The sequence below is a fragment of the Aedes aegypti genome, chromosome 3 (assembly GCF_002204515.2).
Source record: "Aedes aegypti strain LVP_AGWG chromosome 3, AaegL5.0 Primary Assembly, whole genome shotgun sequence".
Classification (NCBI taxonomy): Eukaryota; Metazoa; Arthropoda; class Insecta; order Diptera; family Culicidae; genus Aedes; species Aedes aegypti.
The window spans coordinates 94,197,612-94,269,700 of record NC_035109.1 but is presented as its reverse complement, the minus strand read 5'-3'; the positions used below and the strand labels follow the sequence as shown (position 1 = coordinate 94,269,700).

The 72,089-nt window shown below is 38.8% G+C and overlaps 1 protein-coding gene across 2 annotated transcripts; it reads left to right on the top strand.

The window, feature by feature from the left end:
- Positions 1–37,970: 37,970 nt before the first annotated feature.
- Positions 37,971–54,753, top strand: LOC5564637 (centrosomal protein of 120 kDa). 2 transcript variants are annotated; one of them, XM_021853317.1, is made up of 5 exons: positions 37,971–38,053; positions 38,188–38,302; positions 38,367–39,206; positions 47,109–48,178; positions 53,962–54,753. In XM_021853317.1, exons 2-5 carry the CDS (start codon positions 38,254–38,256, stop codon positions 54,631–54,633), a joined length of 2,631 nt encoding a protein of 876 aa, XP_021709009.1. In that variant the 5' UTR covers positions 37,971–38,053; positions 38,188–38,253; the 3' UTR covers positions 54,634–54,753. The 2 variants fall into 2 exon arrangements, with proteins under 2 accessions (XP_021709009.1, XP_021709008.1); XM_021853316.1 differs by having other exon boundaries at positions 53,956–54,753.
- Positions 54,754–72,089: the final 17,336 nt, after the last annotated feature.

Below are 72,089 nucleotides of genomic sequence, written 5' to 3'. Positions count from 1 at the left end.
TCCGAAACTACAACTCAAGTCCTTATCACTTCACCATTTTTGGAGAGGTCCTTGGCATCTTCTCCAGAAGCGATTTTCACTTTTTCCATCAAACTGTACAACACTCTGCACTTTCAGTTTGCGCAGACACCCTCCAATTCCCAATGTATGAGTAGTTATGCTGCAAATATGCGTGCTAGTGCTGCTGTCAAAAGTTTAGAAAATTGCCCATCGTGGACCTCCCTCGATCTCGGTGATCCAATTAACTGGCCCTACCCTTGGTCTAAAATTAAAACTTCTCACAGACGAAAACAGAACCGAACCGCTAAAATCGATTTTCCTTTTGGGATTTTTTTGTAATATTCTCTGGTCCACGGTGACACCGTTTTGTTTTCCGGACTAGATATTCCACAACTTTTTCCTTCGACGACCCAAACGCACACACAATCGCTCGTTCGAGAGCTCTTCACACTCTATTCCCCCAATACGACAACGGCGACGAGCTCTATGGGTATTATGGATATCCGTTTTTCACCGATATTGGTACTGGTAAAACCGTTCCGTCTTCTCTTGCACCAATGTGAGTGAACGCCCCGTGTGGCAAACCTAGGTTTGGTGGCGCTAGTGTTCCTCCTGCTCCAAGATTCGACGACGACGACGAATGATGGCGAACTCTGAAAATCACTTTTCTTCACTTCCTTCTGACGAACTCACCCCAAAACCTGCAATGAAAATCGAAACGGAAAACAAGCCTTCCATTAGTTGGGCAATCGACAATCACCTTAAATCATACGAAAGCACCTTAAATCAATGGGAAAATCCCCTTCGACGACGGTAGCAGCTTGCGTGAGCTGCACCCACCAGCAGACCAAGACACCAAGACCTGTACGGTAGACTGTGGAAGAGCGAACGAACGGAACGAACGGACAGTCCAGCTCGAACGAAAGAGAAAAATATTTTGAGTGATCGACCCTACGGCCAGCGATGCCAGACTGTCCGGGCATCGATTCCGTGAATATAACTTACACTAAACATATAAATTGTGACATGGCATAATATACGCATTTGTCGCAGAACAACTTTACTGATGAGCCATTTTTAGTCCAATTTTATAATAATCATATGTAAATTAGTTTGAATTGAATAGGGAAGCCAAATTAGTTAGGGGCCTTCCTTAGCCGAGCGGTTAGAGTCCGCGGCTACAAAGCAAAGCCATGCTGAAGGTGTCTGGTTTCGATTTCCGGTCGTTCCAGGATCTTTTCGTAATGGAAATTTCCTTGACTTTCCTGGGCATATAGTATAATCGTAAGTACCTGCCAAACGATATACGAATGCGAAAATGGCTACATTGGCAAAGGAAGCTCTCAGTTAATAACTGTGGAAGTGGTCATAAGAACACTAAGCCTAGATGCATTTTTTCCCGTAATGCGGGTAGATCACCTTTTCGAGGTGCGTTACGGGGTAAGATCTACCATATTGTACTCTTGTTTTATCTGTTCTTGTGAATACTTATAAGTTACGGTCGGAAGAGTATAAGAGAATAACAAGCCACTAAGACCCACCTATTTGTCCTAGATGATGAGGAGGTCGAAGTGGAAAAATGGCTCAATCAGCATCTGAGGTTGGTTTCAACTCATGAGACAAGTTCTTTCCGAGTCCAAGAGTTTATCTTTCGATATCTAGGAGGGAAACGATTCCGAATCAGTGGAGTAGCAGACCTCTTAACTTCTAAAATAAGCTTCTTGTTTCAAGGAATCTAAATGTCTCATGCGATGAAACCTGTTCACAGTTTCAAAAAACGACTTTGAAGCTTTTAAGTAGAAGCGATAATTTGATACGCTAGAGTACCGATGCATGGTCAAAATCAATATCATTCAACCAGCATAGTTGCCGAACCTGATTAGGGGCGTGCTTTTGAGAGTGCAATGGTGACAAACTGTTTTCTCCAAAAGGTATAAATAGCGGTATCTTTTTCTAAAGAGGCTCTATGCAAAATGGTAAAGAATGATATTTGTATAAAAAACGACTACTTCATTATTTCTCAATAGTAATGGAGTAGAACGACATGCACTAAACAAAGGACACGGGTATACCACAAAAGATCAAAGAAAACTGGTCGCAGTGGTTTTTTTCTGTTCGGAACATAAACCACTGCGACCAAGATTTGATCTATTGTAGTATATCCCGCGTCCTTTGTTTAGTGCATGTCGTGTTACCTTATCACTATTGAGAAGTGATAAAGTAATCGGTTTTCTTATAGTTGTAATTCCTTACTTGATCACAGGAAAGGATTCTAATTGAAAGGTTCCGCTATTTATACCCTCTGAAGAATGTGGTGGGTACACTCTCCACAGGTGCGCCCCTTTATCAGTCAAAATCGGATCCCTTGATAAAGCCAAAAAATTGCACCGATATTGTCCATGCATCAGAATCCTAGTCCTTACTTCTTTAAACTAGAGAACTAAATAAATAAAAGATTAGAAAACAAATTGTTGTATTCGACTCATTTTTGTCCTTGTCTCAAGATCATTCTCGGCAACCGGGTAAACCGAGACTTGTCACTTTCAACAAGGTTTACAATTGTAATAAGGACTAAAAAATGTTCCTTTGATTACTATAATATCCTGTTCTCTTCGTTTGAAGCAGTCAGGACTAGGGTTCACTGGTAGATCTTTACCCCATAACTACCCGCGTTATGGGTAGTCGCAGTGGTTCATCCCGAACAGAAACAAAAAAAAGAAGCCTAGATGCAGGCTCTGTCTCAGTGGGGACGTCAATGCCAAGAAGAAGAAGAAGAAGAAAATGGGAAGCCAACTTCAAATCTGTATAATATGCGCCAGGAAATACAAATCCGCGTCACGAGGAAAACATTTCTCAAATTTGAAGATTTTGTTCGATTTTCCATTCAAAATAATTAACTTTTGAATGTTGGATATCGGTCATTTATGAACCGATTTTAAAAAGAAAACTATATCACGTCATACAAAACTTGAATTTTAACGTATATTTCCTATTACAAGTTGCAAAGTAAAAACAATTTGACACAAGTGCAATTTTTGATAAACAATCGTAGACGAGAACTGTCTTAAGCAAATTTGTTCATTTCATTTCATTTCTATTTGGACAGGTCCATGATTCACTTTGGCATGGGGGGATTTTCTCGGCCGAATTGTATGAAACTTTTCAATAAGAAGCACTCCAATACGAAGCATATTGTGGCCAAACATGAACGCAGTAGTATTCAAAAACCCCACTGCCAAAGCGAATCAAAAGTGCCAAGAATAGGATCCATTCTTTTTTTTAAAGAATTAACAATCATCAAAATTTGTCAAAAATTCACTTCGGTCAAAGCGTTATTGATTTTGAACTCGTGATTGGAAAATCACTTAAAATATATGATGCATTTCAAATTATGTCTGACGTGCTGTAAAACTATCGTTTAAATTGTCCATAAATAACTGAGATCAAACCTTCTAAAGTTGGCCATTTTATATGAAAAATCGAAAAAGTGGCAAATGTTCTGTCCAACACTGCACTTAACAAATGGGCAAAATATGAAACCATGAAAGAAATGTATTAATAGCGTCAAAAATTGCGTCATTTGTCATTCAATATAAGGCTCTTCAGGACGTTTTTAGAAATCAATACAATTTAATCATAGAAACATTATTACATAAATTTTCAACTAATTCTCATTCATTGTAATGTTTTTGAAAGTTTTTTCATTGATTAATACAAATTGAAGAATGTATTGAGAAAAAATTGTTGCATAGATTTTTAGAAGACGATCGCGACCGCAGTGATTTTTCTGATTAACCAGAGTTTTCTAGAGAGGTTAACCGGAACTTTATTCATGTGCCAGAGATTATGCCGATGCAATGCCGTAGCGTTTCCCCATTGGCGAACCTCTATTTGAGCGCCCCTAGTCAAAGTCTAAGTTGCAATATTTAAAACGAGTGTTGCAATACTCGATGATGTGATTCCATACTTTTGACGGGTGGTGTGAATATGGAAGAAACAAATCTCAGAAACAAACAAAATTGCTGTTGCAGATATTCCTGAAGAGATTTTTTTGGATATTGCTGAGTATTTATGTTTTCAAAAATTCCTAAGACTACATTGTTCTTCTTCATGATATCAATAGTTGTTTTCGTCGATGAAGACCTCAGCAAAAAAAAACTGAAAAATAGAAAGTTGTAAACATTTCAAAAATTATAGCTATTAGCAAATCTTTCACCAGTTTTTTTTCTAATAGTCTTCGTTTAGTTAGTTAAAACTAATCCTTCTTATTCCATGATGTTTGTAAACTCTTATGGTTGTCAATTGGAGTAAAACATTCTGTTCAGGGTACTGAAGGTAAACCCATCAGGATTCTGAACATTTTATTGGGAATTCCGAAATTGAAAATTCGTGAATTGTTCCCGAAACAGTATGATAGGGGACGGACCTGGTGTAGGGGTTAGAACACACGCCTCTCACGCCGAGGACCTGGGATCGAATCCCATCCCCGAGATAGTCACTAAAAATGTCAGTGACGACTTCCTTCGGAAGGGAAGTAAAGCCGTTGGTCCCGAGATGAACTAGCCCAGGGTTAAAAATCTCGTTAATAAAGATAAAAACACAGTATGATACTGACAAGCAGGATTTTTACAAAATTCTTCTTATAATTCCATCAGAAGTATTCTGGCTAGTATTCTTACAGAATGACACAAATTATTTTGTTAAAATCTAAAGATATGTCCAGAATTTTCTGTGATAACTAGGGTATGGTATTTTCGACAGCTCTGCTCTTTTCGTCATGGACGGTTATTTAAATCAACTGGACTCAAAGTACGTATGAAAACCTTTTATTATATTTGAAATCTTTTTGAGCATCCTTTAAAAATCCTTGTCATTTTATGTGAGAATCTTGCGTATATAACGTACGCTCTGCCCAAGATTTTATAACAAAACTGCCCTATTTACGGAGAAATATCTTCCCAGTATTCAGATCAAAAACTTCGATTTCAAGATTATTTTGAACATACTTTAAAGTGATTTTTTAGAATCCAGTCTATGATGCAGTATTTGACGAACTTAGCTGATGAGGAACAACTTTTTTCGATGTTTATTAGAAATACAGATTTTTTTCTGGTAAATAGTTCAAAAATGCATCTCGTAATGCTTATATTTGTTGCAATTGGTAAAAAAAACATTGTTTATTCTTATTTTAAATCTCAAATCGAACCACAAATAAAATGTATGTGTAAAACAGTTATACACACTTAATTTAGAATGCCGAATCTTAGCTTATTTTAACCAAGATTCGCACACCCGAGAAGTCGGCAAAAAAAATCCTGGGATCTCAGCAAATAAAAGCCGAGCATCGCTACATCGTGGTTCGTTGCTAAGCAACCAGATAATTTGTTAGCTGAGATTCGGTTAAAGTCCAATTAGTAAAGAGAAAAAAACGTAAACAAAAATAACTACGTCACTATTTTACACGGCTTCTTAAGGGAGCTCCCTTGCTTGTAGTTGTGAAGACTTTGGCACTTTGGCACACGGATGTCACGCACACTAAATGTCTTTTCCACACCTCGGTAAATATTCTCATTGGTTAAAATCGGAAAACCGAGATTCGCACAGCCGAGCACGTGAGAATTATCTAAGTGTGTACAGCTATAAGAACTGAAAAAAGTGCTTGAAATGTAGCTACCTAAACTAAAAATGCAATAACACTAAAAATGTTAAGTATTTTTTTAAGAAAGTGAAACTAATTTATAGATAGTTTCATAAATCCTTGAATTATAAATAGGGTAACGACAAATTATTCAAAACCATTTCGACTAGACAGTATTAGTAATGACACTACTACACTACTATTTCAAAAAAATGTTGATGGAGATTTTCACAACGCTTCCTTTTCTCATAAACAAGGGAATATGGGCATATTTCAATAACTATCACGTCACAATACTAATAAAAAAAACAGTGTTCATGTGGGCACCATAGTCTAGTTCATCTGAGTATTAGTCCTGGTAGAGGGGAAACTTGGCAAAAGCCAGACCGAGGGTTCAGCCTTAACAAGTACAGCGTCAGACAGCTCCAACTGAATACCAAACAAATAAAAGCTGTCTCATATTGATTTTTGAACCAACACTTTTTTCGTTGAACGTTCATATTTCAATATACACTCCCGTGCATAAGTTTGGGTTCACCCTCTAAAAACATACAAAAGTGCTCAGTCCATATCTCTGTGATTACACGCATTCGAAAGGCATAGAGTTGTCTCATTTCGTATGTATTTTTCCAAAAAAAATTTTGAACTTTGTATACTAAATTGTTACTTAAAGTTGCGACATTTTTCAAAAAACACACTGAAAAAACATAGTTAATTTGCTCAGCATTGGATTGACCAAAATTTTAAAACAAAATGTCATTAGAATCGTAATCTTATATTCTTTGAAGAGCACGCACGAAATTTTGGCTAAAAAATCTGAAAACTATTCAAAATCAATGAAACATTCAAGTCATCGTGCAAAAGTTTGGGTTGGATTGGGTAAGATTTTTTACATTTTTCGCCTTGATATCGCTGAAAGAACTTTTGAACAAATACTTAGATGTATTCAATAGAAAATCTTCAAAGAAATTTCTTCAAAGAGATCGGTGAAAGAAATTTAAGAGTAAATATTTGGATAAATCTGTTGTTACATTCAATTTGAATATTTTTTGGAACTCCATCCACAAACAATCACTAGAGAAATCTTTTTCAGTATAACAAATCTTCGAGCTGTTTAGTGGAGTACCTATAAATAAACGAAAAACCGAATTTAACACTATACCATTTAACTCCGCTAGAGTTTGTATTCTTTGACAGATACGCGTATTTCGGCTATAAGACCGTCTTCAGTGTCGTATACTAGATTTGACTTCCAGGAGATTTTTAGGGGTATTTTGACGGGTTCCTTAGAGGAATACTTCGATAAAATATTTTGGGGATATCTGCACAAATTTGGGGATTATTTGTGGAAGAAATGTTGTTGGAATCAATCTTAGGGATCTTTGAAGGAACTGTATGAACTTATTATATTCCGAATCAGTAACTGGCCACAACGATACCTACAAATATATTTTTTAGCTATTTTTAATTTAATTTAATAGAGCTTAAAGGTATTTGCTCGCCTTATTAGTGATTTTAGTATTTGATTTTTTCATTTGCAAAAGCGACGTGAAGGTACGGTTTGCGTAGATCCTTAGAAAGTATTCAATTCCGTAAGTCTGGCATCGCTGCCCGCGACAAAAGAGCACAAACTCGAATTCGCCTACCACTGCTCAGTAGTGCTACTATTCTCGCACTTTTGACGTTTTGTCGGCGAGCGAGTTCGGTCTGACAGCACATCTGTCAAACAACGCAATCACAAACACCAAAACAAAAGCGTTGTGCTTTTTTGTTTTCCTAAACCATGACTGCTTCGAGAGTAAAAGTAGCCAGTTGCTCAAAACTCATCCACTTGGTTGGGTTCTGTAAAGGTTTGCAAACACACACATTTTAAGTCCTATTTTTTCGCGGTGTACTTTCTCGCCCTTCGACTGCCCCTCCACCTTTATCCTTCTTGGGGGGTGTGACGTTAAGGCAAACACAGTGTGGTGTCCATTCGTCCAGCAGTGCAACACCCACACAAAGCGCAGATTAGAACACTCTGTAATGGTCTCTCAACTCGAACGAGTAGCCGAACAGAAAGAGTAATGAACGCAGTTTTGTTGTTTTTTTTGTTTGCAGATGTTGACTGTTGGGTACTTGCATTCCATACTAAGTAGATAGAGACGTGTGGTATTAACAGAACTTGAACGTGTGGTCTGGGTCTGACGGATCGATGGATGATTATTAGATTTCAATTGATATTAAGATGAATTTTGTCCAACTAATAGTTTAGAAAGTGTTCATCATTATTTCTCGAATATATTTTTTTTTACTTCAAATCAAATTGTTTTTATCGTATCTATTTTCACATTATCTGATCGAAAAATTTGTGTTTTTGAATTGAATTAAATAAATCATATATTATAATTAATTATTAATTTTTTAATTAGCACTCAATTAATTATTAATTTTTTAATGAATTATTTTTTTACCAACGTTCAACTGCAATGATTGGTATTTTTCCATTACGTAACTCGCGATATTGAGATAGAATTAGCCCATAATATACTGGCAAGTAACAAGCATTCTAAAAGCACATGGTTGCATGTAGAGACAGAGGTAATCCTAGTTTTATCATACAATACGAAATTTGTATATTTCCCAATGAAGAGTTACCTCTATGCATAATGTTTTAGCATACGATTTCGAGCATAATTTTTCAAAACGACATATCTAACACTCAGAAGGATTTGTTTGCATTTTTCGTTAGCTGTATCTACTATGAGTTAAAAAAGAACACTGTTTCTAACCACTATTTAACAATGCCGATTTGTTTTGAATTAGATTGAAAGTTTGATAAAATTAACAAATCAACCCTTTTGTTTTGTGCTTGTCACATACACCATGACGATTCGTCGAAATCATACCTTTTTTGATACGTCATGTTGACCGTTTGTTTTACACATGCGTCACATCAGATACACCGGTATTTGTTTTAGCTCAAACGTCGGTTTGTGAATTCTCATGAAAACTTAATAAAGTTGGTTACTTCGCCAGTTTCTATGTTCAACTTCAACAAATATTGATTTTCGAATGTTTCCGATTTCAACTTGACTAAAAGGTGCAGCGGACGGTGCCGTAAGTAACAAAAGTAGATTGAGAACTAATATTTGTGAGAAATATTACCGAAAACTGAATACTGATGATGTTCCACATTTACGACCCGTCAACTGTGGGACCCCGAATCTCTCGATTTCCAGCATGTTCAATGATTCAGAAACAGTATGACGTATCTGCTGATTGAAATTTCATGTTCATCCTGCACATAGGTCGTTTTACTATGAGCGTTTGTAAGGTGTATGCGCTGGCATGAAAAATGTTGACAGTTACGTCACTTCGTAAACGTAGGGTGTATGTCGGCAAATTAAGTGCAGATAGGACATAATTTACTTTAAAAAATCAAACAACGGTTTTAGGAATACTTCTGTAGACTCGTTATGTAGATTATGCGGTTATCGAGCACATGCAAATTAAATCTCGATTTGATTATTTTTGAGACATACGTCGGATTAAAAAGTTATCCTTGATTTGTAACTCTGCTGAAGATGACCTAAGGGGTTCTCCATTGGCCGGTTGGGTGACAAAACTTCGAAACCATCGGAATGACAAAATGTCAAAATGACAAAACGTCGAAAGGAGAGAAACGGAAGCGAAAATTGTTGGAAGAATGAAAGAATAATATAAGAAATGTGTGCCAAACGTTATCCGTAATATATGTAATCAAATTTAATTAAGCAAGATATGAAAAAAGAAAACTGGAAAACAATTACAAATCGCTTTTGAAAATTTACTACTTATGCCGTTTCGGGATTCGGCGTTTTGGTGTTCGAGGTTTTGTCCCTAAATCCCATTAGCCAAGTGATTCTGTTTTTATATAAAACTCTCGATATTGCAGAGCAAGTTTAAAGAAATGTGTTTCAGTAGTTTGTAGATGACTTGTCCTCATTCCAGGGCTTCATGGAGAAAAAGTACACTATATTGGCGGTTTCTAAACCTTCATGATTTTGCAAACTAAGTCTAAAAAGGATGGTTTAAGGAATGTTTGCATGACTTGACCATATTTGCCGAAATGCTCGGAATATCTCAGGACTGGTAGCGAGTAAGTGTTTCAAAAATAAGAACTTTAGAGCCCTCATGCTTGGAAAAAGAGACCAAAAAAGACCGAACTGGAACCGAAAAGAGACAAAACAGGAACCAAATAAAGACCATACAGAAACCAAAGCATTTTTAGTCAAACTGATTTTTGTTGATGTAACCGTTTGACCGACTGTCAATTTTTTGGCTGTATTCCCCCCCTACGATTTTTGGGCAATAATCGTAGTTAGGAAAAACAGAACATTCAAAATTTAAGTTCTGGAATTCCAATGATAATTCGCACGAAGTATTCCGGCCGAACTCCAAAATTATGAGGGGTCTCTGTCGATATGGGAATGGCTATGGAATTTTTTTTAAACATTCTATCCAAAATCTCTTAGTGGTTTCCTATAGTTATTCTGCTTTAAAGTTTTTCCAGGAATGTATGGGTTCTGCTGGGGATTCCACCAAAAATTCTTCCTGGAATTCAACCAGGAATTGTATCAATAATTCCTGTATAAATTCATTCACAGATTCAATCAGAAATTCCTCTGGGGAAAATCCTTCAGGCATACCTTCAGATTCATTAAAAGGTTTCTCTACAAATTATTCAGGATTTCCTCCAATGACGCCTTCAAAGATCAATCCAAAAAATTCCTCAAGTAATTTCTTCAGTAATTATTCAGTGTTTACTCCAAGGCTGCCTCCAAGAATCCCTCCAGAGAATGCTATAGAAATTTCTTTAAAGATTCCTTCAGGAGAAGTTGGTTCGAAGGATTGTATCACGCATTATCCTGGAATCACATCTTTCAGATTACTTCTTAACCTTCTTCTTACCTGGACTTTTTTCAAGGGCTTCTTACCAAATTCCACAAGAAGTTAATTCAGCAATTCTTTCTAAATAGTAGTTTGTCTACAGATTCTTCCACTTATTCATACAAAAACTTCCAGAGGAATTGCTTCAGGGATTCATCCAATACTTCCTTCAAGAGTTCCACCAAAAAAAAAATCCTCTAAAGATTTAGTTAAGAATTCCTCCATAACCTCAGCAATTGCTCAACTGATTCTATCAGGATTTTTTTCCTGCGATTCCACCAGGATTTCCTCTATAAATTCATAAAGAGATTGCTCAAGAAATCCCTTCCAAGATATTAATGCTAGACTTCAATAAAAAATAAAACCAAGAAATTCTACCAGGTATTGCTTCTAATAAAATTCTTCCTGTTTTTAATTCTTCTAGTAATTTCCCTAGTAATTCCTTCGCAGATTCCTCCAGAAAATCCTTCACAAATTTTCTCTAGAAATTCCTACAGGAATACATTTACAGATTTACTCCCGGAACTCTTACAATGATTCTATCCAGAATTTCTCCAAGAATTCATCAAGCAGTTCCTCCAGGGATTCCACCAGGAAGCCTTCAGGTATTCCACGAGAAACTGCAAAAGAATTCATCAAAACTTCCTACACGGGATGTCACCAGGAATTCCTTTAGAGATTCCACCTGCAATTTTTTGAGACGTTTCTCCAGGTTATCCTCCGGTATTCTTCTGAGCAGTCTTCCCATGAACAGAACCGATGTGCAACTTTGGTTTGAACCTTGCAACTTGTGTTGAACCGCAAACGCGCTTCGTTTCTGTACCAGTGTATCAAACCGAACCCGGTACATGTGTACTTCGGTTCAAACTTTGGTTCAAATAATGGCAGGCAGACAGGGAACGGTTGAAATCCACGCGGATAAATTTCTACGATCATATATGGAACTTCTTGGTTCAAATCGCAAGACCCTTGAGGCGTGAATAAAATTTAATACATTTAATGTTTCATTTGAGCATTCGGGAGGAATCCCTCGATGAATTCCGCGAGGAAACCCTGAAAACCCTCAAGAATCCTTGGAGATATTCCGGGAGGAATTCCTTAAGGATTAATTCCTTGAGGAATTTCGGGAGGCATCCCTTGATTAGTTCCGGAAGAAGCTCCTTTAGAAATTCCAGGAGGAATCCTTTGAAGAGTTCCTGGACGAATCTCTTGAATCTAGGAGGTTTTCATAATGAAATTTTAGAAGTATTTCTCATGGAATCCATGGCAGAACTCCTGATGAAATCCCTGGAGGAATTTCTTATGAAATTCCTGATGGAACTCCTGATAGAATCTCTAGTGGAATTCCTTGTGATATCCTTAAAAGGAATCCTGATGGAATTCACCGGGGAACTCCTGATATAATCTCTGGAGGAACTCCTGATAGAATCCATGAAGGAATTCCATGTGTAATCTCTGAAAGAATTCTTGATGGAAACCCTGGAGAAACTCCTGATGCTATCCCTGGAAGAGCATCTGATGAAATCCCCAGAAGAACTCTTGATGCAATCCCTAGAGGAACTTCCGATGGAATCACTTGGGGGGCTCCTGATGGAAACCCCGAATGAACTCCTGGTGGAACATACTCCAGAGACTCCTAGAAAAATATGGAACGCGATTAGAAATGTATAGGGTCAGTGTTCCCTTAGTGGACAGTCCCCTATAGTCGCACTAGTGGCTTTTTACGACCGTTTTGCTATGAATCTTTTCAAAATATTTTTTGACATGAAGGTCAGGAGCTATTTATCTAAGTACCATTGATACACAGCTTGATTTTGTTCAAAAAATGATCGAAATAATTAGTTTTGCTTAAAATTTGAGCTCCCTTGCGCCTATAGTTAACCTATTTTCCCACAAAACCAAGATAAAAAGCTTTCAGATGATGTAAAAATAATGACGCTAGCGTTATTTTTCGATTTTATATGAATATTTGTTCTTAGCTATGCGGCTATTGGTACATCGACCCTATAGGAATGATCGGAATAAATGCTATAGTATTTCCTGGTGTGAAGTCTTAAACGAAATTTTGATGAATCCGTGGAGATTTTATTTGAAAAAAAAAAAAACTCTATAAATACTTGGAATAACTGTATTACTCCTGCATAGTGATTCGTGGAGAAATTCCTATAGGATATGAGAGGCAATATAAGAGAAATTATTGATGAATTCTTGCAAGAGGTCCTAATAAAATCGCATTTTATTAGGAATTTTGAAGTAATTCCTGAAGTCAAACGATTATGAATTCGTAAAGCAATCAATTTGAAAATGACTTGGAAAAATCGGCGTAGAAGAATTTTAGGGTTTCCTAGAATCCTTCAATAAATTTCTTCAAAAACTCTAGAATGAACCCTTGAGAATTTTATTGTAAGAACTGTATGAATCATTGAATGATCTGCTACAGTACCTACTCAGGGTGTCTACTCGTTTAGCAAAATGAAATTCCCTGATATTTCCAGGTTTTTTCCAGGTTTTATAAAAATAATTCCAGGTTCAAGAAATACTGTAAAATTTGTTTATGTCTAAAACAAATTAATGAACGGAAATTTCAAGTGCATCAGTGTCTTCTTGAAAGTATTTTTTGTACAGATTATGTACCATTCATTTCCATCGGTCGTTTGGATAACATAGACAGCTTCATGGGCGCTAAATTAAACTTTATTTGGATATGTGGCAATATATCTACAATCTAAATTAACACAAATAATTCGTAAAACTTTTGGATCCCGGATCCATTTTTTTATGATACACGAAACTCGGATTATCAAGCCCCTGGGTAATCGCGTTCGACCGCATAACATTTGACTGTGGTAATATGATTAAATTATAAATGTTTGCATTTCATTCGAAAAAGTTCTAAATTAGTCATGATTGTTACGAAATTTCGAATTGATTGTTGTTCAAGTTTCATTCTCCAATTAGTTTTTTCTAGAACATCCTCCAGGGCACCCGTTTAAAACATGTTGTAATATTCAACTAGAAACTTCTCCAGATGCCTCCAAGGATTTCTCAGGATTTTCTACAAAATTGTTCTTTAGAATTTTTATAAGATTTTGACTACAAATTTCTCTGAGGATATCTTCAGGATTGCGCCTAGCATTTCTTCTCGGAAATTCTTCTATTAATTCTAAGATATTTCTCAAGGAAGTTTTCAAAACCTTTTTCTCAAGCATTCTTCCAGGAGTTTTCGCCAAGGAAATTTGAATGTAATTTCCCAGAAAGCTGAGAATTTGAAAAAAAAAAAACCTTGACGTAAATGTATGGGTATCTTCTGTTACAGTTACTTATGTAATTTCTTAGGCCACCCTTGATTAAAGAGGATTTTCAGGAAGACTTACTCTAGAAGAACTTTTAGAAAATTTCCAAGATTATTGCCACAATAAGAATAAAAGTGGCGATAAACAGGCAACTTTATCGAAGTTCTGCGACCCGGATCGTTTTTTCGGATTCTATGCCCGTGTTAAGACCAGAACGGGCAAAATTCTATGTTGACTTATGCTGCCTATGCTGTGGGCAAGTTAACGAGAAAACGGAACACAGTTAACTCCTTGAAAAAGGCACAATAAATGTGTCCGAAACGTCGGATGAAAACTTAAAATCCGTTTTTGAGCATAATAGACTGAAGGCCATAACCTACAACAAGATACTAATAAAAAAGAAAAATCATAATATCTCGCAGGATATTGCGCAAGATCTCCTGGAACACTGGACGAAATTACTAGAAAATTGTGTAGGAATAATCATTCCTACAGTCGAAGCATTTCATAGAAAAAATTGCTGTGGTGTTAAATTGTGTGGAACCTATAAAGAACTTTTCAATATTCAATGGGGATTTTTTGAGAAATTCATTGAAAAATGTTTGGATGAACTCCAGTGATCCTTGGATGAAATGCTGGAGAAATTCCTAGAAAAAAAAACTCTATAGAAACTTAATAATGAAACACAGGTCGAATTGAGGAAATTATTTGAAACTAGTGGTCCCGGCAAACTTCGTCTTGCCATCAAGTAGGCTGTTGAAAAACGCTATGGATCGTCTCATACAAAATGACAGTTCCGTGCACTCTCGTTTTTTCAACTTTCCCGGTAATTATCCTGGGAGTTTTATACACACGAACACGTCGGAACCGTTGACGAACAAAACGGAGGAAGAATCATTCAAATGCGTTGACCCGTTCGTAAGCCATTTCGTGACATACAAACACCAATCCATTTTTATTTATATAGATGTTCTCAATATATTGACTCGAATAACCCCTCGAGGACACGACGTCTAGATCATCATAGGAGATTTGAACGCTCAGGTTGGCCAGGAGGAGGAGTTCAGACCGACGATTGGAAAGTTCAGCGCCCACCGGCAGACGAACGAGAACGGCCTACGACTGATAGATTTTGCCGCCTCCAAGAACATGGCCATTCGTAGCACCTATTTCCAGCACAGCCTCCCGTATCGGTACACCTGGAGATCACCTCAGCAGACAGAATCGCAAATCGACCACGTTTTGATCGACGGACGGCACTTCTCCGACATAACCGACGTCAGAACCTATCGTGGCGCCAACATTGACTCCGACCACTACCTGGTGATGGTGAAACTGCGCCCAAAACTATCCGTCATCAACAATGTACGGTACCGACGCCCGCCCCGGTACAATCTCGAGCGGCTGAAACAACCGGATGTCGCCAATGCGTACGCGCAGCATCTTGAGGCAGCGTTGCCGGATGAGGGCGAGCTCGATAGGGCCCCTCTTGAGGACTGCTGGAGGACAGTCAAAGCAGCCTTTAACGACGCTGCCGAAAGCGTTGTCGGATATGTGGAACGGAGCTCAAGAAACGATTGATTCGACGAGGAGTGCCAGGAGGTCTTAGAGGAGAAGAATGCAGCGCGGGCTGCAATGCTGCAGCATGGTACGCGGCAAAACGTGGAACGATACAGACTGAAGCGGAAACAGCAAACCCGCCTATTCCGGGACAAAAAGCGCCGCCTGGAAGAGGTGGAATGCCAAGAGATGGAGTTGCTGTACCGTTCTCAAGAAACGCGGAAGTTCTATCAGAAGCTCAACACATCCCGCAAAGGCTTCGTGCCGCGAGCTGAGATGTGCCGGGATAAGGATGGGAGCATCTTGACGGATGGACGCGAGGTTATCGAAAGGTGGAAGCAGCACTACGATGAACACCTGAATGGCGCAGAGAACACAGGCACAGAAGGTCAGGACAGCGAAGGCGATGGCTACGTCAGCACAGCGGACAGCGGAAATCAACCAGCTCCCACGATGGGGGAAGTTAAGGATGCCATTCAACAGCTCAAGAACAACAAGGCCGCTGGCAAGGATGGTATCGGAGCCGAACTCATCAAGATGGGCCCGGACAGGTTGGCCGCTTGTCTGCATCGGCTGATAGTCAGAATCTGGGAAACGGAACAGCTACCGGAGGAGTGGAAACAAGGCGTTATATGCCCTATCTACAAAAAGGGCGACAAACTGGAGTGTGAAAATTATCGTGCAATCACCATCCTAAACGCCGCCTATAAAGTGCTATCCCAGATTCTCTTCCGTCGTCTATCACCTATGGCAAACGAGTTCGTGGGAAGTTATCAAGCAGGTTTCATCGACGGCCGCTCGACAACGGACCAGATCTTTTCCGTGCGGCAAATCCTCCAGAAATGCCGTGAGTACCAGGTCCCTACGCACCATTTGTTCATCGATTCCAAGGCGGCATACGATAGTATCGACCGCATAGAGCTATGGAAAATCATGGACGAGAACAGCTTTCCCGGGAAGCTCACAAGATTGATCAGAGCAACGATGGACGGTGTGCAAAACTGCGTGAAGATCTCGGGCGAACACTCCAGTTCGTTCGAGTCTCGGCGGGGACTACGACAGGGCGACGGACTTTCGTGCCTGTTGTTCAATATTGCGCTTGAAGGTGTCATGCGGAGAGCCGGACTTAACAGTCGAGGCACGATTTTCACGAGATCCGTACAATTTGTTTGCTTCGCGGACGACATGGATATTATTGGGAGAAAATTTGAAACGGTGGCAGATTTGTTCACCCGCCTGAAACGCGAAGCAACAAGAGTCGGGCTAATGGTGAATGCGTCGAAAACAAAGTACATGCTGGTTGGCGGAACTGAGCGCGACAGGGCCCGCCTAGGAAGCAGTGTTACGATAGACGGGGATACCTTCGAGGTGGTGGACGAGTTCGTCTACCTCGGATCCTTGTTGACGGCTGACAACAATGTTAGTCGGGAAATACGAAGGCGCATCATCAGCGGAAGTCGTGCCTACTATGGGCTCCAGAAGAAACTGCGGTCAAGAAGGATTCACCCCCGCACCAAATGCACGATGTACAAAACGCTCATAAGACCGGTAGTCCTCTATGGGCATGAGGCGTGGACTATGCTCGAGGAGGACTTGCAAGCTCTTGGGGTTTTCGAACGCCGAGTGCTAAGGACGATCTTCGGCGGCGTGCAGGAGAACGGCGTGTGGCGGCGAAGGATGAACCACGAGCTCGCTCAACTCTACGGCGAACCCAGTATCGTGAAGGTAGCTAAAGCTGGAAGGATACGCTGGGCAGGGCATGTTGCAAGAATGCCGGACAACAACCCTGTAAAGATGGTGTTCGCCACGAATCCGGTCGGAACAAGAAGGCGTGGGGCGCAGCGAGCTAGGTGGATTGACCAGGTACACCAGGACCTGGAGAGCGTGGGTCACAGTCGAGGATGGAGAGAAGCGGCCATGAACCGAGGGAATTGGCCGAAATATTGTTGGCGAGGCTTTATCAAGATAATTGATGTAAAGCCAAATAAGTAAGTAAGTAACCCCTCGAGGAGCTTTTGGATCTATTATTTGGAATAACCGTAGACGAAATGGCGTTGAAATTCTTGTCAAGTTTTCTTGGGAGAAATTCTGTGGGAAACTTCAGGATTTCCTGAAGCAAATTATGGAGGAACTCCTGTAAGCATCCTATGAAAAAAATGCTGAAGCAATTTCTTGAAGAATTCATAATAAAATCTTTGGAGAAACCACAAGGATATTTCCTGAAGCTGTTCTCGATAAATACGAGAAGAAATTTTGCATCTCAGTTATCTGCAAGCAAGATAAGGAAAGAAAAGAGTCTTTAGATACTACTCATGCACCTTTTATCGAAAATAGACTTTTTAGAGACTTGCAAAAAAATTGTATATAAAAAGAAACCTGCTACCAGCCCCAGATATGTTAATCCTTTACCGAATAAATTGAGATACATTAAAAACATCAATCATGTTTTGATAAGCTGATGAAATTTCATACTCGAAAGAATTCTCACTGAACAGCTCATATAGTTTTTGGAGAGCGGCGCAGTCGAATTTTTTTCGAATGAAGATAGTTTTCTGGCAATTAATGATAGCTCTAGGTTATAACGCAAAAATCCTTTGTCGTGAACATATTCTATCATGAATTACTGCTTCAAAATAATTTCCCTGATTGTGATCGAAATTCCCTGAGAATTCCAGGTTTTTTCCAGGTTGAATAAAATTCCCTGATAATTCCAGGTTTTCCAGGTTTTTCCAGGTAGTAGACACCTAGAGAAATTGGTGGAAAAATCTCTGGGGGTCACCACTAGCCGGGAAATGCTGGAATACAGTCGCCTCTCCACATCTCGATATCGAAGGGACCATCGAGATAGGGAGAGATCGAGACGAAGAACAAATTTTGGATTAATACTAGATTGAAAAACACTCCGTTGCCAAGAAAGTAATACACAAACAAACGTCATTTTGCGCTCCTAATTTGTTTTGAATCCCAAAACTTTGGTCATATCGACATACGGAGAGAAAATTGAGAACGGAAAGTCAACAGAAACACATCGAGATATGGAGATATCGAGATATGGAGAGTGACAATGTATGCAGTTGGTTATGGCTGGGCATGGCGTACCATTGGTACCTCGCGTACCTGAAGGAATAAAATAGACCCCTCTGTGCGGTCCTTAGCCTCTTGCCCAGCAACTCCTATCCCTACCTCCTCGCGGTACTGGCCGGGGTACGAGTAACCTTAGGGAAGATCGGGTAACCAACCCCCGGTGGGAACTTTGGTCGTATGCTGACAGGGAAGGGGGGGTTTGCTTTTGCTTCTGCAAACCTTGAGCGTCTGCACTCCATGTTAGGAGCGGCTCACAACAGCGTCTGTTCCCCATGTCAGGGGCGGCTGATCATCGTCCGAGTGCCAGAGAAGGACTCTAAGCTAAACTGCGCACTATGGTCCTCCGAACATTTAGGGGGAATGGTCCTCCGGAAATCTAGGGGGTTGGTGTCAGGCCCTGCAAGCCAACCGTAAAAACACATCAGCACAGGAACGTCAACGAGAGAATACGGACCGGAACAATCGGCAAAGACCACAGCGACGGAAATGGACTAGCGATTGGAAACTCGGTACGTGGAACTGCAAATCTCTCAACTTCATCGGAATGTATGCAGACTGAAGGGACTTATGAAATCATCGACATAGGGAGAGATATCGAGATGTAGAACATCGAGATGTGGAGAGTCGACTGTAGTATCTGTAGATTTTTTTAGAGTAACTCCTATAATTACTGGTAGTTCCGTTGGATTTCCTGAAACAAATTCTGGATAAATTCCTTTAATTATTTCTTAAAAATAACTTCTGGGCTAGTTTGTGGGAATTTTGGAGAAATCTACCTGATATTTTTCCTCGAGGAGTTATAAAAGAATGGAGAATGGCGTAAGCAGTGCTGTAAACATTCGACACTTTGCGCGACGTTCGTTTCGTTGCCATGATCAGCAGTCACAGCACGAGCTTTAGAATGAACGTCGACAAACACAAAAAATTGTCAATTGTATGTCGTCTGACACAACGACATTTGCATGAATCATAAGTTTTGCATAGAATTCAGATACCAGATCATAGACAACATGAATAGTGCGATCATGTCTGCTATGTGGTATGTGACACACATACAGTGAAAGCAGAACAGAAACAAACAAAACCGTAACGTTTCCTAGCGAAGCTATCGTGGTCAGTGGCATTCAATTGACATTTTTCTTTTTGACTTTCGTTTGATCGCTCATGTTGTGAATGTTAAGAGGAAGCGCTGCCGAATATCAGCGAAAAAGTGTGGACTACCGTGATTGCTAACAACACTGGGCGTAAGTCTCTAGGCGTAAGGTTCATGGACCTTTCAAAAATTGAGACTTTTCAGAGACTTGCATTAAAAAGGGACCAAACTTCTAGAAAAAGACCTGCTACTAGCCGTGATATCTCGTTACTCTCTGCAGTGGTCAATTTTTCCTACCAGAAAGCGATGAAGTTGGAAGTCCTTTAATAAACTATTGGACATTGATTCATAAATGCTCCAGTAAATCCACAAGGATGTCTTTAGAGAACACTTTAGGATATAAATATGGAGCACAGCAACGTAATTCATCGCCACTTTCATAAGGATAAAGAGTAGCCTGGAAACAACCAAATTCATTTCACAGCTTCAAAAATTGATGTCTTTTTTAACCTCTTATGTATGTTGTGATTTTGTATGAAACTGCTGTTGAAATTTTAAGAGGAATTTTTCCATAATTTTTTGTTGAATACCTAGAAAAACTCAAAGGAAGAATTCTTAATCGATTTTTTTACTGGACTATTAACTCATATGGAAAAGAAATATTTGGGCTCCAAAAGTGGAAGAAGAGAATGGTATCCGTCTCCATAAACACTGGCATTTTCAAAAAGCTAAATTTAATAAATACTGACAGTGCATAATAGTTTAAGGCAAAATGATAGATGTAAGGCCACCACTAGCCGGAAAATACTTTGAATGAAGTTATGTAAAGGCTTCTTGTTAAATATGTGACGATGCTATGCTGGACGAAGGTTTGTTACACAAAAGACAAACCAAATATCTGTCAACCACAGAGCCTGCCGAGAGTAACATTGAAGAGAGGCACGCATAATCCTGCCGGTCTATTTCTGTTCCGATGGAGTGCCTCGTATGATGTCCCACACTTGGTGGAATCTGGAAAAAGGTGACACGGGTGTGAGAAACTCATTTATATAAAAAAAGTAAAAACTATACGTGGTCTGACGTGGGATGTGACTTTCGAATTTCCAACTTTCGCATTCAGATCCATCGTTGCCATGATGGACCTTTGAGAAGCCTGCTTCTCGTAACGAGAACAGTTGATTGAACTTTAATTATCTTGAGACGTTGATTAATTCTTCAGTTTTCAATTGCCTTAACTTCAAAGACCTCGCACCGGAAATTTGCAGCTCACATAAATCTTCAAAATATTCAAAATAAAAGAAAACTTTGAGGAGTGGATCTTGGTATATGCGGAGAGGGAAATTTTGTTTCATTGGTGACACAAAGTTTAGCTTGAGTTTTCATTTGAAAAATCTTACTATCGGGATATGTAGAAACGAAACTAACATAAAATAAATTAAGGTATTCGTTCAAAGTTTCCTTCATATATTGTGCATTCAGATTAACTTTAGACCGAAGTAAGAACTCCTAGAAGACTTTTTGGGTTAGCTTTCGAAGGAACTCCTTAGAAATTTTTCGGAGCAAATACTGGGGAAGCTTCCGAAGGAACTCCAACAGGAACTTATGGACAAACTTCTGCAAGAACTTCCGGAGGAACTCCTAGAGGAACTACTATAAGAAATTTTAGTGAAACTTCTGGAGAAACTCCTTACAAAGAAGCTATTAAGAAAACTTGCAGAAGAATTCTTAGGAGGAATTTCCAGAGGAACTCCTATGAGAAATCCCCCATAACATTCTAAATAAACTTCACGAAGAACTGCACAAGTGGAGGAGCTTCTACAGGAACTCCCGGAGGATCTTCTGGAAGATATCCTAGAGGAACGTACAGAAGAATTCGGAGAAAAATTTCCGGAACACCTACCACGGGAACTTTTGGAAGAACGCTTAGTGTAACACCCGGAGAAACTTCCAGGGAAACTTGTACACATGGTTTTGGAGAAACTCCTAAAGGAACTTCCAGAGGAATTTTCAGCGGAATTTCTGGCAGTGGCGATTCCCTAACCTCAAATATACCTATTCTACGTTTAGAAATTCATGAATATTCACAAGAAATGCGCATCTATTAAGTAAAGAGTAGTTGAAATAGTTGGTTTCAAATATTTAATTGTTTCATTTGATTATAAATCTGCCAAGATATAATTTTTTAGTATCGTAGAACAGGTAGAAAATGAGCATAGGAGTTGCCCCTGATTTCTGGATGAACTCCAGGAGAACTTCGGGAGAACCTATTCGTAAAACTTCCGGTGGAAATACTGTAGAAGCTTCCGAAAAAACTCCTACAAGAACTTATGGACGCACTCCTGCAGGAACTTATGGACGAACTCCTACAAAAACTTCCGAAGGAACTACCATAAAAATTTCTGGAGGAACTCCTACATAAACTTCCGGAGGAACTCCTACAAGAACTTCCCGAGGAACTCCTACAGGATCTTCCGGAAGAACTCCTACAGGAACTACCCGAAAAACTCCTACAGGAATTTCCGGAGGAACTCCTACAGGAAAATCAGGAGAAAATCCTACAGAAAATTCAGGAGGAACTCCTACAGGAACTTCCGGTAGAACTCCTACAGGAACTTCTGGAGGAACTCCTAAAGGAACATCCGGAGGAACTTCCGAAGGAACTCCTACAGAAACTTCCGGAGGAACTCGTACAGGTACTTCCAGTGAAACACCTACAGGGACTTCTGAAGGAACTTCTACAGGAACTGCCATACGAGCTCCTACAGAAGCTTCTGGAAGAACTCCTACAGGAGCTTCCGCAAGGATTGCTACAGAAACTTTCGAACGAACTCCTACAGGAACTACCGAAGGAACTCCTACAAGAACTTCCGGAGAAACTCTTAAAGGAAATTCCGGGGAAAAACCTACAAGAACTCTTTTTCTAGCGGAACTTCTGGAGAAGATCCTAGAGAAATCTAAGAAAATCCAAAAGAAACTCCGAATACCTCCTAGAGGAACTTCAGGAAAAAAATTCAGATGAACTTCCGGAAGAACTCCTAGAGGAACTTCCAAACAAACTTCTAATGAAACTTCCGAAGGGAATTTTAGAGGATCTTACGAGAGAAATTCTAAAGGAACTTATATAAAAACTCTTAGAGGAATCTGAGTGGAACTTCTATGAGGAATACTTGAGAAACTGTCGGAAGAGTTTCTGGACTTGCTGAAAAAACTCATAGACGAATTTCCGGAGGAAGATTCGGGATATATTCTATAGCAACTTCCAGAAGAACTCTCTAGATGAAATTTTAGTGGAACTTCCGGAAGATCACCTAAAGGAACAGCCGGAGAAATTACAGTCGACTCTCCACAACTCGATACACTCTATAACTCGATGGATTTTTCGGTCCCTTCGAATTCCCATACATCGAGCTCTCCATAAGTCGGTATTTCTATAACTCGATATCTCCACAAGTCGATGTCACGTGAGAGGATAATTTTTCTCCGTAACTCGATATCTACTTTAAAATCATTCCTATTTTAGGAAACTTGATCTAATTCTTGTTTGGAGGTGATTGCAAGTTGTAATAAAAGTTGAAAAACAGGAAAATAAAAAAAAATATTGCCAGTAAAAATTAAGTGATTTTTCGAGCATTTCGAAAAAAGTTTCCAAATAATAGTACTATCAACAAAATAGAATTGCTTTCTTGCAGAAATGATCATATCTGTATTTGAAAAACAGAAATTTGTTCCTACGATTTTGTGATTTTTTGTGTCGGTATATTCCATAACTCCATAATTCTATAAGTCGATGGTCCCTTGAATATCGAGTTATGGAGAGTCGACTGTATTGATAAAACTTCCAAAAAAAATCCGAGGACGTTTCGGAAGAACTTCTACACAATCTTTTGAGAAGCTTCTAGAGAAACTTCTAGAGGAATTTTCGGGTCAACTGCTACAAGAGCGTCCAAAGAAGAATTTTTAGTGGATCTTCTGGAGAAACTCCTACATAAACTTCTAGCGAAACTTCTGGAGAAACTCCTTGTATAATTTCCGGAGGAACCCCTGGGGAAGTTTGCGAAGCAACTATTAATAAATTTGCGGAAGGACTCTTAAAGGAATTTCCGAAGGAATTCCTAGACGAATTTACCAAAAACATACTAAACAAACTTTCAAAAGAACTCCTGCAGTGGAGGAACTTCCTAGAAGAACTTCCAGAAGAATTCGGAGCAAAACTTCTGGAAGACCTACCAGGGTAAGTTCCGGAAGAACTCTTAATGTAACGTCCGAAGAAACTTGCGGGGAAACTTCTGGAGAAACTCCTTGAGGCTCTTTCCTTTCAGAAAAAAACCTCAGAGACATTTCTTTTGACACATTGATTGGAACTTGCAGAGGAACTCCTGGGTAACAGCTACAGGAACATCCAGAGGAACTCCTACAGGAACTTTATAAGAAATTCCTTCAGAAGTTTCCGAACGAATTCTTACAGGGACTTCCGGAGGATTTTCTAAAAGAATTTTTGAAGGAAATCCTTGGGAAACTTCCGAAAGATCACGTAAAAGAACTTCCGGAGAAACTAATAGCAAAACTACAAGAACTTCCACAACTCCTACAGGAACTTACTGAGAAACTCCTACGGGAACTCCTAGAGAAACTCCTACGAGAACTTCTAGAGAAACTCCTACGAGAACTTCCGAACGAACTCTTACGGGAACTAACAGGAAGGAACTGCTAGAGTATCTTCCGGAAGAACTCTTACAGAAACTTCCGGAGTAACTCCTATAAGAACTTCCGAAGGAACCCCTAGCGGAACTTCCAGAGGAACTCCTACAGGAACTTCCACAGGATTTCCTACAGTAACTTCCGGAAGAATTGCTGTAGGAACTTTCGGAAGAATCCCTACAGAAATTTACAAACTTACAGGAACTTCCGGGGAACTCTTACAGGAACTTCCGGGGAACTCTTACAGGAACTTCCGGGGAACTCCTACAAGAACTTCCGAAGGAAATCCTTGGGGAACTTCCGGAAGAACTAATAGTAAAACTTATGGAAGAAATACGAGGATTTGGAATTTATTGAGAAGCTTCTAGAGAAACTCCTAGAGAAATTGTTGAGTAAACAGCTACAGGAACGATCAGAGAAACTCCTGCAATAACTTCCAGAGGAGCTTCCACAGGAACTTTCGACGGAACTCCTACAGGAACTTCCGGACGAACTCCCAAAGGAACTTCGAGACAACTCTTACAGGATGTAGCTAAGGAACTCCTAGAGGAACTTCCGAGAAAAATTCTAGATAAACTTTCAATTCATTTCAATTCAATTGAATTCATTTCAATTCGAGAGAAATTTTCGAAGACCTCCTAGAGAGACTGTAGTAAAAACTCCTTCAATAAATTCTAGAGGAACTTCGGATAAACTTCTCATAGCGGAACTTCCGGAGGATCCGAAGAGCCTCCTAGGATAATTTTCGGAGGAATTCCAGGAGAAACTTTCGAAGACGATTCCAGAGGAATCGCTGTAACAAATTTTTGTAGATATCACTGAATTTGAACAGACGTCGTAAAGTTGGAAGGGACCGGCAGTAGCTGTAGGATTTTGGCAAAACAGTGATACTCGATAAGAAGAGGGAGAATTATACATAAATCGGGTTTTGATAACAAATTTAACTATGTATCTGACAATTGGCATTTTTGAACTGTTACGCGAGATATCAGAAATCAAACAATATCATAATTTCCAGTGTGAACGGGTTTCGTGATAAAGTTATGCAGGTTGGACTCGATTATCTGGTATTCGATTATCCGGAAATTTTTATTGATGTTCTTGTTTTCTGTTTTTATGCATGAATTTGAGATAATTTAGTATTGCACTATATGGTTTAGCAGTTTTGAGCATAGGTAAGAAAAGGGGAGTTTAAAAAAAAAATTTTTTTTTTGAAGATACCAACCTTTTTTTTTTCGATACCCCTAATGTTTCTAGAAATAATTTTTGGCAATGTCACTGCATCATATAAATAAAACAACGGAAAAAATATATATTCAAGTTCTTTTATCTCAGATTTATAAATTTTTCATTTAGTGATTCGATTATCCAGAGTGAAAAAAATCGATACTCCGGATAATCGAGTCCGACCTGTATCACGTCGCTTGTATAATACCGGGTATCCCCGTTGGTTTGACCACATTTAATCTTAACCCTTTTCAATCTGTACCCCGCTAATTTGCACATCGTTCAGATTAAAAATGGTTCAAACGTCATTTAGCTCATGGAACGGAGTAAAGTGGAATGGAACGCTATGGAACGGAACGCAGAATCAAAACAAAACAGTGAAAGAGGTAACCAGAAACACGTTTCTAGGGTGACTAGATGTTCAAATTTAAAATGAACCCCGATGGTTTGCATGAGGTACCGTGCAAATTAAGGGAGGTGTACGGTAATACCACGTAATACATTCCGTAGTCCGAACAAGGCATTAGTGAATTATAGTAAAAATGCCTCAGTACAAAAAACAAATACAAAAATGAAATACAAAAGGGTTTCGTACCACAAGTTTATACTCTTTCTTACGTTGTAGACACCAAATTGGTATCTCATACCGTTTTGATGATAGAATCGAAAAAACAGCAGCATCACTATTTTGATTGCGTTGAGTGCCGAATGAGTTCCCTCCAGTCAAGCAATGATTATGTGTAAATTTATTTTAATGTGTATACCACTCACTGAACGAACTGCTAGAATCCGGCTGTTGCATTTTTTGTGCAAGTCCGATTCTCATGACAGTACTGTTGCGCTGTGTTGGTGTGCGTGTTCACTACACGCACGAACACAAAGCAAAATAAAAATCGAGCGGTGTTTGCTCAATTTCCGTGCATTTTTCCTTCAAGTGATCGATTTTCCTCACACACTCTGCGCTCTCCCACCCTGCAGTGCAGCGCTCTTCTTCGACTGATGTTGGACCAAAAATTGAGAAAAAAATAATCGAGCTTTTCCCAATTTGCCTTCTCTTTGCAAAATAGAGAACATAAATTTCTGAACACCTACCTTGATGAGTCACATTTCCTCCCGTCCGGCATCCGCAAATCGAAGCAAAAACTGTCACGGTTCGATCTTCTGTTCGGTCACTCACTGAGAAAAAATGGACCACCACTTTTTGCTGGCCTAATCCCGTTATGTTTCTTCCTGCTCTCACCTTCTTCACTGCACTCCGTCCGCAAGAGAAAAAGGGACGGAAACCTCAAACCGGAGAAAAGCATTCATTCAGCACTGTTCCATTTTCCCAAAATCGACACTCCCAAGACCAGTAAAATTTCCACCGTCACTTGCCTTCCGTTTTCCGGCACAGATTCGGTCCTCGATTCCCAAGAATTCTTTTCTTCCCGATCGAATAATCAACAGTTTCAAAACGGATGAAGGAAATTTGTTTTATTTCGACGGACGACGAAACCGACAAACAATCCGCGAATCAACCCGACGTGAGCTCTGGCTGTTTCACTTCTGACTCTGAATTTCGAGTTCGATCAATTTCGAGTACGGACTCGGTGGACGGTTGCTTCGCTTTTTGCTAGCTGTTGTCCGAGCAAGCTTTGCACCGACACTATCAAAGAGTGAGCTCATCGAAAGTTCGAATAAAAAGAGCTTTCGTGTCAGAGCTGCCAGATAAATTCTGACGTAGGATTACGCCTGTTCATTCAAAAATTTCATATTGCCGAAAATGGTTCTCTTGTGACGCTTTTTGTATGGATTTTATACGAATTTTGTATGAACTGTAAAATTTTGAGAACACCCACTCACCCCCTTCAGTGTTATGAAATTAGTGAACAGGCCCTTATTTATTGGCACATTATAGGCCAGGAGAAGTGGATGAACTTGTCTTTCATTTTCCTGTCAATACACAATCTACTTTTTCTCTGCTATAAATTGATTCTGGGTAAACCACTTCCCCTGGCCTATCCAGCTTTTTAAAAGCGCTAATGGCTGCCGCAAATGGCCTCGCTTTCTGGTAGGGATAAGTCGATTTGATGATTGGCTTGGGTCGTTTTATATTGAATGGACCCAAGCCAAACGTCATATCGACTGATCCCTACCCGAAAGCTAGCCTATTTGTGGCAGCCATGAGCGCTCGTAAAAAGCTGGATTGGTTGATTTAAAAGGGTAGGATCCGTCATTGATTTCGGAATTTTTAAAAACAGTTTTTTCGTTTAAAATGAAGAAAATTTACAGGAAAATGCCTGGGTACAGGCTGGGAGGGAGAAACCAATACAAAATTTCTGTACGTCATAGTGAGCCGGGATTCCGCTGTCACGAACTGTCACTGTGAGCCCAGATCTCAAACATTGGACTAACATGGAAATAGCGCGTAACTGATTAAAACACATTTTCGCATTTCATCAAAAGTGACAAAAATCGAACGAAAATCAATTCATGCACACAATGCAAGTAATGTCACGTGAGCACCTTCCAATCGGATTGAATATAAAGCATTAAAAACCACATCGTTTTACTTTTTCCAATAAAAATGAATATTTAGTGCATAGAAAACTGTGGCCCTTTTTCCATGTTTGTCAGGAAAAATCGAAAGTACACAACAAAAGAAAACTAGCGATTTTCCCCAAGCCTGCCTTGATTGTTGTTGGCAAGCTGGAGTTATCTTGCAGTTCAAACAAACATTGTTCTATATTTCGTGTGTAGTATCGGTGCCTCCCTCCCAGGGTAGGTACATTGCGACGCACCAGGGAGAACCCGGATAAAAACGTATCATTCAGTGAATGGAATAAACCATTAATGTACAATATAACGTATTGGATACAATACAGCGTATTGTAATTGAATGTCGAAGCAATATTATTCATGTTTGGATATACAATTCAAAAACATTATAATATATTGTAGCAGGACATTGTATTGTTTTTAATTGGTTTTATACCTTACAATGTTGGTCAAATTCCTATTTTCGCGTAAAACAACTGTTGCTTTTTTCTATGTAGCTTTGCTGAAAGAAATAAACAACACAAGTTCAAAAAGCAAGAAATGTTGGGTGAAAAATATTCAAAAAGTAAAAATTAGTAGTTTTTTGAAAGTCACTTGACATTAGCTGTAACGACGAATGCAACCATGATGCAGTTTGTTGAATTGTTTTTGTATTGTACAACAATACACGAATAGACCATTTCCGTCAGATCTTACCCCCTATTTTTATATTTTTTTTTTTCGAAAGTCGATTATTTTTAATGATTATTGACGCTTTTAGAACTAATTTATATGAACTCCTTATTTTATTATAATTTTTTGAAAACTTGGATATTCACCACTTTTTTATGTGGAAACTGTCGTGCGGCACAGTTGTTTCAACCCTGTGGGTATACAAAGTGGAGATTTTTCCACAAATTCCGATCTCACCCCTGCGTTGAGTGTTTGTAAACATAATGAATAGAAACGGAGAAATTCATGTTCTGGATCAGCTCAGGTGACGAAGACCATGGATACGTGCCATTAGTTTTCTTTTTTATTCTTCCGCTATGCTTATGCTGAGCAACTAGTGACGTCACTATTCGCTCTGCACAAGCACAGTGAAAGAATAAAAGAGAGAAATAGTGACACGCATCCAATATCTTCGACACCTGAATAAATCAAGAACATTGCGAAGAAATTTGTGGCAAGTCCAGAGGTATTTATGTGGCCAAACGGTCGCCGGAACTATAAGGCCGCATCCCCGTTTATTTACTGGGACCATAATCGCTTCCCCATTTAATTTACTCCTCTAATAAATCTCCCTGAATAAATGTAATTTTCGCAGTTCTCCAATCTGATGGTCCTCCGTCACCACGAAATTCTTCACTGGCAAAACAAAAATCCTCTTTATCTCCCCGCCCGCAGCTGCTGCGGTGCTCCACGATTGTTCATAAAAATGGTTCTGCTCTCCGGCAAAATTGTGGTAGAGGCGAAGATTTCTCTTCCCGACATTTTGTTCTCGTCACTTGATACCCATGGAAGCTGGGGGAATCTAAACCAAAAGATGGATGTGCCAATTGAGGACCTCTTGCAGTCTTCCGGTTTTCCAGTTGGGATAAACCAGCTTCAAAAACAGTATACTGTTGTATTACGCCGTGAAATCCTCATCGCCATCGACCATAAAACCGGAAGAGAGCAGAACTCCTTTTATAAATATCCAAGGAGCATCACAGCAGTCCCAGGCGAAGGAGATGGTGGTTGCGAAATGTTTCTTCGTGATCTTTCCCTTTCACTATCATCAAACCAAAACGGCAACCAAAAAATATTGATAAATTGGTGACTGCACAGGAACAGCTTCTTATCTTCTTTCCTCTTGGTGAAGCTGCTGCTCAGATGATGACAAAAAAACATATTTTGAGCAAATAGAACAGCAATGATAACGGATGAAAACATAAATAAAGGTAGATCGTTGCACGTCTGGCATAACATCGATTCTCCATATAAAAAATGTCAACATTTCCCGCAGTGAATGTCAACTCCATATAAACAAATCTAAACGTTTCCAGCAGGAACGTCAAGAGCAAGACAGTCAATTGAGGCTAATGGAAGAGGGATAGAGACGGAGAATTTTCCGGGACGTCTGCTTGAGCGCTTCTATCTGTCATGATTGATCCAAACCAGCTGATCAATATTCACCACGATGTGGAGAAAAATTCGTTTTTTTTTTTTTTTTTTTTTTTTTTTTTTTTTTTTTTTTTTTTTTTTTTTTTTTTAATTTCTTTATTAGTATCATTCCAAACATTACATTCATTTCTTATATCTAGGTGTTCTGTGTTATTTGACAACACTATCATCCTAATTTGGTAAAACAAATTTAAGATTTAATTAACATTTTGTTAACAACATATTACATTTCATTTGCCGTAGCAGTTCAGTTTTTTTTACAGGTGAGTTGATTTCACCTGCTTATAAGAGAAAAAAAAAAGTTTTTAATATACTTAACCTAACTTAACCTAAACATATAACGCATTAATCGTGGCAATAGAAGATTGTAACGATTTTTGCCTGAAATTATTAATGATTGTATTTGACATTTGTTCCAATGTTTCAACATTGGATATTCTATGTAACTCATTAGTACTATACCAGGGAGGAAGCCTCAGAATCATTTTCAAAATTTTATTTTGAATTCTCTGCAGAGCTTTCTTCCTGGTATTACAACAGCTAGTCCATATTGGTACAGCATACAACATGGCTGGCCTGAAAATTTGTTTGAATATCAACAGCTTGTTCTTAAGACAAAGTTTTGATTTTCTATTAATAAGGGGATAGAGACATTTTACATATTTATTACATTTGGCTTGAATGCCCTCAATGTGATTTTTGAAAGTTAAATTCTTATCTAGCATGAGCCCTAGATACTTAACTTCATCTGACCAATTTATTGGAACCCCTCTCATCGTGACAACATGTCTACTTGAAGGTTTCAAATAAAGAGCTTTTGGTTTATGTGGGAATATTATTAGTTGAGTTTTGGAAGCATTAGGAGAAATCTTCCATTTTTGCAAGTATGAAGAAAAAATATCCAAACTTTTTTGCAATCGACTACAGATAACACGCAGGCTTCGTCCTTTGGCGGAGAGGCCTGTGTCATCCGCAAACAAAGATTTTTGACATCCCTGAGGTAGCTCAGGTAAGTCAGATGTGAAAATATTGTATAATATTGGTCCCAAAATGCTGCCTTGAGGAACACCAGCTCTTACAGGAAGTCTTTCAGATCTTGAGTTCTGATAATTAACCTGAAGTGTACGATTTGACAGATAACTTTGAATTATTCTAACAATGTATGTTGGAAAATTAAAGTTTTTTAATTTTACAATCAAACCTTCATGCCAAACACTGTCGAATGCTTTTTCTATGTCTAGAAGAGCAAGACCAGTAGAATAGCCTTCAGATTTGTTGGAACGGATCAAATTTGTTACACGTAAAAGTTGATGAGTGGTCGAATGTCCATGGCGGAATCCGAACTGTTCATTGGCAAAAATTGAATTTTCGTTGATGTGGGCCATCATTCTGTTCAAAATAACCTTTTCAAAAAGTTTACTGATGGAGGAAAGCAAACTGATTGGACGATAGCTAGAAGCTTCTGCAGGATTTTTGTCTGGTTTTAAAATTGGAACAACCTTAGCATTTTTCCATTTGTCAGGAAAATATGCTAATTGAAAACATTTGTTAAATATATCAACTAAAAATGATAAGCTACTTTCTGGAAGTTTCTTGATGAGGATGTAGAAAATTCCATCATCGCCAGGAGCTTTCATGTTTTTGAATTTTTTAATAATAGTTCTCACTTCTTCCAAATCAGTCTCCCAGGCATTTTCGAAAACGTTCTCTTGATTGAGAATATTTTCGAACTCCTGAGTAACTTCATTTTCAATTGGACTAGTAAGTCCTAAATTAAAATTGTGCGCACTTTCAAACTGCATAGCAAGTTTTTGAGCTTTTTCGCAATTAGTTAGTAATAATTTGTTTTCCTCTTTCAATGCCGGTATTGGCTTCTGAGGTTTTTTCAAGATTTTAGATAGTTTCCAAAAGGGCTTAGAGCCAGGGTCCAATTGAGAAATTTTATTTTCAAAATTTTTGTTTCTTAATTGAGCAAAACGTTTCTTGATTTCTTTCTGCAAATCCTGCCATATAATTTTCATAACAGGATCGCGAGTGCGTTGAAATTGCCTTCTCCTCACGTTTTTAAGACGGATCAAGAGTTTAAGATCATCGTCTATAATCACGGATTCAAATTTTATTTCACATTTTGGAATTGCAATGCTCCGGGCTTCAACAATGGAATTTGTTAAAGTTTCAAGAGCATTGTCAATATCAAGTTTAGTTTCTAAAGAAATGTTAACATCAAGATTGAAGTCAACATACGTTTTATATATATTCCAGTCGGCTCGTAAATAATTGAAAGTGGAGCTGATAGGATTGAGAATCGCTTCTTGGGATATTTGAAATGTAACAGGGACATGATCAGAATCAAAATCAGCATGAGTAATCATTTGGCTACAAAGATGACTAGAGTCGGTTAAGACCAAATCAATCGTAGATGGATTTCTAGAAGAGGAAAAACATGTGGGGCTATCAGGGTATTGAATTGAGAAATATCCTGAAGAGCACTCATCAAATAAAATTCTGCCGTTGGAATTACTTTGAGAATTATTCCATGACCGATGTTTGGCATTAAAGTCACCAATGACAAAAAATTTTGACTTATTGCGAGTCAATTTACGCAAGTCAGTTTGGAGCAAATTAACTTGCTGCCCAGAGCATTGAAAAGGCAAATAGGCAGCTATGAAAGTATATTTACCAAACTGTGTTTCAACAGAAACACCTAAAGTTTCAAAAACTTTAGTTTCAAATGATGAAAACAGTTGATGTTTTATACGCCTATGAATGATGATTGCAACTCCCCCACATGCCCCATCAAGTCGATCATTACGATAAACAAAAAAGTTAGGATCTCTTTTGAGTTTAGATCCAGGTTTTAAATACGTTTCGGTAATAACTGCTATATGCACGTTATTAACCGTAAGAAAATTAAACAGCTCGTCCTCTTTACCATTCAGAGAACGAGCATTCCAATTTAAAATATTTAAACTATTATTTGGATCCATTAGAAAAACGTAATCCAATAACAATTTGATTTGTAAATTTTACACCTACTTGGACTGCTTCAGTCATAGTGGTGGCTTTGAACATTGCATCAATCATTAGATTCAATTGTTCAGTTAGAAAATTAAAATCAGAGGCAGACATGTCATGTGATTTCCCATTGGAATTTCCGGTAGACGAAGAAGCGGAGTTACCTGTGGCGGTAGGGTTTTTTTCCATTTGATTTGAAACAAGTAGAATGGGTACTCATGGATCGAACAGGGGAGGAGTTAGAATTTCCTGCTACGACATCGGCAAAGGATTTACCGTGGGTAGATACATTCGAAATAGAAAGATTCGAACGGCTACCCGACGGATTAAAATTAGTTTGTGAATGAGCATGATTATGATCTTCCTGATGGGTATGATTCATGATCAAGCGATCGTTAACTGAAAAATGAGCATTGTTCGATACTCTACCAGGCAAATTCCGGAAACGACCGTTATCGTAACGGATATTATCTTTCATCTGCCTGGCACGAGCCTCAATGACCTTTTTGCGTGAAGGACAATTCCAAAAATTGGACTTATGGTTAGCCCCGCAATTACAACATATGAATTTGGTGGTATCTTCCTTCACTGGACAGACGTCTTTGGCGTGAGAAGAACCTCCGCAAATCATGCATTTAGCATCCATGCGACAATTTTTTGTACCATGACCCCACTTTTGGCACCGACGGCACTGAGTGGGGTTCTGGTAATTTCCTCCAGGTTTCTGGAAATGTTCCCATGTCACACGGACATCAAACAAAAGTTTTGCTTTTTCTAAAGCTTTAATATTATTTAGTTCTTTTTTGTTAAAGTGAACTAAATAAAATTCTTGAGAAAGCCCTTTCCGAACAATGCCAGATTGGGTTCTCTTTTTCATAATGATTACTTGGACTGGGGAAAATCCAAGTAAATCATTTATTCCATTTTTGATCTCTTCAGGTGATTTATAGTCACTTGAGAGACCTTTCAAGACAACTTTGAACAAACGTTCAGTTTTGTCGTCATAAGTAAAAAATTTGTGCTTCTTCTCTTCAAGATGTTTGAAAAGAAGCTCACGATCTTTAAGAGTTTCCGGCAAAACGCGACAGTCTCCTTTCTTTGCGATTTGGAAGGAAACCTTGATTCCCCTAATGGAGTTCAAGATCTCCTGCCTAAATCCCCCAAATTCGGAACAACTGACCACGATAGGCGGCACTCTTTGCTTCCTCACTTGAATCAAAGAGCCTGGGCTAGAGGCTGCTTCGATTTGGTGTTCGAAAAATTTGTCTAGAGCATCGAACTGATTGCTCATTTCGATACAATTATTAATTTCACCCTTGGGAGAAAGTTCGCATTCCGGGGAAACGTCCTTTCTTCCATTCTTGCCACGTGTAGTGACAGTTTTAAAACCCACTTTTTTGGAAGGAAGTAGTGAATTCAGAGATTCACCCTTCCTTTTGTTAGTTGTTGATACCATGTTTAATTAATAAACGAAAGAAGACGTGACCTTCGAAAGGTTTTTTCCCAAGACGGTGTCCAAGAAGGATTACCACCGCTAGCTTTCGCCAACGGGTCCAACGAAAAATCGAAGGCACGGGTCCAAACAAGGATCGTAAAGGGATCAATAGTAGAAAAAATAGTACTGAAAAGTACTGTTTTAGTAGCACTGAAAAGTACCGTTTTTAATTTTAGCACTGAAAAGTACTGTTTTTGTAGCACTGAAAAGTACTGTTTTATTGCTTTAGGTAGTTTTTAAGAAAACTTCCAAGAGCAGAGAGAATTCGTGTACGCACAGCACGAAGGTACGATGCGCACTGCCAGTTTTTCGTTGTTTTCCAATACTTAGAGGCCTTAAAACATATCGGTTCCTTAGGAAAGTTTATTCAGTAAATTGACAGAAAGCATATAAGCCAATAAAAAAATTTAACGGAAATGGTCTATTGTTTATCAAGACAATACATGAACAATATATCGTATTGTATTTTCAAAATGTTTGTATGAGAAAATATCTATATTTGTATTGTTACGATACTTAACCACCCATACATTATATTGCAAAAATCTCATATAACATACAGTGAACTGTTCAAAACAATATATTGTACTGTAATTGTTTTGTCATTTTACAATATACTGTATTGCATTTCCAATATATTGAATGGTACTGTTTCAATACGTTATATTGTTTTTGTATTGTATTTTTTATCCGGGAAAGTGTCGAGATCAAGTGAGGACACATCGCCGGGGGTATCGTTGAGGATTTTCCGTTTGAGCTTGGGCGATAAAGTGTCGTTCAGGGCCGCTGCAGCTTTCACTTTGTTGTCTATCGCGCGGGTTTTGGTTGTGGAAGCAGCGGATTTCTTGGCCGTTACGGGTTTCGTTTCGACCGATTCCAGCGCTGCCGGGCTGGACGTGTTGTTGACGGTCGTTTCCTCGCCGCTTTCGGTGCCACCTTCGCGCAGTTTGTTGAAGCGCAGTTTGTTGAACTCGACGTCCGGATCGGGGCGGTTGTCTTACTCCGAGGCGAACAGATGTTGGAAGTTTTCCGGCGAGGCGATTAACTCTTCGATTTGCTGACATTTCGGAAGGGACACGGAAAATAAAATATATCTAACATTTGAGTTTAAACCAAAGGGTGTGGCAAAATCTAAAAAATCATAAACAAATGTTTTTTGTACTCAAACCAATGGAAATCATTTAAAAATTGAGTAAACATGTGTTTCTGCCCTAAACTTAAGCGTTTGGTACTAAAATTGAGACAGGGCTTTAGGACCCTATTTAGCCGGAAAAAAGTATTTTCTCTGTTCTCGTCGATCTTAGACGTTTGATGTCTTCAGAGAAGTTATTCGTAATTGAGTTTTGCATCTTTTAAGAAAAAAGTTGAATAGGGTGGCCCTTATATAAGTTAAAATTTTGACTCAAACTTTTTTGTTTGATGAAATTTGTGGCTGCGGTCTTCTGCAAACTTTTAGAAAATGTTATTTTGAACAACTTTGTCGAATACACTTATGATCTAACTCTTCTTTTGAGCTAAGTAAATTGATTTTGAAAGTTTTAACTTAGGGTGGACCCAAAAATCAGTTATTTTGATCTAACTCTTTTATTTTCAGTTTCACGTGAATGTGGTCTTCAGAAGAGTTGCAGAGGAAGTGAAAATACACATTTTTGCTGAACATCGCAAGTTTGTAATTCTTGTGATTTTGAAGTTATAAGCAAATTTAAGTGAAAAACTATGAAATCTTCAGATGCCCATAACTCATGGAGTTGGTTCGATACAATTTTTCTTTTAGTGGCAATTGAAAGACCATACGATAGGCAACTTTTGCTGCAAAAACTGTGAGAACGTAATTTTTGTAAATTGAGAAAATTCACTACAAAAATACACTTAAAAAACTCTAAATTTGCTTGTAACTCACAAGATTTCAAAGTTAACGGCGAGCTGTCTTCAGCAAAGTTGTAGGTTTTAGCCAGATCTACAACTTTTTCATATCAAACCTTATGGAGAAATGTGAAATAAAAAAATAGAACTTTATATTAATACATTTTACTATTATTTCATACAAAATTATTCAAGTAGTAGCAATATAATTGTACTTTCATTTTATACATAATTTTACAAAACTGCACACTGTTTGATTACCATGGCTTCTTCAATAATGTTAGATTATTCCACCATTTTCACAGTTCTGTGCCCCAGGACACTACTGTACGTATTCAGTTACAATAGTAGCAGTCACAATGACGAAACATTTAAAGTTTCTTAAGTTGCATTGGCACCATTTTACATTTTGAATTATATGTGAATTATACCACTGAGTACTGATAAAATAATAATAAAATCATAATACTATACAAAGTTTACAACAGCAAGTATATGAGAGCGACTACTGATATACCAACTTAATGATTTATAGTAATAAATATTAGGTGACCCACATCTGCATCGTATCATCATTTCTTCATATTTTGTTTCACATTTCTCTAAAAAGTGATGTATGTAAAAGTTGTAGATCTAGTTAAATTCTACAACTTTGCTAAAGACAGCACGCCGTTAACTTTGAAATCTTGTGAGTTACAAGCAAATTTAGAGTTTTTAAGTGTATTTTTGAAGTGAATTTTCTCAATTTAAAAAAATTACGTTCTCACAGGTTTTGGCAGCAAAAGTTGCCTATCGTATGGCCTTTCGATTGCCACTAAAAGAAAAATTGTATCGAACCAACTCCATGAGTTATGGGCATCTAAAGATTTCATAGTTTTTCACTTAAATTTGCTTATAACTTCAAAATCACAAGAATTACAAACTTGCGATGTTCAGCAAAAATGTGCATCTTTACTTGCTCTGCAACTCTTCTGAAGACCACATTCACGTGAAACTGAAAATAAAAGAGTTAGATCAAAATAACTGATTTTTTGGGTCCACCCTAAGTCAAAACTTTCAAAATCAATTTACTTAGCTCAAATGAAGAGTTAGATCAAAAGTGTCATTGTTTCTGAGCATTTGAATGGATTTACACGTTGTTTAACAACTCTATGGTGAAGAAAGGATCAATATCTACCTACCAGTGATGTTGGTTTGGATGTTTATTCCTTCACTTGCTTAGAAACAACGAGCTACACATATGGTTACCAATGGCTTTTAGGGCGTTATCTCAGAGTATGCGAGATATGATTACCCGTGTTTCTGAGTCATCATGATGAAAACGATTAGTCATTTTTTACTGTGCTTTGCGCAGCGTGCGATTCGAGCAGTTGAGCTTTTAGTAACTCGAGAAAGCGTCAAAATCCACCCCAACCTTCTGTTTGTTTACATTCATCGTGAGAGCGGCCCAAAAATAACGGAAAGAATCGTAATTCTGAATGAAGTCGTCCACATAACGGTGAGGCCATAGTAACGCGTCTGCGTCCGCGAACGCGATGCGATCAAAGGATTTCCTGTTGTTGATATTCTGCTTTGCGGGCTCGCACACGCGGACGCGTCGCTCGACGCGTTTACTATGGCAGCGCCCTAACTGTAATTAGCGTATCCAATTTCAAATTCTTGATAGATGTAACAGAACACCAAGTGCCTTTCCATGGATCGACCCTCTGACCAGCTCGTTATCGCACTGCACATTTTGGACGGTAAGATATCCGATTTAAAATCCTACCACCTCCAAGAAATTATTGTGAGATAAAACCCCTACAGCCATCAACTTCCACCGGCCGAAAAACACCCCGATCCTGTTCAGCGCCTCACTGGACCGGAATGTGCTGGAAACGGATTGTCGCCTTCCGGGCATTGCTTCCACCAGCTTCGACAGCAATCTGGTCTGGGAAACGGATCGCCGCTCGGTCAAACGGATGAAAACCGAAAATCTGCCCATCAAGCTGGAATGTTACGAGGTGGATGTTCCGGCCGCTGAACAACAGCCGTTGCAACGGACACTTATTGGACACTTGGTCCTACCGTTGAGGTCAGTTCCCTTGCTCGCTTCGGCCAAGGCGGACAGCGTAAAAGCACGGTGGTTTCGGATCATAGGATTATCCACTCCAGAGTGGAAAAGCCACAAACCGGAAGTCCAACTGACCGTGGTCATAACGGATAGAGAGTATTTGAACCCCGTTCGGCGGAAGGGGCAAGATTCCGAGAAGGAACCAGACCGTAGTTTGGTCATTTTCACCAATCCGGAACCGTCACGGTTGGGATCCGGCGAGGGACTTCCGATTCGATTGTTGGAAGAGCGGGGGCTTCTGCAAGTGGGATCCCATGAGCAGGAGTGCGACCTTTTCCTGGTCAAGATAATCCTAAAGTATGCCAAACAGCTGCGGAGATTGGTTCCGGAAGGGGAGATGGGTGGCTTCCAGATGCGGTACGATTTGCTGGGCGATAGCTATCCGTGTTCGCTGGAGCGACGGTCGAATGGGACGATAGCCATTCAGGAGAAGATTGTCATCAATTTTAGGACGTCGTTGCATTCGCTGAAGAGATATTTTGAGGAAGTGTTTGTCGTCCGGTTGGAAGTGCTGTACGATGGGAACGTGATAGGTGAGTTGATGTCCTAGAACAGGCCTGCCCAACCTTTTTGAACCGCTGGCCAAATCTCAGAAATAATTTTGTATCGCGGGCCACATTTTTAAACGCACAAATATTCCCATGAAGTCTGACAATAGTCAATAAATTAAGTTAATAAAATCCGACAAAAATCAGTGATTGGAGTAAATTTCATTTGACGAAATCGAAAAAAAAATGTTGCTGAGCATTCTGCAGGACATTGTGAGAGTCCCTTTCAAAATTATATAATAATCTAGTCTAGAATATTATGAAGAATCTATCCCAAAAAATTTGGATCCTGTGAGAATAATCCCCAGGATTTTTGTTTTTGATCGTACTCCGAATTCTGTTAGAATCCGACCTAATTTTATTAGTATGAATCGAAATGTGCTAAAATCCTGATCAAGCTTTTACGAAAATTTTGGTCACAATGTCCAAGATTTTACAATAATCGTGCCTAAGATTCCTTCAGAGTCTCACTCAATAATCATTTTGAAATGCCATCTATAAATCTTTGAAAATGGTAAAAACTATTTCAAAAGAAACCTATAAATCTATATAAATAAAAATGAAACGGTGTTTGTATGTCACGAAATGGCTCGAAAACGGGACAACCGATTTGCACAATTTATTCACTTTTGTCTTCTTCCGACGTGTTCGTGTAAAAGAAAAGTTTCCAAAAAAATTCGGTAAAACGGGAGAAAACCAATATGTCATTTTTATGGGAGGCTTCATGGCATTTTTCAACAGCCTACTTGATGGCAAGACAAAGTTTGCCGGGACCACGAGTTAAAAATAAATTTGTTAAAAATTCTGGCAGAATAATGTAATCTTGCCTAGGATTCTAGAAAATTATGTATTGAATTCGTTATCCGTGAAAGCCGTGTCCAGAATTCTTAAAAAAAATCTGTTTAAGATTTTGTAAAAAGCCTGCCTTTCTTTTAATCCTGTCAAGGATGAATGTCGAAAGAAATCATGGTAGAAACATTGTTGAAACACCCAGAATTTGAGATTTGAATCATTCATAAAATTAAATATCTAAGAAGGTTAAAAAATCAGAACATTTTGAATGATTAATGAGCTAAAATGATTCTATAACATTCCCCAGAAAACCATTCCCCAGAATTCCGTTCCCCAGAATGAACAATTCCCCAGAATGTAACATTCCCCAGAATTCCATTCCCCAGAATGCACCATTCCCCAGAAAGCTATATGAATATCCATTTTTTTTCTTTTTTCAATTATTGCTTTGCGTGAGTCACTTATGTGGGGGCCCAGATAGCCGTAGCGGTAAACGCGCAGCTATTCAGCAAGACCAAGATGAGGGTCGTGGGTTCGAATCCCACCGGTCGAGGATCTTTTCGGGTTGGAAATTTTCTCGACTTCCCAGGGCATAGAGTATCTTCGTACCTGCCACACGATATACGCATGCAAAAATGGTCATTGGCATAGTAAGCTCTCAGTTAATAACTGTGGAAGTGCTCACAAGAACACTAAGCTGAGAAGCAGGCTCTGTAGGGACGTAACGCCAGAAAAGAGGAAGAAGAGTCACTTATGTGACAGGCTAAGGTCTGATGTGACAAAACAAATATGTAGGTAGGAGGGTTAGGGATATAATGAACACAAGGGGCGAAATGGACACCCCCTTACTCTCTGGGAATATGCATATTTCAGCAACACTTTATAAACTTTACGAAATCTGTATTGTATATGAACATTTTGACGGTATAAAAGTTTACGCTTTGCTTCATTTGTCCTCTGAAATTCTACTTTTTTTTTCTCTGCTTCAAATTAGTTTATAAGCAAAGCGGAGGAAGCGGTGGATTTAATTTTAAAGCAAAGAAACATATTTCCATTCTATGTAAAATAAGCATTTACCTAATGTGTCCAATATGCCCCTAATCCCCCTATTCATGAGTATTTTACATATTATAATAATACACCCTTCTTTTAATACATTCCCTTAAAATATACAGACTATATGTTTATTTTTGCATATATAGTGATGCACCCTTCTTTCAGTATTATCTCATTCATGATATAGGCAAAATATGGAGCAAATCGATGGAGAGCCCATATAGCACTTGGTATAAAGCCATTTGCCATCCAGCCATACTTATGCTCCTTCTTTTCAAAAAGGATGTCCTTCATGTCATGCCAAATGATCATTGGCCAAATGACCATTATATCAAATGGTCCTTGATCATTTAATCAATCATGCCAAATGCCTTCTTTCCATTTGGTATCCTTGCGGAAAATTTTGTCTATATCGTCAACAGGATAAGACTGAAAGAAGGGCGTATCATTTTAATGTTCAGAATAGTAAGTTTTTATTCTGCCGAGTTAACGTAATCATTCTATCGGAAACGTATAATATGATACTACGAACGTCTTTATTCTAATCGGTTTAGCCCTAAAAAGTAAGAGATGATGCACCTTCTTAAAACATTGATAAAAAGCTGCATACATCACTACATTTGATAAAAATTGGACATACATGTGAAATTATACATTTGGAAACAACTATACCGAAAGAAGGGTGTAGTGATGAGTTGTATATTCTTTTTAATAAATATTGGATATTGCGTTTCCCCATAGACTGATCTATCAGTCTTCATAAGTGCCAATAAAAGTGAAACTACTGTGATAGTTCATTTGCAAATGAAATTTGAATTATGCGTAAAGTGTTCATAACTAGCAGCACCAATGCTAATCTTCTCATATACTTGTAAACAACTTTGTATGGAGTTTAATTTTCAAGTTTTTTTAAATAGATTATTTCAAAACTTCAAAGTAGGTATATAATTTTCTGGGGAATGGTCCATTCTGGGGATTGGTTTTCTGGGGAATGGTTCATTCTGGGGAGTGAAATTCTGGGGAATGGTACATTCTGGGGAATGGAATTCTGGGGAATGGGTTTCGGGGGAATGGTTTTCTGGGGAATGTTATAGAATCAGCTAAAATATTATGCATCCGGTAGAAATCAAGACCAACATTTTTTTTTTTAATTATTATTTTCTCGGGCCCCGAGCGTCGCAGCTAATATGTGAATAGTGCGCTGTGTTCATAGAAATCGTTAGAATGCAGCGCCACACTAAAAAACTGATTTCAAAATGTCGTGAGTTGAGGCGCGTCGCGAGTCACACTGGCGCGATCCGGTTTGGTGGCGGTGCGACAATATTAGGTTCAAACTAGAGAGCCTATATAAGAGAGATACGCAGAGGATGACATTTCTGTCAAAGTGTGAGCCAATCGAGCAGCGAGAGCTGTCAAAGCGTGAGCCAAACGAACATGATTTATGTTTGTTTTGAACTTTTGTTTAAGAAGTAATGTATTTCGATTAAAATTATTTTGGTAAAAGTTGTTTTGCATAAAGCAAAAAATATGAAATATTTTCCATTTTTGAATTTTTGTCAATGCAAGATTTAATTGTTGATTTTTTCTGCTGTTTATTAGTTTTCAAATGTAGCTCAAAGATCCATAACGGAACAAAATACACTTTTTAGCAATGAGGAATTCATGTCCGTGTTACAATATTATTCTCGACGCCAAGCAAACTCAGCACTGCTGGTCTGTTGCCAAATCATTCCATTTTACTTCCGCTTATCGCTCATATAAACGATCACTAGTTCAAACTAAATAGAAAATTAAATTAAATGGCTTAATATGTTCTAACTTCGGGCTAGTAAAATATTCAACGGGCAAAATATGTGAAGAATCTTCGAACCCTCCGCGGGCCGCATAAAATGGGGTCGCGGGCCGGATGCGGCCCGCGGGCCGTACGTTGGGCAGCCCTGTCCTAGAAGTTCATGAGATTTTCTCATCAGACGACGCATGTGCCAGTGCAGATGTGATCGTTTGAGCTAGTACATTGCTACATGAGATCTAAAAAAATTTGTCTCACCATAGAACGTGCTCAAGCGCGCGATTATTTTTGTGCGCTCATGGCAAGCTGATCTCAAGCTCTTGACATGAAGCGCGTATACATGATGTCTGCTCAGGATTGATTCATTTATAAAAAAAAAGATTCAAGTTTTGTTCTTTCCATACCCGCAAGTGTTTCACACGTCAGATTCACTTTATTATTAAGTGATTTAGAATTGATTCGTTTCATATTCAAGTAATTCAGTTCGCTCCATATCCTAGAGATTCTTATCTGATTCACTCATATTCGGCTGTTTCAGGTTTGATTCACTTAATGTTCAAATGATTTCAAGTGATTCATGCTTGATTCAATTGATTTTCAAACGTTTCAAGTTTGATTCACTTTATGTACAAGTGATTCAGGTCTGATTGATTTCATATTCAAGAGATTTGGATTTATTTCCAGTGATTTATGTTTTATTCGCTTTATATCCAAATGATTCATGGCGGATTTGCTCCATATTCAAGTGATTCAGGTTTGATTCGCTTTTTATTCAAGTGCTGCAGGTATGAAGCACTTCATATTCACCTATTTCAAGTACGAATTACTTTATATTCAAGTGGTTCAGGATTGATTCATCTAGAATTTTCCGCTTTTTCAGGTATGACTTCTTGTTCAAGCAGGTTAGGGCTGATTCACTTCATTTTCAAGTGATTCATGTTTGAATCACTTTATGTACGTGTTTCAGGTTTGATTAGTTCAATATCCAAATGATTGATGTTTGATTTTTGAAGTAAATTTAAGGCATTTAGGTCTCATTCACTTTATATTCAAGTGTTACAGATTTGACTAGCTCCATGTCCAAGAGACTCATGTCCAATTCATTTCATATTGAAGTGTTTCAGGTGAGATTCACTTCATGTGATTCATGTCTGAATCACTTCCTAGTCAAGTGTTTATGGTAATATTCACTTTATATACAAATAATCAGAACCGATTAACTTCTTGTTCATTTTTTTCATATATGATTCGCTTTATATCCAAATGATTCATGTCATGTGACACTTCATTTTTGAAGAATGCATGATTCATTTTATATTCAAATTATTCAGGACCGATTCACTTCGTTTTCAAATGTTTCAGTTTTGATAAGCTCATATTCAAGTGATTAACATCTATCAGTTCATTCATATTCAAGGGTTTAGATCTAGTTTACCTTATATTCAAATGTTTCAGAAATAATTAGTTCCATATCGATTCATCTGATATCAAAATACATCTTCATATTCAAGTGAATCGTGTCTGAGTTACTTCATATTCAATTGATTCAGGTGTCATACACTCAGACTACAGTTATTCCGGTTTGTTTCGTCTCGTTATTCAATTATTAAGATTTATTTTAATTCACATCTCAGTACTTCAGAGCTTATTTACTCATTTTAAAATGGCAAATTTGACTGTTTTATTTGAAAACGACCGAAGTCCTCCAAAACTCTGTTATGAGTCAACAAATTTCTTGAAAGACCCTCGTAGAAGTGATTGAAAGAACATTTGAAATCATTCCCGGAAGAATATATGTAATAATCCGTGAGAGTATCATTAGACAACTGCCTGATTAAAATGATTAAGAAATGCTGGATAAGTTTTTCATAAAATATCACAAGAAGACCTCTAAAGTACTCCTAGAGGAAACCCCAAGATGTTCTATGGGAGAAGTTTTGATCACATTCCTCGAGAAACGAGGACTACTACCTTGAGATATTTCAGAAAGATTATTTGGAGCAATTTTCGGAGTAATTTATGAAGACATTATTAGAAAAAAATTAGAGATGTACCGAATAGCACTATTCGGCTTTCAGCCGAATACCGAATAGTTGAGAAATTATTATTCGGCCAAACGAATATTCGGCCGAACATTCGGCCGAATAATTACTCAATATTCGGCCGAATAAAACCCTTAATTTCGGTCGAATAACACCTAGTTTTCAAATAGGGATAGCTTCCACGGTGAAGAATTGATCGGAATGATCGTTTCAAGCTTTTGGAACCGTGTGAAGAAAAAACAAAAATCAAAAGTTCTGAAGATTTATATTTCTAAAGTAAGGGATTTGTATCTTATTGATTGCAGTTTTGATCCATTTAACTTTTTAAGGAACTAGGTTAATACGTCGCTTTATTTCTCATCCGACTTCTGGAAGTGCTTCATATTAATTGGAGCAATACATCGCATGGGGTCGGTGTTCCCTTAGTAGACAGTCCCCTATATTCGCACTAGTAGCTTTTTACGACCGTTTTCCTATAAATCGTTGCAAAATATTTTTTGACAAGGTCAGGAGCTATTTATCTAAGTACCATTGATTCACAGCTCGATTTTGTTCAAGAAATAATTTTTTGCTTAAAATTCTAGCTCCCTTGCACCTATAGTACATCTATTGTTCCTATAGTAGAGAAACTTTGTTTTTTTTTTATTTTTGAATTAACTAAATGAAGAATTAAGAACTTTTTGGATTTAATCGAGAGCCATTCTATAAAGTAAAACGCTGTAAAGCTATTGGAACAGGAATTAGAAATATTGCTGCTATAGTCACATGTGTTCCTATAGTGGCACAAGCGATAATAAATGCAAACATATGAATTTTCATTGTTTCCATATTTTTTTTTACAAAACCAAGATGAAAAGCACTTTCAGATTACGTAGAAATAATGCCACAATACAATCCATACAAGATGAGTGAAATATTGAATGGCTTGTATATTGAGCAGCATCGTCATGCCGTAGAACAGAAAAATTCTCACATTTATAAACATTTAGCATCAAACTCCATCCATGGAATCCATCAAAAGGAAAATTTGATATATCATACCTTGAATAAATTAATCGTATTTTTTTTTTAATTTTCCTTCGTATGAAACATAATGTTTTCTTACAATTTATTTTATTTTTTTGTTATTATTCGGTCACTATTCGGCCTATTCGGCCGAATAACAGATTTCATTATTCGGCAGACCGAATATTCGGCAAAATCAAAATAATCGAGATATTCGGCCCGAATATTCGGCCGGCCGAATATTCGGTACATCTCTAAAAAAAATTCTGTTGTATTTTTTACAGTAGCCTGAACAAAAGACTTGAAGGACTTCCTAGGGAAATCTGTGAAAAAAATAGTGGTTGATTTGATGAAAAAATCCTGAATCCTGGCTCGAAAGTAATTTTGGATGAGTGTCCGAATTATTTCTGATGAAATTCCTGGAAAAATCCTGTGAAGAATCCATGATGAGGCAAAGCAATTCTTATAGGTGCCCTCTGAAAAAAATCCTCTCGGATTCTCTGAGAGATCTTTATAAAACCTTTTTAAAATTATTATGAAATTTTCACTGGCTTTTTTTAGTTTGTTTTGTTCCTGATTGATCTCTATTTTAATCTTTTGTGCTTAATTTTAGGCATCTTTTTTTTCGATAGGTATATGGTCTCTTGCAGGTGAAATTCTTGATTATTTTATATAAAATATAGTAGATTTTAAAACAGTTTTTTCTGTGTATAAGCAAATTAAAGTTGTAAACTATGAAATATTGAAATTCCAATCCATTATCTTATGGAGTTGATTCGATAGAAATTTTCTTTTAGCGGCATTTGAAATGCTATACATCAGACATCTTTTCCTCCAACATTGTAAGAACTTTTTTGTTTTAATTGAGAAATTTGAGATTAAGTTGCCGCTTAAAGTGACTTATGGCTTTAAAATGATATGATTTATAAACATTCAATATAATTCAATTCAAATATGTATCATTACTTCCTCTACATTTACCTACGTAAAACAGAAAAGAATAATTTAGACTAAATATGTGATTGGTTGGTTCCACTCTAAGTTTAGACTTTCAAAATTGATTTACGCTCTAATGAAGAGTTAGATCAAAAGTGTCTTCAGCAAAGTTGTTCACAATATCACTTTCCATAAGTTTGCTTTAGAACGTAACCACAAATTTCCTTAAACAAAAGCAGTTTGACTGAAAAACTCACTTTTTTCTAGGTCGTTGCTACTTCCGGTTCGGTGATATGATACGAGATGAACCACTATCAGAGTTTCTGAGCAGGCATCATGAGTCTTCTACTCAGGAGGTTGAGAAATTCTTCCCAATCGAACCCGCAGCTTCCAAACATGAGGATAAACGCGATGTAGATGAAATTTCGGATCGATCCTCAACTGTAGTTCCGGCTATCAAATGCAAATTCAGCCTTAGGTACCTTTCTTCCGATCGTGCTAAACTCGTTTCGGAACCCAGCCGAGAAAAGATAGAATCAGCTCCGGTAGATGATCTTCCTCTTGTGGAAATTCCAGAGGTTCCTTCCATTCCATCGATAAATCTCAACCAGACACGACAACTTCCGGTTGCGCCCACAACCCCACCTGAGAAAACGGACATCGATTCGATTCTGCATTGCGAGGATCGCGATCTCAGAGACATCCCGCGCACCTTCAGCTACAACCTATTGCTTCAAAGCGTGAAGTTCGCCCATAGGCCACCACCCGGTCTCTGGCAGCTGTCTCTGTACCATCCGCGAGCGGACACTCCCTTCACCAAGCTGACCATGGAGGTGGACTCGATCGAATCGGAAACCGTGGAGTTTCCGAACCTTCAGCTGCAGTTGTACTTCTCGTCGCTTCCGGATCGAGTGCTGACAACGATCACCGCTGAGTGTTCAAAACTGACCGTGAACGGTCCGCACGGATTGTTCGGATTTGCCCGGTTGGATAATCAAAGTCTGGTCGTTGGAACCAAGGAGAAGCAGGCTGGTGTGCTGATTCTGGAGAACCAAACTGGCGAGAGCATTGGAATGGCGACCGTGTTCAGCTTCCTCGATGAAGTGGGGATAAACTTCAACAGTCGAACTCCGAATGGAGGGCCGGAAGTGGCGGTGTCCGAGCAAGCCTTTAGAGGTCAACTGGACGATCAGTTGTCGTACAAAATGTTGGAGGAACTGAAACAATGGATGGTGGAACAGAAGCAGCAGTTTCTGATCGAGCTCAAGCAGAAGGAGGTTGCGCATCTGACGAAATTGACCGCCGAGTGGAAGCGGAAGCAAGCCAAGGAAAAAGAGGTATGTTTTAATTATTATTCGCCATTCCTTGCTGAGCGCTTGTACGAGTCGGTTAACAGGTTCCCGGGCTTATCGGACGAGGTGGGTTTTAATCAGTTGTTCAGTTACCATCAGTACCCCAGATTCCGCTCATTTAAGGGAAGTTATGTGTTCAAATGTTTATTATAAAATAACTATTGTGTCGATCAATAATATTTTTATGTCACAATATAGCTTCAAGTATAGGTAGTCAGCGACAAAATATGAAGGATTATAAAAACTTTCATAGAACAATATTTTAATGCATTTGTTACTGCATCTAAGTGTTCCTATTTCCGCTCACGGTAAATAGATTTCGTAACGAACTTACTAAAAAAAAATAAGTAAGAGGTTGTTTCCGAGATACGACCGCCAAGTTGACGTTGGATAACGTTAGCTTCTTCTATTTCCTGATTTAGGACCGTCACGAACATATGAAAGATTCCTAGGTACTGACAAAAAATCTAAACAATTTTCAAACTATTTGTTGCATGTCAATTCTGATCTATGATGGACATTGAGTGTTATTATTTGGTTGGTTCGGTTAACACTTCAACGCCGATAGAACCGGTCGATGGAAGATGAAGCATGAGCGGTAACTTTTGCTCTCCAAACAAATATACCGGTTGAACGTTAGGTCCAGATTGATTGCTTTAGTGGGTTCCGAAGCCAGTTTGAGGTTGAGGCTCTTGTCCATGAAGTCCGCTAACTCTGTGTACTCCTCTTTGCTCAAATCGATGTTGAAGTTACCTGTCACGATGATTGGCATGGTCTCCTTTTGATACTCGAAGAAGTTCCGCGCCATAAAGAACTTCTTCTGCTTCATTGTGGTATCCGGAGAAATGTAGAAGCAAACCAGTAGTGCCCGACAATTCATTATAGTGATCTCGGCAGCGCAAATATCACCATAATCATCTGACAAGCCCAGCTCCACATCATAACAGGTGCAGAGTTTGCGAATCTTGTGCGCCACAACAATCGTTGTTGCTGGCGGTGAAATCGATCAGAACTTCTTGATTAAGGCCGCACGGGATGGTGTTTTAATCACCCTCTCCATTTGAAAAGTTAAACGCAAGAACCACTGAATATATCGATGCGAAAAATGTATCACTAGCATTATATATATGTAGTGTACAACCCATTAAATTTTCAGTTCAATCGGTTCACTAAAACTAGAGATTTGCTTCTGCAAAGTTTTGATGATAATTGTTAGAGTGAGAAAAAAGATAGGGAATATAACACGGTCTCCCGTGTCACCTTAAGACCGATCTGCGATTTCAGAGCGCGACCGTCATAGCCCTGCAAGAAGCGAGCGTGGCCTAACTGGTCGGTTTGTTTGAGGATACCAACCTGTACGCGATCCACGCCAAGCGTGTCACCATTATGCCGAAGTACATCCAGCTGGCTCGTCGTATCCGTGGCGAAGGCGCTTAAATTGCATTGAAGCACAATTTCAAACAACAACCCTTTATAGGGCCACAATTGAATAATTAATATTTAGTTATCGATTGTAATTTCGAATGATAAGTTTTCAACGGAGATAAATGGCAAACAAAGTTTTATCTAGGTTCCCGTCGCTCGGGTCGGGCGGCGGTAGCATTTTTGCAGTCTTCTCTGTGTGTGTATTTCGTTTCGATCGACAATTCTTACCAAATCAAAACGTCAACAAAGCTGTTGCTGATAAATTTTAGCTCTTTGTTAGCTAAATTGATAATGATCGCTCTAGCATGCGACGACGACAACGGCATCATTCAATCATCACTAATTGCGAGGCAAACCATGATGGATTCTTAATTCAAGTGTCGTTCGCGATTTACCTGACCGCGCGCGCACAATGGGAATTTTATTTCTTGACACTGTGATTCTCGAGAAGCATTATTTAGCCGTGATAAATGATTGCATGCAAATTACTGACCAAAATTTGAATCAATCACATCCAATCCCCAGTAATGTCGCTCTTCACGGTGGAAAATTCTCACAACTCTTTCAAAATGAATTGGTCGTCCTGAAAAGGACGGTTGGGGCTAGTCACCGTCGATCGAACTGGGTTGTCAATCCATCGTTAGACAGAAACACTTCAAAAGATTACCGAAGACGATCGAAATGCGGTCGGTAATTTTGTGCTTCGTTGTTTTCGTTGGTTTGCTCACTCCTCCGACGGCAATTTTCAAGGTTTCTAGACGAGTTCTCCACGAATTTGATGGTCTAGCTGGATGCCCATGGCCATGATGAGCGATTTAACGGAACCCGCAGCATTTAGCTTGGGTTGGGAATAAACAAGAGCAGAAGCAGCGGCAGCGACGAATGTGTAAAATTTATTCCGATAGAAGTCCTTCTCCAATTGCTGGTCGACGATTGACTGATTGAAGCTTGGTTGGCTTCGACTGAACACGATAGAATAAAGAGGAGTAAGAAGAAGACCGAAAGGGGCGTTTCCCTTTGCATGACGAAAGTGGCTAAGATATCGAGCAATGATGTCTGTGCTAGGAATACACAAGAAAAATGTGCTTTTCTATGGAAAATAAGACATGCCTTGATATTTATCTTTTTTTCAATAGTTTATTCATGAAAATCAATAGTTTTAATTATTGGAGTTGATTCGTAGAAAGATTTCCAATATTCAATGGTTAGTTATTGATAATCAATAGTTTTCTTTTGTATGAAGGAAAATTTCTGATCCATGGGTGCCAAAATGATGAAAATTGTTCAATGAGAATTTCTTTTCAGAAGCATTCTAAATATGTCGCAATTTTGTTTCATATGTTCTCATAAAATATGGCGAGTCTAAGGAGCTGTTGGAAATGCCACTCTATTTTACAATCGTTGTGAAATGTTGTGACGACACTGCAGCAGCGTCCGTGAATACAGTATCAAATTGTCGTGCCATCAATTATTCATGACAAATTAAATTTTGTATGAAGCTGTGAGATTGATTGAGAAATATAAGATGTAATAAGGTCGAAAATATTATTCTTTCAACTCTTTTCAACACATTTGATGGCCCTGAAAAGCGCCGATTTGCTTATACGACCAACCAGCTAAATGACGTGACGTGGACGGCGCACAAGAGCAACGGGTTGTTGATTACCGGGCATAAGTCGAAATCTGCAAACGATGCTCACTCTTAAAATCTTGAACGATTTCACAAGTCCGACACTCGATTAGAAGCAGCTTCTCGGATCAGCAACTCAGAGGGCCTGTGGTATTTCGTTCCTAGCGGGCTTGCTTCTTGACCACCGATGCTGAATTCAAAGTCGAAATCTGCAAGCGCGGATATATTTGCGGCGGCGATGACGACGGGTTGGACGCTTTTCCGAGCGACAGTAGTTTGCCGCTCGGAGAAGCGCCCAAGCCATCGTCATCGCCGCCGCAAATCAACCTTGCGTCTTCCTCTTCCGACGACACAAATTGAACTGTGACGGCGGGAGCAGTGTTGCCACATTTCTATCTGTACCGAAGGCTCAGAAATCTTTTTTATCTGTCCAGTGATTCTAAAAATCTGTACCCAAAATCTGTACCACATCCAACATAGATTGTTGGAAGAAATCCTAATTAAATTGGAAATTTCATATAGTTTTCATTGATATAATTTCACTTATTATATAACTGTTATTAAATTCAATAAAAATAGTATCTTGCAATAATGGTTTTAAGGAAATCAGTTCCAATTTCGCGTATCCTGTTACACACAACACTGGGCGGGAGCAAACGCAAAGCGAAAATGACTCGCCCGACCGTGTGAACAGTCCGACCGCAAAAATAAGACTGAGGGAAGAAGCAGGACCGGTGCGCTTTTATAGGGGGAAGCGGAACCCAAAAATGTGCTTGAACGTGATTGGTTAGATAAGAAAGGGGTCAACATTTAACGATATTTCCATAGTTTGTTGCCAATAACCAATAGTGTCCTCCATTTGAATCGACGCGTAGATAAATTTCCGATCGATTGATGTATAAATATTGAAAATCTATCGATAAATGGCTGAGTTATTAGCGGTCAAAACCTGACCACTTTTCGTTACATGCTCAATTTTTCGTTTTTTGAAATTGTACCCCCATATGTTGCCGAAGGACGTTATCCAACGTCAAAATATAACTTTTAAGTCCCTTTATCAAAGATTTCAATTTTTTTTCTTAGTGATTCGATTATCCGGAGAATTCGATTATCCGGTTAAAAAAAAAATCGATACTTCGGATAATCGAGTCTGACCTGTATTAATATTGTGATGGCGCATGTGAATAAAATGAGTGAAGAACAAGCCGGATGTGTTAAAATTCACATAAATAAAGACAAAAAAATGTGAAGAAACAAATGTGTTGTAATGGTCTTGAGCAAATAATAATCAGCTCAAACCTCATTTATTTAAAATATAAAAAAATCAATTGAAATTATTCACTGTCTTGAATTTTCAAGCTTTACTATTTTAGAATAAATAAACATTTATGTTAAAATCTTGAAAGAGTCTTCATTTCGAACGATAACTAATCATAAAAAGAAGTATGTAATCAAATGATTAGGACCTCGTTCGATAGAATTCTTGCGAGAAATTCACAGCACTACGTTTTCTACATTTAGGCGTTTTTGCATTTTGCTCGAATAGATGGAACATTAGGAATCATATATGAAAGAACTTAAAACATTATTTCCATAACAAGCAGGCATAATTTGAATAAAGCGTTCAATTTGAATTCAATTGAACGTTGTAGTTTTGTAAAATAAGAACAAATTGGTCTTGGTAAGAGACCCATTAATCCATGATAAGCCACACTAAAGTACACATTGAATGCTTTCCATAATATATTGTTGTGAATATGTTTGTAAATTCTATATGTTTAAAGATTGATAGGTATTTGGAACGGCTGTTGAGCTTCTATAGACTTTTTTTTACCAGGATTTAACAGATTTGGCTAGTTCTTCGCTGCTATTGTCTTAAAATTAACATAACGTCTACAGTTAAAATTAACGTAAATCTACAGTTTATATCATCCATAAGATCTATTAAACTGAGACGCTAGTTGTTGCTTGCACATTTGCTGCAAATATCGATACTAATCGATACGAATAACAGATACAAATAGTAGATCTCAATTCAACAAATTCGAATAAAATTAATCTTCAGGAAATATGGATAGAACTTCAATTTTAAAACAAAAATTTTGAAACCAACGTTTTCCTTTCAAATCGTAATGTTTAGTTCGAATTTGAAGTTCATCAGTTTATTCGAAATTAAGGAATACAGAAATTTACACAAAAATTTGATTCTTCAAAATCATTGCACGATATTTTGGAAAAACTCTTAGATAAATCCATAGAGCAATTTATGGAAATCATCTTGGAAAAATTGTGTGGCAATGAATTTCTTAAGAAATTATTAGAAGAAACTAAAGAATTAGATGAATCTGTGGGAAGTTTTTGAAGGTAGGAAGAAATCCCTAAAACATTTCTAGGAACAAATGAATGTAATGTTTAATATGATACTAATGAAGGAATTAAAAGAAACTTCCAGAATGATTGTATGCCGGATTCTGTTTTTGCACGGGGGATGCGTACCGTGCAAAAAAAGTTTTCAGTTCAAAATTTCAAAAACCTTGTAAAAAAAGTAACACCAGTTCTCGACGTTTCATGCAAAAATAAGGTTTTGGCGGAAAAAAATGTATGGAAACTTTTTTTACACGGCCGTGTAAAAAAATCCGTGTAAAAACAGAATCGGGTGTAGTTAAAAAACTCAACCGGTAGAAATTTCTCAACACTCTTATATCACTTTCAGGAATTATCGCAACGATTAGAGTACGCCTCCGCTTTAACGGCCGCCCTCGAGGAGACGAAAAAGAATCTCGCCCTTCAAACTGCAGAACGCGCCAACCAGGACAAGTCACAGGAAGAGCTTCGCGCCAAATTGGAGCGATCCCATCAGCAACAGCTCGCCGACATTCGCGAGAAAACCACCCGCCTGGAAGAGGACTTGAACCATCGAACCAAACTGCAGAAACTACGCTGCCAGGAGCTGGAGGAACGAAACGATTCCTTAGTTCGGGATAACGATGTGCTGAGACGTGCCAACGAGCAACTGGAGCAACGATTTTTGGAAATGAAAAACGAACTTCGAGAAACGGTAGGGCACCGAACGGAACTTGAGCGACGATTTCAGGAGGTGGAGAAATCGAAGCTCTTCTACAAGCAACAGTGGGCCAAAATGATTCGGGAGATGCACAAGACAAAGCTGGAAGACGAGCAGAAGCTGGGTGATTTGATCCAAGGCAAGGAGTGTAAGCCGCATAAGAAGAGTTCGTGGTGGAATGATGAGGGCGTGGGGGACGGCAGTTGTAGTGCCGCTAAGGAACAGCGAGAGCTGGACACGGTGCATGGATTACTGTTTCAGCATTCGAATTCGCAGCGTCATCACCCTCATCAGTGCTGTGCGAAGAGTTGGGATGGGTGACATGACCAGACGGTTGTATGAATTGTATAAAGACTGATTGATGTATATTTTAGAAGTAATTTATTTATGTAAATTATTTTATAGTTACATTTTTTAATCGCAAAAAAAATATACTCTGTTGCGTAAGTAACATAATCTTGCCATTCTTTCATCACAATCCTGAGAGTTTCCGGCTGAGACTATCGCTCTATTGCCTGAACTGAACTATTTACGAAAATTTGAGGATTTTCATTTTGGATTTTAAAAAATCATGAGTTGTTCATCCCATACATGTGAATAAGGCTCTCCAAAGATGTTTCTTTCAGTTTTCATCAAGAAATTCGTTTAAGGACTGTCTAATTCTAGAAAAATCTTCCAAAAAATACTCTAGTAATAACCAGAAGGGTTTCTGTGGAATTCCAACCAAAAGTGCTTCCATCAGATTGCTCAAAAAGTATATTGAAATGTTCCACGAATTCTTCTGGAAGTTCTTTCATAGTAATCTGCTGGAAAACTATAAAGTTTTATTAAAATCTACAATCTACTACAGATATTTTTTGAAATATTACACTATGTCTCGAATGAAATTTTTAAGGAATTCTGGAGAACTTCGGGGGAAAATACAAGAGAAAATATCATGGAGAAAACCATGCAAAATTTTTAGGACAACCCTGAGAGAAATTGAGAAGCAACTCTTTTAGGAGAAGCAACTGTTTCAAGAGAAATCTCTAAAATAAATTTCAGAAGAAGAAGAAAAATCCCTGGAACATTCATTTGAAAACTTTACTAGAATAAATTCCTGCAAAACAATCCTCTATACAAAACTTAAAATAATTCATAGAATATTATCTAAAGGAATTCATTCATTCATGGCTTTGCTTTGTAGCTGCAAACGTTACCACAAGCCCCCTCTTCGGATTCCTGTTGGAATGGATGAGACAAACCGAAAACAAAAACAACTCGGTGTTTGTAGGCTTTGAATCTTCTATTTGATTATTCATCAATAGTTTTATTATTGAAACAATCAGTTGACTATTGAGATAATCTGATGAGCATGGAATCTTATTCTAGTAACTATTCCATAGTATTCATATAATTCGGTTTGTCTCAAATTCGCAAATGGAGCTCTGCAGCTACCATTGGAAAGAGAGGGTTAACACATAACATTAAATTGGATTGAAGGTACTTAATGTGCCGCTCAAATACTGGTCAACTAGTGATTTTTACATCTGAATCACTTATCTATCATCCTCTACGGTCATACATGCTCATCTAATACTACTTCATCACCTAGACCGCGTGGCCTGCCTTTGTCTCTACCTGCAAACGTGTATGTCTCTTTCTGATGTTTAGAATCAATCGTATGCTGATGATACCGATAAGATCTATGTAATCCGTGAAGCTAATGCACAATGGTTCGATCCAGAACAAATGTCGGCCAAAACCTCAAACTTTTTTTAAAATAGCTGAAATCATATATTTAGCATATTTTATACCATATATAAGTATTATAGGCTTTTATTTTTAAATATTTCTTGGTTTGGACTGATAACTAGAGTATACAGGTTTGGATAATATATTTGTAGGTTTTTCAATCTTACATACAAAATTGTGCGAAGCTGGTTCTCAGTTATTTATCGGTGGATTTAATTGAAATTTACACAGCATGTCAGGCATTACTTCAATTTCAACATATATTTTTTCCGTGCACAGCTCCAATAGTAAAAACAACTAGCACAAAGTGAAATTTCTGACGAAAAAATATAAATGATTTATCCAAAAATATGGTAGCTCTACACAAAAATCATCATCAGCAAATTTGTTCATCTCGCCTAACTTTACGACTTTACTTTTTTAATATGTCTTTTATTTGAATTTGTAAACGAAATCACTACGGTGAACTCGTAATTTGAAAAATCACTCAAAATTATATGTTGAAATTTATGTGATTTTTGAAAAACTGTAGAAAATTAATGCGAATTTGTCCATTATTATCTCAGATCTAACCCTGCCTCAATGCAAGCATCATCATTGTTAGCAGGATTGTCATGTGTATAGCTTCAGTCTGTTCTCAAAATTATTTTGGCAGCAAAAACAAGTCCACGTAGGGAATGATTCTTCTAATATGTCTGGAGGCAGGAGGTTTCATTTCGAAGGAATTAGTTCGACGTTCTTAATAAGCCGAGACAACTTGTGTTATTTTATTTAGTGAATTTATTTAGTAACAGTTCCAATTTTAATCAAAAGTACTTCAATACCACAATAATACCAAATGGCGGTATGGACAATATTCAAAAAAGGTGTAATATAAAAAAATCATATGCATAGGGGTCCAGAAAGCCGTAGCGGTACACGTGCAGCTATTCAGCAAGACCAAGCTGAGTATCGTGGGTTCGAATTCCACCGGTCCAGGATCTTTTCGTAAAGTAATTTTTCTCGACTTCCCAGGGCATAAAGTATCATCGTACCTGTTACACGATATGCACAAGCAAATCGGCAAAGAAATTTCTCAGTTAATAACTGCGGAAGTTTGTCATAAAAATTCTAAGCTGAGAAGCAGGCTTTGTCCCAGTTGGGATGTAACGCCAGTAAGAAGATGAAGAAGTAGATAGGTGCGAGCTGAGACGAGACTCGCGAAGACGGTCTTCTTTTTCTGTGATTGCTGTGTTTTTTTCTTATTCCACTTTGTGTTTATACCAATTATGCGCATGCTGTTCAAATCATCACATGAACCTCTCAGCAAAAAATGATTGAGTTTGCATCACATCGAATCATAAATAGCCGTTTGAGTGAAATTTCATGCCAGCAAACGTAGCAGACATTAGAAATAATTAATCTTCTGCTTAGATTTATCAGCATTTTTGGAAAAAACTGCTCCGCCGACTGAGGTTTTTAATAACAGTTTACTTTGAACACAATACTTTTCACTTTTTCAGCCATAAAAACGGTGGGCTGCATTTGACGTTTCGTGAGAGGGGAATCTGGGCTGCATATGACGTTGATATTTTTCCTCTTCGCGAGTCTCTCTCAGGGTGCGAGTTATTCGTTCCTTCTCGGGATGCTGTTCATGGCTACTATGATTGCAATGCACGTAATAGAGAAGCACAGGATTGTTATTATTTAATTAGAATTGTTCAAACGCGTTAAAAGTGGCCTATCGCAAGTTTTCGCAAAATAATTTGTACTCTACTTGAAAGCTCTTGTTTTAAGCTTGCGAATGCGCTTATTCTCATCGCGGGCATTCGCGGGCTACTAATGTCTTAGGGCACTTTTATGAAAAAAATAAGTTTTTTTAAAGAATTTTTTGCCTTAACTTACTTTGTATAAATTTAATGGAAAATTTTATACAACTCAGGTCTACTTTATGTATATACAAGAAACTTCTCTGAATATACCATTGTGATTTGAACTCTCTTTAAAAACGTAAATAGTTTGTGAAATTTGGATCGCAATTATCAATTTTCTTGAAAAATCATGTCCACGGTCCACGCAAACAGCTGTATAAAATTCAAAATGCAATGAATCTGCTTCAAACTTTGGATTTAAACCACCAATATGTTAAGGAAGTCGGGAAAAATATTACCGTTCGGAGAAAACAACTTTGAATTTTGAGGTTTTGGCCACCTTCGAACCATTGTGTAATGTTCTCACCGTTTGGATTTTCAAATGTAGTAAGTATCATTGAAGGCGCGGTAAATGGCTGAGCATGGCGTACCATTGGTACCTCGCGTATCTGCAGGAATAAAATAGACCCCTTTGCGATCTTTAGCCTCTTGCCCAGCAACTCCTATCCCTACCTCCTCGTGGTACTGGCCGGGGTACGAGTAACCTTGGGGAAGATCGGGTAACCAACCCCCGGGGGGAACTTTGGTCGTATGCTGACAGGGAAGGGGGGGTTTGCTTTTGCCTTTGAAAACCTGGAGCGTCTGTACTCCATGTTAGGAGCGGCTCACAACAGCGTCTGTTCCCCATGTCAGGGGCGGCTGATCATCGTCCGAGTGGCAGAGAAGGACTCTAAGCTAAACTGCGCACTATGGCCCTCCGAACATTTAGGGGGAATGGTCCTCCGGAAATCTAGAGGGTTGGTGTCAGGCCCTGCAAGCCAACCGTAAAAACACATCAGCACAGGAACGTCAACGAGAGAATACGGACCGGAACAATCGGCAAAGACCACAGCGACGAAAAAGGACTAGTGATTGGAAACTCGGTACGTGGAACTGCAAATCTCTCAACTTCATTGGAAGTACTCGCATACTCTCCGATGTACTGAAGACCCGCGGTTTCGACATCATAGCGCTGCAGGAGGTGTGCTGGACAGGAGCATTGGTGCGAATGTTTAGAGGTAATCATACCATCTACCAGAGCTGCGGCAACACACGCGAGCTGGGAACAGCTTTCATAGTGATGGATGATATGCAAAGACGCGTGATCGGGTGGTGGCCGATCAATGAACGAATGTGCAAGTTAAGAATCAAAGGCCGATTCTTTAACTTCAGCATAATCAACGTGCATAGCCCACACTCCGGAAGCACTGATGATGACAAGGACGCATTTAACGCACAGCTCGAACAAGAGTACGACCGCTGCCCAAGCCACGACGTCAAGATCATCATAGGAGATTTGAACGCTCAGGTTGGCCAGGAGGAGGAGTTCAGACCGACGATTGGAAAGTTCAGCGCCCACCGGCTGACGAACGAGAACGGCCTACGACTGATAGATTTTGCCGCCTCCAAGAATATGGCCATTCGTAGCACCTATTTCCAGCACAGCCTCCCGTATCGGTACACCTGGAGATCACCTCAGCAGACAGAATCACAAATCGACCACTTTTTGATCGATGGACGGCACTTCTCCGACATAACCGACGTCAGAACCTATCGTGGCGCTAACATTGACTCCGACCACTACCTGGTGATGGTGAAACTGCGCCCAAAACTATCCGTCATCAATGATGTACGGTACCGACGCCCGCTCCGGTGCAATCTCGAGCGGCTGAAACAACCGGATGTCGCCAATGCGTACGCGCAGCATCTTGAGGCAGCGTTGCCGGATGAGGGCGAGCTCGATAGGGCCCCTCTTGAGGACTGCTGGAGGACAGTCAAAGCAGCCATTAATGACGCTGCCGAAAGCATTGTCGGATATGTGGAACGGAGCTCAAGAAACGATTGGTTCGACGAGGAGTGCCAGGAGGTTTTAGAGGAGAAGAATGCAGCGCGGGCTGCAATGCTGCAGCATGGTACGCGGAAAAACGTGGAACGATACAGACTGAAGCGGAAACAGCAAACCCGCCTATTCCGGGACAAAAAGCGCCGCCTGGAAGAGGTGGAATGCCAAGAGATGGAGTTGCTGTACCGTTCTCAAGAAACGTGGAAGTTCTATCAGAAGCTCCACACATCCCGCAAAGGCTTCGTGCCGCGAGCTGAGATGTGCCGGGATAAGGATGGGAGCATCTTGACGGACGGACGCGAGGTGATCGAAAGGTGGAAGCAGCACTACGATGAACACATGAATGGCGCAGAGAACACAGGCACAGAAGGTCAGGATAACGAAGGCGATGGCTACGTCAGCACAGCGGACAGCGGAAACCAACCAGCTCCCACGATGAGGGAAGTTAAGGATGCCATTCAACAGCTCAAGAACAACAAGGCCGCTGGCAAGGATGGTATCGGAGCCGAACTCATCAAGATGGGCCCGGACAGGTTGGCCGCTTGTCTGCATCGGCTGATAGTCAGAATCTGGGAAACGGAACAACTACCGGAGGAGTGGAAGCAAGGCGTTATATGCCCTATCTACAAAAAGGGCGACAAACTGGAGTGTGAAAATTATCGTGCAATCACCATCCTAAACGCCGCCTACAAAGTGCTGTCCCAGATTCTCTTCCGTCGTCTATCACCTATAGCAAACGAGTTCGTGGGAAGTTATCAAGCAGGTTTCATCGACGGCCGCTCGACAACGGACAAGATCTTTTCCGTGCGGCTAATCCTCCAGAAATGTCGTGAGTACCAGGTCCCTACGCACCATTTGTTCATCGATTTCAAGTCGGCATACGATAGTATCGACCGCGTAGAGCTAAGGAAAATCATGGACGAGAACAGCTTTCCCGGGAAGCTCACAAGATTGATCAGAGCAACGATGAACGGTGTGCAAAACTGCGTGAAGATCTCGGGCGAACACTCCAGTTCGTTCGAGTCTCGGCGGGGACTACGACAGGGCGACGGACTTTCGTGCCTGTTGTTCAATATTGCGCTTGAAGGTGTCATGCGGAGAGCCGGACTTAACAGTCGAAGCACGATTTTCACGAGATCCGGACAATTTGTTTGCTTCGCGGACGCCATGGATATTATTGGGAGAAAATTTGAAACGGTGGCAGATTTGTTCACCCGCCTGAAACGCGAAGCAACAAGAGTCGGGTTAATGGTGAATGCGTCGAAAACAAAGTACATGCTGGTTGGCGGAACTGAGCGCGACAGGACCCGCCTAGGAAGCAGTGTTACGATAGACGGAGATACCTTCGAGGTGGTGGACGAGTTCGTCTACCTCGGATCCTTGTTGACGGCTGACAACAATGTTAGTCGTGAAATACGAAGGCGCATCATCAGCGGAAGTCGTGCCTATTATGGGCTCCAGAAGAAACTGCGGTCAAGAAAGATTCACCCCGCACCAAATGTACGATGTACAAAACTCTCATAAGACCGGTAGTCCTCTATGGGCATGAGGCGTGGACTATGCTCGAGGAGGACTTGCAAGCTCTGGGGGTTTTCGAACGCCGAGTGCTAAGGACGATCTTCGGCGGCGTGCAGGAGAACGGCGTGTGGCGGCGAAGGATAAACCACGAGCTCGCTCAACTCTACGGCGAACCCAGTATCGTGAAGGTAGCTAAAGCTGGAAGGATACGCTGGGCATGGCATGTTGCAAGAATGCCGGACAACAACCCTGTAAAGATGGTGTTCGCTACGAATCCGGTCGGAACAAGAAGGCGTGGGGTGCAGCGAGCTAGGTGGGGTTATAGAGGGGGAGTTCTCTTGCATATCAGACAATATGCACTTATTAACGTCCTCCCTTAAAGGCGGTAACGATTCTGTTGCACGCTTTAGCTCATATTTGTTTATTCCCAAACTCTTGCACGACATCATACTGAGGGATGAACCCAAACTTTTGAACGATCGCTTGAATGACGGTTTTGATGATCATGAAAATTTTTCAGATTTTTCTACCAATATTTTGCAAGTGATTTTCGAAGATTATAAGATTACTGTTCTAATGCCGCACTGGTTTAAAATTTCCGTCGATCCAATGCTGAGAGCAGTGAGATTAGTTCATTGCATTTTTCATTAGACGTGTGTCCATTCCTTAACATATAAATCACGTTTATTCGACAAAAGATAACCTTCGGAAGCAATTGATCGTTTTCCATACACGTGACCATCTTGGGTCCAGTTGTAGAATGCCAGTTCTAGTTCGAAAAGACTACGGATGTTTTATCATTTAAAATACTCATTATGAGAAACGCCGAACAACACTGTTTCAGCAAATTAAAACTACTGGAGGAAAATTTGGGACATTCTTGACGTATTGATGCCGTCTTAGATTTTGTTCAGAGCTCCTGTATTTGATTCTGAAATTTGAATTCATTTTTAAAAGATAAATAAGATTACATTTCATTACATCACATAAATGCAAATTTTAAGAACATTCTAAATTGGACTATTTTGGATAGTTCGATAATGATGATGTTTCACTTCTTGATTTTGGTAGAATCATGCTTTATTTTTTAATTTTCAATTCTCATCAAAACCTTATCTGGATTGTTATCAGAATCCTTCGAGGATTTTTTTTCGGAATCCTATCAGAAATCTCATCAGAATTCTCATCAAAATTATCTCTGGACTCTTATCACATTCCTCTCAAGATTCTCATCAGAATCCTATGAAGTTTCTCAGAAGAATTCTCCAACATTTCTCATCAGAACCCTCTCGGGATTTTGCTTGGAATTCTCATCAGAATCTTCCCAGGATACTTTCAGAATTCTTCCTGGATTCTCATAGGAACCCTCGAATCAGAATCATTTCCGAATTCTTACAGTTTCTCTTAGGAGAGAATCCAAATTCTTCCCGGATCAGAATAATCTCTGAATTTTCATAATCCTATCAGGATTCTAATCCAAATTCTTTCCGAAATATTTTCATTCATCAGAATCGTCTCAGTACAATCATTAGTATCCTTTCTGGACTCACATCAGAATTCTCATCAGAACCCTTCCAGGATTCTCATCAGCATTCGTCCAAGATTCCCATCAAAATCCTTCCAGAATTCTCTAAGAACTTTTCCAAGAGGGAAGAAGATTGACCAACACGAACACCCGAAACATCATCCAAAACAAATACAAGATGATCCGCAGCATCCAAAGAAGGACGACCTCCGTCTTGGAAACTGCGGCACACCTAAAAATGACTAAGATCATTCAAGTGAATCTCCATTATGCTCGAAGCGCAACGGATGTGCTTTGCCGGAGATTCACAAAAGAACTGTTCACTGTGGCTCTTATCCAGGAGCCATGGGTCAACCAATCTCGAATACAGGGTATTCATGTAAACTCATGCAAGTTGGTATATGATGACAGCCAGCTCTCTTCAAGAGCAGCTATTCTAATACGCAATGACACTAAATGCTTTCCAATTACAGAATTCATTAAACGCGACATCGTAGCAGTCAGGGTGGAGGTTCCTACCGCTAGAGGGAAGGCTGATATCGTCATGGTCTCGGCGTATTTTCCAGGCGACGCGGAAGATGTTCCTCCTCCAGAGATTGCTGCGCTAACCTCTTACTGTGAAACGAAAAACATTCCCCTTGTCATCGGATGTGACGCGAATGCTGTATGGGGAAGTACAAATATAAATCCTCGAGGTGAGTACCTTTTACAGTTTCTATCCTCAAACAACATAGACATATGTAACACAGGTGAGAAGTCTACATATTCTGTGCCGAAAGGCTCTGACAGACTACAACAAGGAAATAAGGCTAGCTAAGCGGAAATCATGGGTCCTCATGTGTGAAAGCATTGAGAAGACTCCCGTAGCTGCCAGACTTCATAAAACTCTATCGAAAGACCACTCCAATGGTCTGGGAACTCTCCGAAAGACTGACGGTTCGCTCACTGTGGATCCCACAGAAACACTGAGTGAAATGCTGAGGACTCACTTCCCTGATTCAATCCCTGAAGCGATCGTGAACGCTAATGGCAACTGACATGGCGTCTCTGGTCAACAAGAGCTCCTGTCATGGGACTCAAGTACCAAAAGAGACGCATTGAAGGTTGCCAAAGAAGCCTTTACGCGAGCAAGGGTGGAAAGGGCAGTGAGATCCTTTGAGCCATTTAAATCTGCTGGCATGGATGGAATTTTCCCAGCGCTTATCCAGAAAGAGGAGCAAACGCTTATTCCTCCCATGATAGAGATTTTTAAGGCCAGTTTAGTCTTAGGACATATTCCAGATGGCTGGCGTCAAGTTCGAGTTGTCTTTATCCCGAAGCCGAAAAAAAAAGACAAAACCAATCCCAAAGCATACAGACCGATAAGTCTGTCGTCAGTGAGGCTTAAAATAATGGATATGGTCTTAGGAGAGTTCATACATTCAAAATTTATGGAAGCAATGCCTCTTTCCAAATACCAATTCGCTTACCAAAGTGGAAAATCTACGATCTCAGCACTACACATGCTAGTCAACAAGATCGAGAAAACATTTCATGCAAAGGAAATCGCCATCGTGGCATTTCTTGACATTGAGGGTGCATTCGATAACGCTTCCTATTTGTCTATAGTGTCAGCAATGCATAGGAGAAAATTTGACCCATGCATTGCTACCTGGGTACATGCTATGCTAGCAAATCGCCGAATCTCATCCGAGTTGAGCGGATCGTGCGCCACTGTCATGGCCACAAAGGGGTGTCCTCAAGGAGGGGTACTTTCACCTTTGCTATGGTCTCTAGTGGTGGATGATCTACTTAATAGCCTGGAAAAAAGAGGATTCGAGGTTGTTGGCTACGCTGATGATGTTGTCATCATTGTACGCGGCAAATTTGAAAGCGTTGTCCTTGCAAGAATGCAATCAGCTCTCGATTACACGCTCTCCTGGGGATAAATCCTTCAAAAACTACGATTGTTCCTTTCACAAAGCGCAGAAAGGTACAGCTGCAACCTCTTTTCCTTAATCAAACACAATTGGTTTACTCAAATGAAGTCAAATACCTTGGCATTACGCTTGATGCTAAACTCAATTGGAACACACATCTTCAAAACATGGTAAATAAAGGTCTCAATTCTCTGTGGGTCTGCTCAAAGACCTGTGGGAGGGATTCCACGGAGGCATGCAAGTCGATTCTGATCGACCATTTCAAAAATATCTGAAACTTTGCACAGTTTTTCAGTTCCATCTAAATCGTCATTTTCCGATATCAAATCTTCAAGTTGAGTCACGACTAACTTTTCAAAAGGGTGTATGTGAAAATGGTTCAAAAATATTCAAAAAGCTGCACAGCAAAAACGGTTCGTTCGATTGTTAGACAACTAAAGAAACAATGTTAGACAACTAAATAAAGATTCCAAAAAAAGTACACACAGTAAAAAAAATTTTTTTTTGCATTAAAAAACATCATTTTTGTCACAAAAACTCAAATATCTCAATACCAACGTAATTTTTTGAGGGAAAACGGTCCATTATATTAGCTATCTACCATAAAAATTTGGTGATGGTAAGCCAATAAACAAAAAAGTTATGACATTTCAAATATTTCACAAATTTGACACTTAGTGAAAAAAAATTTTTTTTTTCATTGTTAATTATTTTTAGGACCGCAGTTTGTTGCTGAATTTTTTGTTAAGGGTACCACATGAGGTTAAGTTGTTTTCATGATATTTTATTTAATTATTCATAACTATTATAGCATCTATTAGAAAGTTAGACGCGATCCAGTTTTGTGATCTAAAGTCTTGATAGTGTCGTATTTTTTATTGTACGTAACTGAAGAAAAATTCTCTCAATAGTGTTGAAACCTTTTGATAAAAGAAACCTATAAGAAATCTAATATTGAAGACAAAAGCTACAAAAAAAGTTTTCTATACAGGTATACGACTAGTTTACCTGTAAAAAGTTTACCTCGTAGAGAACAAGGCGGGTCTATACCCAGGTGATCTAGTATACGTAAAGCAGGTCGGTTTTCTCGGCGCTGGTTTTCTCCACAAAGTTAAAATCTGATTACACCTGGGTATAGACCCGCCTTGGTAGAGAATAGACTTTGTTAATCATATTTGGGAGAAAGCGAGTAACTTCAACAACATCAAAAACATGATAGGTACATACCATGAACATACTCACGAAAAAGCTAAAAATATACTACCACTATGATTATAAAAGATTTAATTGTAAAAATTTTCTTCAGTCAAGCAAACGACACCAAACTAGTCAGTAAAAACTTAAAAGTGATTTCGTTTATTAAAATCTAACGAGCAACATGAGTAGTCGCTTTCTCAACTGTTGCAGGCCGTTTGCAGAAAAAAAGTGTTCGAAAGAGCTACGAAATCTCACCGAAAGCACCATAGATAAACTGAAAGCGGCTGGTTATGCTCCAATGTCTACATTGAATACAAATTTACGCATTTGTACGTCCTGCCGTTTAAACGTTGACAAACGGGCAATCTGTACATCATCGGTGGATCAGGTTGCAGGAAGTTCGAAAACAACAACAACTGAGGAATTACTAGATGCACCGACAACAACTGAGGAGTTACCAGAAGTACCAAGTGCAGATAGTCTTGCCACGGTACCATCAGCGACATCTGTTTCAACAAATCAATCAGAAGATGAGTGCATCCAGAAGGTCAACATCGAACGCTTCAACGAAGGGATAGCTGGAATAAAAGTGACTCCGATTAAATGGACGAAGATGGGTTACGTCAATTATCCCGAGAAAAAATACCGTGAAATCAACGAAGCTGTACGAAGAAACCTCTTCAAATTAGGACCTGAGGATGTGGAAAATACAGACTACGATGAGGTAATTATGAATATGAAGGAAAGGTTCTCGAATCTAGCCACGACAAGGAAAGAAAAATTATTGATTTTGTCGATGCTGCCAAGCTCGTGGTCTATTCAAGACGCCATTGATGACTTCAAAACCAATAGAAATACAGCAAAAGAGGCAAAACAATTCAGAAATAACTGTCTTGCAACCAAAAATGCTAGGTCGAGTACTTCATTAACAGATGAGACAAAAGAAAAAATAATTCAATATTTTGAAGACGATGAAGTAAGTAGAGCTATGCCTGGCCAAAAAGATTATGTATCTGTAAAAAAAGATGGAAAGCGTCAAGCAATCCAAAAACGATTAAAGATGACTACTTTGAAAGAAGCGTATACACGCTTCAAGGAAATTAACGAAAATATTAAGGTAGGTTTTTCCTCATTTGCAAGCCTTCGTCCAAGGCAATGCAAGCTTCTATCCAATTCAGGAACACATAATGTTTGTGTGTGCACAACACACGAAAATATTAACCTAATCTTACATAGTTTGAAAAGAATCAATTTATCAAAGGATATTAAAATGTTAACTGGTAGTCTTTTGTGTGAAAATACAACATCAAATTGCTATCTACGATCTTGTTCGGATTGTCCAGATTCTTCATCATTGGAAAATACTTTATTCGCTGAGTTTGAAGAAAATTATATTGATCAGTTATCATTTGAGCAATGGGTGACCACGGATAGGTGTGACCTAGAAACTATTGTAAAACGTGTAGATGAGTTTGTGTCATTTTTTTGCTTGAAATTAGAAAGTTTAATTCCTCACGACTTTATTAAAACAGAGCAATCCCGCTTTTTAAAAAATACGAAAAATACATTACAAGATGGTGAATTTTTAGTCATTTGTGATTTTTCTGAAAACTATAGCTTTGTATTGCAAGATAAAGTGCAGTCCCATCACTGGAACGTACAACAAGCTACAATTCATCCATTCGTTATTTATTTCAATGGAAGTACGCAAATTGAACATTTTAGTTTTATTGTAATTTCCGAAGATTTAAGACACGACTCAGTATCTGTAAATTTGTTCATTGCCAAAATGATTATCTTTTTACGCGTTGATAAGGATAAAGAAATCAGAAAGATATATTTCATGTCTGATGGAGCAGCATCGCAGTACAAAAACCGTAAGAATTTTTCGAGCCTATGTCAATTTAAATCAAAGTACGGAATTGATGCAGAATGGCATTTCTTTGCTACGTCACATGGCAAAGGTCCTTGTGATGCTATTGGAGGAACCATAAAGCGCATGGCCACAAGAGCAAGTTTAGCCAAAGAACGTGAGCATCCAATTAAAACTGCAAAAGAACTATTTGATTGGGCGAATCGCAGAAAAGAAGAAGATTTAACAAAATTATCATTTTGTTTTACTACTACTGAAGAGTACGAATTAACGGCATCAGAGCTCAGCGAGCAATATAATAACACGAAAACGATCCAAGGAACCCAAAAATTTCACTGTTTCATTCCATTGTCAGAAAATAAAATTAAAGCAAAACTATACTCGAACTGTACTAATAATGATGCAAAAGTGTTCGATATTGTAAAAAAATTGAATAACAATAAATAAATAAATAAGTATTAATAAAATGTTTTCATGATCTCATAACGCATACCCAAATCCAAAACTTATATATAACATTTAGAAACTCATCAATCATACTCTAAAAAAAATATCCTGGTAAAAAAAAATATTTTCGTGTAATCTGTTAATTCATTTTAATTTATACATATATACATATACATATAATATTTATACATATACATAATATTTATACATATAATATACATAATACTAATGAATACATGAAAACGACTTGTTTAATTCACGCAAGGCCCTTAACAATAAAATCAGCAACAAACTGCGGTTCCCGTAATAATTTACACCGAAAAAAAAAAAATTTTTTTCTACTAAATGTGAAAATTGTGACATGTTTGAAATGTCATAACTTTTTTGTTTATTGGTTTACCATCACCAAATTTTTATGGTAGATAGCTAATATAATGGACCGTTTTCCCTCAAAAAATTACGTTGGTATTCCGATAGGGTTTTGAGATATTTGAGTTTTTGTGTCAAAAATTATGTTTTTTAATGCAAAAAATTTTTTTTTTTACTGTGTGTATTTTTTTTGGAATCTTTATTTAGTTGTCTAACATTGTTTCTTTAGTTGTCTAACAATCGAACGAACCGTTTTTGCTGTGCAGCTTTTTGAATATTTTTGAACCATTTTCACATACACCCTTTTGAAAAGTTAGTCGTGACTCAACTTGAAGATTTGATATCGGAAAAAGACGATTTAGATGGAACTGGAAAACTGTGCAAAGTTTCAGCTCAATAGAAAAAAATGAATTAAAAAATTTACCAAATTTTGGTGCTGTTGCTTGGAATTACTCTGTGGAAAAAAGTGGGACCTAAAACCTAATATGATCATGTGGATATATAAAACCATCGTTCGGCCTAGAATAGCCTACGCTTCCCTTGTTTGGTGGCCAATAACAAGCGAGGTTACGGCTAGAGCCAAGCTGAACAAATTCCAATGCGCTGGTGCAGTTCGCAGCACCCCTTCATTCGCCCTAGATGCAATGCTTAATCTGCCCCGGCTAGATCAATTCATAAAGCTGGATGCTGAGAAAAGCGCTCTGAGGCTAAAACGATCAATAAACCTTCTGCCAGGTAATTTAACCGGTCACCTAAGCATACTAAACGAATTTTCTATAAATCCAATTGTAGAGAAATGCAGTGACTGGATGGAAATGGTTGTGAATTATGACATATCATATACGGTGTTCATTCCTTCTCGCAAAGAGTGGCAAGAAGGTGGACCGAGTATTTCTCCAGGCTCAATCAAATTCTACACTGATGGATCGAGAATGAACAATCGTTCTGGATCTGGAGTGCACGGACCAAGAACCAAAATCTCTGTCCCTCTCGGACAGTGGCCTACAGTTTTTCAGGCTGAAGTGTATGCTATCATTGAATGTGTGCAGCTCAGCATAAAGAGGAATTACAGAAATGCCACAATCTGTATTTTCTCCGACAGCCAAGCAGCTCTTCATGCTCTGAAAGCTTACACTTTTAACTCAAAATTAGTGTGGGAATGTGCTCTTGCTCTAAAAACCCTAGCTATCCGCAATCGAGTTAAACTATATTGGATCCCCGGGCATACGGGTCTAGAGGGTAATGAAATTGCCGATGAGCTAGCCAGGAATGGATCGGCCAATACATTCATTAATCCTGAGCCATTCTTTGGCATATCAAACTGCTCACTAAATATTGAACTGAACAGCTGGTTGTCCAGGCAAATTATATCCAATTGGAAAACAGTTTCCAATGCGAATCAATCTAAAAGATTCGTCACAATTAATTCGAAACAAACACAAAAACTCATTGGTCTCAACAAAAGGGACCTCAGCACCTACACCGGTCTTATAACTGGACACTGCCCCAGCAGATACCATTTACAAAAGATCGGAGCCATCCAAAACCCAAATTGCCGTTTCTGTAGTGAAACGTGCGAAACCTCACAACACCTTCTCTGCTCCTGCAGTGCACATATACAACGAAGATCCAAAATATTTGGCAAGCCCTTTTTTGGAGCCGGCCGATATTTGGAACGCATCTCCCAGGGAAGTGGTCGGCTTTATCAGGCTGATCGTACCAGATTGGGGGAGTCACAATGCTGCAACTTAGGACTTCTGCCCATCAATGGCAGATGGCTAAAAGTTCAGTCACCGCGCAAAGTATTCCGGTGGCGTTCCCGCCACTGAGGGTCTTTGTAAAAGCAAAAGGGTATATCACAATAGTTCTAAAAAAAATGGACGCAGTGATCTCACACCCGACAGAAGGAGGAAGAGTCTCATCGTAATCCTTCCAGGATTCTCATAAAAATGCAGGATTTTCATCATAATCCTTCCGGGATTCTCATTTGTGCTTATTCTGCGCAGCGTGTGAGGTGAGAAAGTGCCAATAGTCGAGCACAATTATTATCGTTCCAGGATTATCAGTAAAACCTTCCAGAAATCTAATCAGACACCTTGCAGGGATCTCATCGGAAACCAGAATTTCCGTCACTACATTCGAATTGTTTCAGGATACTCATCAAAATCCTTCTAGGTTTATCATCGCATCAACCCATAGCGAACTAAATTGCGGATAGATCTCGTGTCGAACGACAGTCATCATAATGTTCCAAAGAGAAGAGGCAAATTCTGAAGCTGAAAGTGTTAGAGGAAAATTTGCGGATTCGTTTTTCTTTCTATTAGTGAAGATGTCCGAGTGAATATGAGGTGTTCATTCTAATTTTCTATAAATAAAATGCATTACTTCCAGCGTTGGATATAATGTATGGTGTAGGAGAAAAATCGGATTCCACTAACAGATTTTCCTAGCTTTCAGCTTCGAATAAAACGAAATATGCTTATCCTTGGTTTCCCAAATTATGGATTTGCGGCGCCCCACTTGTTGCTGTCTCACTTGTTTGAAAAAAAAAAAAACATCCAAGTGAGCTTGCGACAAGCAGAGGAGCCTCGAATCCATATTTTGGGGAGCAAGATTTCTTCTATCAAATTTCTTCTTTCAGTCTCATGACATTCATGTTCTATCACACATGACTATCTAAAGCCATTACATTTCGAATTCAATAAGCAAATCATTTGGTTTTCATAATTTAATATTTAGACATTCATGTTTGTTTCTCATGACAACCTAATGTTGATACACATGTTATTATACCGTGAAGTCAATGACTAAATCCATATGGCTACCACACTCAAGTCATGTGGTTTTCCTCATTGCGCAAATCTATAAGTAAAACACACGACCTTGGCGTGTAGATTTTTCTCAGTGTACTGATGTTTGTCTTCATTCAAGATAGCCTAGGAATAATTTTCTTGACAAATTGTACCATGGTATGTGTACCAGGTATCTTTTCAAGGTATAATGGGTATTGTTAATGATAAAACTTGGTTTTTATGAACTTAAACAGTCGTTCTGAAGCTACCCCTGGAATGGTCACATATATTAAAAAGAACCAGATTTGATTCCGGTGGTTATGTTTTGTTGAATAAGTGTGATTTTATATGTTATAGTTGATACAAAGATGAAATAAAGCCCTCCATGTTTCTTGCAGTTGCCTAGAATTTTATGACGCATAAAGTAATAGAGCAAAATCTAGAATGCCGTGAAAAGTGTACTGCGATATGTCCAAACATGGGTACGTTTTGCAGTACCAAGGGATCAAATGCAGTACTAAAGTGGTACCTATTCTGAACCCGAATCTATCCGTCTCTGGTTGATATGTATGCCAAATGATCATCGTAGCAAGCTACGACGGTAGACTGTTGTGTTTTTCAAATTCGGTGCGTTTTCACTTCGCGGTGTGGATAATGAATACGACTAGTCA

Excerpts from the sequence above, each read along its gene's own strand:
- LOC5564637 (XM_021853316.1), top strand. The coding sequence starts at position 38,254 with ATGGATCGACCCTCTGACCAGCTCGTTATCGCACTGCACATTTTGGAC. Across the intron at positions 39,207-47,108 it reads GTACGATGGGAACGTGATAG|GTCGTTGCTACTTCCGGTTC; the intron begins GTGAGTTGATGT and ends ACTTTTTTCTAG. Across the intron at positions 48,179-53,955 it reads AGCAAGCCAAGGAAAAAGAG|TTTCAGGAATTATCGCAACG; the intron begins GTATGTTTTAAT and ends CTCTTATATCAC.